The 72,089-nt window shown below is 46.6% G+C and overlaps 3 protein-coding genes across 3 annotated transcripts in view; all 3 read right to left on the reverse strand.

Moving 5' to 3' along the window:
• Positions 1 to 33,876: 33,876 nt before the first annotated feature.
• Positions 33,877 to 35,266, reverse strand: LOC127295918 (uncharacterized). The gene has a single exon (XM_051325927.1). It carries the CDS (start codon positions 34,935 to 34,937, stop codon positions 34,071 to 34,073), a length of 867 nt encoding a protein of 288 aa, XP_051181887.1. The 5' UTR covers positions 34,938 to 35,266; the 3' UTR covers positions 33,877 to 34,070.
• Positions 35,267 to 37,323: 2,057 nt separating this feature from the next.
• Positions 37,324 to 43,411, reverse strand: LOC127295919 (uncharacterized). The gene is made up of 18 exons (XM_051325928.1): positions 43,112 to 43,411; positions 42,823 to 43,020; positions 42,646 to 42,744; positions 42,494 to 42,546; positions 42,290 to 42,386; positions 41,915 to 41,988; positions 41,718 to 41,823; positions 40,889 to 40,999; positions 40,602 to 40,678; positions 40,199 to 40,265; positions 39,858 to 39,923; positions 38,887 to 38,994; positions 38,656 to 38,786; positions 38,490 to 38,556; positions 38,305 to 38,372; positions 38,115 to 38,208; positions 37,908 to 37,978; positions 37,324 to 37,780 (listed from the first exon to the last, which is right to left on the reverse strand). Exons 1-18 carry the CDS (start codon positions 43,262 to 43,264, stop codon positions 37,447 to 37,449), a joined length of 1,974 nt encoding a protein of 657 aa, XP_051181888.1. The 5' UTR covers positions 43,265 to 43,411; the 3' UTR covers positions 37,324 to 37,446.
• Positions 43,412 to 70,797: 27,386 nt separating this feature from the next.
• Positions 70,798 to 72,089, reverse strand: part of LOC127349000 (general transcription and DNA repair factor IIH helicase subunit XPD-like) — a 6,421-nt gene continuing 5,129 nt past the window's right edge. Inside the window, exons 10-11 of the mRNA XM_051374836.2 lie at positions 72,069 to 72,089; positions 70,798 to 71,187 (exon numbers count right to left, since the gene is read on the reverse strand). The exon at positions 72,069 to 72,089 is cut by the window's right edge and continues 88 nt beyond it. Of these exons, the coding sequence (XP_051230796.1) occupies positions 71,080 to 71,187; positions 72,069 to 72,089 (129 nt within the window). The 3' untranslated portion in view covers positions 70,798 to 71,079. The remainder of the gene's footprint in view (positions 71,188 to 72,068) is intronic.

Below are 72,089 nucleotides of genomic sequence, written 5' to 3' on the forward strand. Positions count from 1 at the left end.
CTGATGATACCCGGAATACGCATCAAGAAAACACAGAAGTTCCGCCCCTGCCGTCGAATCAATGACTTGGTCAATGCGCGGCAGGGGAAACGGATCTTTCGGGCAATGTTTGTTCAAGCCAGAGTAATCGATGCACATTCTTAGTATTTCAGTGTTCTTTTTGGGTACAAGGACGGGATTTGCGATCCAATCAGTGTGGATAACTTCTATTACAAAACCTGCCTCTAGTAACTTTGCTAACTCCATTCCTATGGCGCGGCGCTTCTTGTCTCCAAAGCGTCGCATAGCTTGCTTCACCGGTTTAGCCCCCGGGTTTATGTTGAGGTAGTGCTCGGCGAGTTCCCTTGGTACTCCGGACATGTCAGAAGGCTGCCATGCGAAGATATCCATGTTAGCGCGGAGGAACTCGATGAGCGCGTCTTCCTATTTGGGGTCCATGTTGGCTCCGACTGATACCTGCTTGGAATCGTCGCCTTCCTTGAAGTTGACTTTCTTGGTCTCTATCGCGGCCTTGAAGGAGTTTTTGAGCTCGGAGATCTGCTTCTTGGTGGTCTGTATTTCAGTCGGATCCACCGCGGCTCTGTAGCCTTTCAGCTCTTCTCCAGATATCACAGACTCTGCGAAGGCGGCTTCGCCTAACTCGCACTCATGAGCCTTTTTGTAGTCTCCGGATACGGTAATCATACCCTTAGGACCCGGAATCTTGAGCTTGTTGTAGATGTAGCACGCTCTCGCGTGGAACTTGTGGTAGGTGGGCCTGCCGAAGATGATGTGGTAGGAGCTCTTGAAGGGCACGACTTCAAACGTGATCTTCTCCTCGCGGAAATTGTGAACATCGCCGAAAGCCACGGGAAGTGTGATGCTGCCGAGGGAATTTGCCTTCTTACCCGGAATCACGCCATGAAACTCAGTGTTGCTGTGTTTGAGCTGTTCCTTGGTGAGGTTCATCCGCTCTAGAGTCTCCAGGTACATGATGTTCAAGCTGGCTCCACCATCCATGAGGCACTTGGAGAAGTCATACCCGTCTATGCGGGGACTTACAACCAAGGCGTAGCATTCTTTTGGCACAATGGCGGGGTGATCCTCCCTGTCAAATGTGCACGGGACTTCCGACCACCTGACATACTGCGGCACAGCCGGAACTGTGGCGTTCAGGATCTGGGTAGCTGACTTGGTAGCGCGGACTGTTGGGGTTCCGAGGAAAGTGTGGTAAGCCCCCACGCTCTTTTTCTCGAATGGGTTGGATTTACCTGCGGACCCTGCCTTGGGATCCGGCGAGTTATCATCCTCATCCATCGCCTCGGAACTGTCTTCCTCTTTGTCCTTGTTCTTGCCCTTGCCTCCCTTGCCGCGTGGGCGGTGCTTCCGGGCTCGCTTGTATCCTGCCTCCGGGTCATTCTTTAGATCATTGACCCACTTGCAGTTGCGGTTGGTGTGAGTGGACTTCCCTGTAACCGGATCCAAGTGGGCCAGGCAGGGCATGTCTCTGTACTCCTTGTAGGTTTGCGGGGCGCGGGATCCGCCAGCTGTGACCTCAGTGCCATGCTGCTGACCCCTGCCGGCTCCGCCTCCACGGCCGCATCCTCTTCCGCCTCCTGAACCTCCGCGTTGGAACGCCATGGCGACCATCTCGGATCCGCCACTCTTCTGGTCATCAGGGTTCTGGCGTTTATGGCTGCTGCTGTTGCCGTTATCACGGTTCTTCTTTTGTTGATGTAGGGGGATTGCTGTAGCTGCGAGATCACCGCCTGCGTCATCATCGGCGGCAGTATGATCACTGGCAATGGAGATCATTTCATCCAAAGTCAACTTATTTGCGTTAGCCAGACAAGTGAGCTTATGTCTCAGTAATCCTCCTCTCTGCAGTCCACCAATGAAGGCGTACATGGCAGTGGTGTGGTCGACATTTTCGCACTCGTTCCTGCATGCCAACCATCGTGTGAGGAAGTGTCTTGAGGATTCTCCCTTCTTCTGGATACAGGCTTGTAAGTCGCTTGCCGTGGCAGGTCTTTTGTAGGTGCCTCTGAAGTGTTTCTCGAAAGCGGTCTTCAGGTCAAACCAGCAAAAGATGGAGTTCTTCTCGAGGTCACTGAGCCAGATCCGGGCTGGACCTACAAGGTACAACTGGAGCATGCGGCAAGCGATATTAGGGGTTCCTCCGGCAAAGGTTACTGCATTATAGTAATCCTCAATCCAGGTATCCGGCCTGTCGGTGCCATCATAATGCTTCAGGTTTCCGGGTAGCTTGAGGAGTTGAGGTTCATCCTTGGCTTTGGTTCCTCTCGAATCATCCTGCCAAAGCACTTCGGACCGATGTAGTCGGTTCTGTATTCGTTGAGGCGTTCCCGCGCGTCGCGCGGGCCGTGGCGAGGAGATTGTGAGCGAGAGCGAGATCTGCGTCCGCCGCCTCCGCCTCCACCTCCGCCTCCACCGCTAGGTGGTGGTGAGGGAGACCTGCGAGGGGGTCGATCCGACTTCTTGCTTCCGCCTTCAGATTCTCCTCGGCCTTCCCGGTGCTGGCTCCGGCTTCTGTGGCTGCCTTCGCCGTGGCGCTGGCTGCCCTGGTCGTTCCGGCTCCGACGAGGCTCCGGGTCGCGCTCCTCATTCCGACTCCTCCTAGGCTCGGGCTCACGATCGTTGTTCTGGTTCCGGCGAGGTTCCGGCGTGCGCTCCCTGTTTCTGTTTCTTGGCAGCACGTTGTCGCGGATAACAATCCCACCATGCCCCTGGGGCCTGGTGTTTCCGGCTGGACTACGGCGGCGAGGGGGACGCGGGTAACCATTAGGCGGAGGAGAGGGGTTGCGGTACTTGTCCCGTCCAGAGTACATTGCATCCTTTCCCTTTCTTGGATCTGATGGAGGCGTCCTTGATGGGACGGGGATTGGATTTGGGTGTTCTCTGGCTTTCCTTCTGCGTTCCGAAGATCCGGTTCGCGATTCGTCATCTCGATGGCGATCGTCGTGCGCAGTGGAGACGCAATGCTCCGGGTTAGATTCCAATTTGCGCGAAGTGTCTGCCTTGCTCTGCTGCCTCATTGCTGAAGCGACGAGCGTGCGAACGTAGTCGATGTCGATCTCCTCGTTCTTTTTCTTCAAGATCTCTGCAGCCTTTGTCATATTGTCCTTTGGGGTTGCGAACGGCTGCTGCTCCGTTGGAGTTGCGAAGGTGATCCTGTGGGGAGCTATCAAGTCACGCCGGACCCTTTCGACCTCATGATGAGCTTCAACGATCTTGTCCTCCCAATGCTTTCGGAGTTCCTTGACCTTTGCCAGTCCTTCGTCCACCTCCTGCTCGCGCTGGATGAAGTCTTCCACAAAAACTGCGGCGTGCTTCCTTTCCTCCAGCATGGCGGCTGCGGTGTCCTTAAACTTCTTGGCTGTGGCCAGCATCTCCAGTCTCTTAGCTTCTAATGCTTCTACGTCTTCGGGAGTGATGGGTTTGTTAAGAATATCCGAGCGATAAACTGCATCCATGCCTGCTTGTGCAACCATCTCTTCAGGTGACAGGAGGTCCTCCGAGGAAGAATCCTTGCGGGGTCGCTCCCGTGACATTGGAGATCCCTGACGGGATGGCTGAGGGTCGGATTGGGTGGTTGCCCCTTCTGATCCAGGTTCTCCCAGCGCCGCTACGGTCGCAAGTACCTGCTTAGGCTGGGCGGAGTCAACTTTAGGCTGATCACCGAAACCGTACTCCCCTAGCTTGCGGTTGAACTCGTCAGTATCCATGGAGGGGGTATCTCCGGAAATTGGGCTCAGATTGCCCAAAATCGACTCTTCAGCCGGATTTTCGCTTTCTCCGACAGGCTCAGCCTGATCCGGAACAGTGTTGCTTTCCGGTGCCTCTACCTGCTCAGGACCAGCTCCGTCTTCTTGAGGGGCGGTTCCGGCGGTATGGGCCAAGAAGTGTACGAAGTGGCACCTCTGCTTTTCTAACACCTGGGAGACCCTGGCGGATCTGCATTGGTCTTCCACCGTTATTTCCTGCTCAGGGGCGGATTGGGTGGGCTTTGAAATTTCCAGATCCGAGGCGGAATCTTCCTTGGGAAGCTCCTGGATCTCAGATCGGATCTTCGCGACTGCGTCCAGCTCTACGGCGGTCGCGTCTGCGTTACTTACCAGTGGGTTTCCGTCGGAATCGACGGTTTCCCCGATGAAGATGTGTATGCCGCCAACTGGGACGATGGAGAGCTTGACGGGGTTTGTCCTAGCCGGAATCCAACACTCATCCGGAGGGACGATCGGCAGATTTCCGGCGTAGAGGACGCGCCCCACAGCGATGGTGTCATCGTAGCTTCCCATGGCGGAACTCTCCCGGTTCCGGCCTCCAGACGCCGCAGGCCCCACGGTGGGCGCCAACTGTCGTTGCCTAATCGACGATACCTCGGAGGAGGGATCCTCACGAGGGGGAGAAGAAGTAGGGGCCATAGGGCGGAGTGCACACGGGACGGTGGTACGCGATTTACCCAGCTTCGGAACACCTGCACGATGACAGGGCCTACTGCTGCTTGTCTGGAATTATCTGGGCGCTTTCGCGATGTTACAATGAGTTGAGGTTCTGCCTCTAGGGCTCCCGGGATCCGGCTTATAAAGGCGCACGGATCTAGGGTTTACATGGAGAGTCCTACCCGGATACAGGTTTCCTAACTACGGTACAATGTCTTGCCGTGTACGTCAAGGATCCGCCCTTCCATCTATGTCGTACCGGATCCGGGTCCCTTAATGGGCCTCCATGGATCCGGGTTCCTCCTCAATGTCGGTTGGATCCGGCTCCCTGCTCCTGGGCCGGACATCTTCCGTCAGGATCAACAGCAACTGGGCCGCCCGATGGGCCACATGCCTCATCACCATCTGTGGGCCACCCGGGCTTGCCGGATCTAGGCACTGTCGATGGTACACCCATGAAGTATACCCACAACAGCGAACGTCATGCAAGAGCATGCCATGCTCTTTTACGGCCACGCAGCGCTCGCTCAGCACTTGATCCTCCCGGGCGCCGGCACGGCCTCGGGGGGAGCTCGGCCTCGTCCGTGACCCGGCCCCTTCCTCCAAGGTCGACATCCCTGCCGACTGCCCCGTTTGGGTACACGCCCGTCGCGCAGGAATTGGGGGCGCAGTCGGCGCGGTACGCGTACCCGTCACGGGATGGGTCACCGGAGGTGGGCGAGTCCTTCACGGGGCCGTCTCCTTCGTCCATCGACCTGAACCGTGCGCCGGCGAACTCCAAAGGCCCCAAGCACATGGGATCAGCAGCGATGGCTGATGTCTACGCACGCTTCTATTCATGTAGACAGTGTTGGGCCTCCAAGAGCAGAGGTTTGTAGAACAGCAGCAAGTTTCCCTTAAGTGAATCACCCAAGGTTTATCGAACTCAGGGAGGTAGAGGTCAAAGATATCCCTCTCAAGCAACCCTGCAATTACGATACAAGAAGTCTCTTGTGTCCCCAACACATCTAATACACTTGTCAGATGTATAGGTGCACTAGTTCGGCGAAGAGATAGTGAAATACAAGTAATATGGATGATTATAAGTAGTAATTGCAATCTGAAATAAAGATGGCAGCAAGTAAACATGTAGCGTAACTTGTTGGAAACGGTGTTTCAATGCTTAGAAACAAGGCCTAGGGATCCTACTTTCACTAGTGGACACTCTCAACAATGATCACATAATAAAACTAATCTACACTCTCTTGTTGGATAACAAACACCATTCATTGTGTAGGGCTATAAAAGCACACCTCAAGCCGGAGTAAACAAGCTCCACAACATCCGGAGTTCATATTTAAGTAACCTCTAGAGTGCATAATAGACCGTTCCAATTTAGACCGAGTACTAACATAGCATGCACACTGTCACCATCAGCTATGAAAGGGGGAATAGATCGCATCAATACTATCATAGTAATAGTTAACTCCATAATCTACAAGAGATTACAATCATAACCTATGCCAAGTACTACATGATGCACACACTGTCAACATTACATCATGGAGGAGGAATAGAGTACTTTAATAACATCACTAGAGTAGCACATAGATTAATAGTGATACAAAGCTCATGATCACATAAATATCACATGGGAGAGAGAGATGAACCACATAGCTACCGGTAGAGCCCTCAGCCTCGGGGGAGAACTACTCCCTCCTCATCATGGGAGACAGCAATGGCGATGAAGATGGCGGTGGTGTCGATGGAGATGACTCCGGGGGCAATTCCCCGTCCCGGCGGCGTGCCGGAACAGAGACTTCTGTCCCCAGAACTTGACTTCACGATGGCGGCGGCTCTGGAAGGTTTTCCGTATCGTGGCTTATCTTTTTAGGGTTTTCGCGACGGAGAGACTTTATAGGCGGAAGGGCAGCCTCGGAGGGGTGATGACGCGTAAAGCACACGCCCGTTGGGAACCTCAAGAGGAAGGTGTGATGCGTACAGCGGCAAGTTTTTCCCTCAGTTAGAAACCAAGGTTATCGAACCAGTAGGAGTCAAGAAGCACGTTGAAGGTTGATGGCGGCGGAGTGTAGTGCGGCGCAACACCAGGGATTCCGGCGCCAACGTGGAACCTGCACAACACAACCAAAGTACTTTGCCCCAACTTAACAGTGAGGTTGTCAATCTCACCGGCTTGCTGTAACAAAGGATTAGATGTATAGTGTGGATGATGATGTTTGCAGAAAACAGTAAGAACGAGTGTTGCAGTAGATTGTATTCGATGTAAAGAATGGACCGAGGTCCACAGTTCACTAGTGGTGTCTCTCCGATAAGATAAATAGCATGTTGGGTGAACAAATTACAGTTGGGCAATTGACAAATAAAGATGGCATGACAATTCACATACATGTTATGATGAGTAGTGTGAAATTCAATTGGGCATTACGACAAAGTACATAGACCGCTATCCAGCATGCATCTATGCCTAAAAAGTCCACCTTCAGGTTATCATCCGAACCCCTTCCAGTATTAAGTTGCAAACAATAGACAATTGCATTAAGTATGGTGCGTAATGTAATCAACAAATACATCCTTAGACATAGCATTGATGTTTTATCCCTAGTGGCAACAGCACATCCACAACTTTAGAACTTTCTGTCACTATCCCAGATTTAATGGAGGCATGAACCCACTATCGAGTATAAATACTCCCTCTTGGAGTTACAAGTAACGACTTGGCCAGAGCCTCTACTAATAACGGAGAGCATGCAAGATCATAAACAACACATAGATGATAGATTGCTAATCAACATAACATAGCATTCATTATTCATCAGATCCCAACAAACGCAACATGTAGCATTACAAATAGATGATCTTGATCATGTTAGGCAGCTCACAAGATCCAACAATGATAGCACAATTAGGAGAAGACGACCATCTAGCTACTGCTATGGACCCATAGTCCAGGGGTGAACTACTCACACATCACTCCGGAGGCGACCATGGCGGTGAAGAGTCCTCCGGAGATGATTCCCCTCTCCGGCAGGGTGCCGGAGGCGATCTCCTGAATCCCCCGAGATGGGATTGGCGGCGGCGTCTCTGGAAGGTTTTCCGTATCGTGGCTCTCTGTACTGTTGTTATTATCGACGAAGGCTTCTTATAGATGGAGAGGTAGGTTTAGGGGCGACGCGAGAGCCCCACACAACAGGGCCACGCGGCCAGGAGGTGTGCCGCGCCGCCCTGGCGTGTCGCCGCCTCGTCGCCCCACTTCGTTTCCCTTTCGGACTTCTGGAAGCTTCGTGGAAAAATAAGATCCTGGGCGTTGATTTCGTCCAATTCCGAGAATATTTCCTTACTAGGATTTCTGAAACCAAAAACAGCAGAATGACAAGAATCGGCTCTTCGGCATCTTGTTAATAGGTTAGTGCCGGAAAATGCAAAAATATGACATAAAGTATTATAAAACATGTAGGTATTGTCATAAAACAAGCATGGAACATAAGAAATTATCGATACGTTGGAGACGTATCAAGGGGTCCTGGGGGACCCACACACTAGGGGGGCGCCCCCCTTGACCGCGCCGCCAGGTGGGGTGGGGCCCCCTTGGCTCCCCTCTGGTCCCTCTTCGGTGCTCTGGAACCTTCCGTGGAAAATAGGACCCTGGGCGTTGATTTCGTCCAATTCCGAGAATATTTCCTTTGTAGGATTTCTGAAACCAAAAAAACAGAAAACAACAACTGGCTCTTCGGCATCTCGTCAATAGGTTAGTTCCGGAAAACGCATATAAATGATGTAAAGTGTGTATAAAACATGTGAGTATCATCATAAAAGTAGCATGGAACATAAGAAATTATAGATACGTTTGAGACGTATCAAGCATCCCCAAGCTTAGTTCCTACTCGCCCTCGAGTAGGTAAATGATAACAAAGATAATTTCTGAAGTGATATGCTATCATAATCTTGATCAATACTATTGTAAAGCATATGAGATGAATGCAGCGATTTGAAGCAATGGTAAAGACAATGAATAAACAACTGAATCATATAGCAAAGACTTTTCATGAATAGTACTTTCAAGACAAGCATCAATAAGACTTGCATAGGAGTTAACTCATGAAGCAATAGATTCTTAGTAGAAAGTTTTGAAGCAACACAAAGGAAGATATAAGTTTCAGCGGTTGCTTTCAACTTCAACATGTCTATCTCATGGATAATTGTCAACACAAAGTAATATGATGAATGCAAATAAGCAAATATGTAGGAATCAATGCACACAGTTGACACAAGTGTTTTCTTCTAAGATAGAAAGAAGTAGGTAAACTGACTCAACATAAAAGTAAAAGAATGGCCCTTCGCAGAGGGAAGCAGGGATAAAATCACGTGCTAGAGCTTTTCAAGTTTTGAAATCATATAGAGAGCATAAAAGTAAAGTTTTGAGAGGTGTTTGTTGTTGTCAACGAATGGTAGTGGGCACTCTAACCCCCTTGCCAAACAGACTTTCAAAGAGCGGCTCCCATGAAGGACGTTATTTCTACCAGCAAGGTAGATCATCCCTCTTCTCTTTTGTTTACACATGTACTTTAGTTTAGTTTTTTATTTATTTATGGATGACACTCCTTCCAACCTTTTGCGTTCACAAGCCATGGCTAACCGAATCCTCGGGTGCCTTCCAATAATTCACATACCATGAAGGAGTGTCCATTTATTTTAGTTTTATTTAGAGATGACACTCCTCCCAACCTTTGCTTTCTCAAGCCATGGCTAACTGAATCCTCGGGTGCCTTCCAACATTTCACATACCGTGGAGGAGTGTCTATTTGCAAAATTAAGTTGCTTACTGATGAATCAGGGCAAAACATGTGAAGAGAATTATTAATGAAAGTTAATTAATTGGGGCTGGGAACCCCGTTGCCAGCTCTTTTTGCAAAATTATTGGATAAGCGGATGAAGCCACTAGTCCATTAGTGAGAGTCTGCCCAACAAGATTGAAAGATAAAACACCACATACTTCCTCATGAGATATAAAACATTGACACAAATAAGAGATAATAACTTTTGAATTGTTTAAAGGTAGCACATGAAGTATTTACTTGGAATGGCAGAAAAATACCATGTAGTAGGTAGGTATGGTGGACACAAATGGCATAGTTTTTGGCTCAATGATTTGGATGCACGAGAAGTATTCCCTCTCAGTACAAGGCTTAGGCTAGCAAGGTTGTTTGAAGCAAACACAAGTATGAACCGGTACAACAAAACTTACATAAGAACATATTGCAAGCATTATAAGACTCTACACTGTCTTCCTTGTTGTTCAAACCCTCACCAGAAAATATCTAGACTTTAGATAGACCAATCATGCAAACCAAATGTCAACAAGCTCTACAGTATTTCTTCATTAGTAGGTGCAAAGTACATGATGCAAGAGCTTAAACATGATCTATTTGAGCACAACAATTGCCAAGTATCAAATTATTCAAGACAATATACCAATTACCACATGAAGCATTTTCTGTTTCCAACCAAATAGCAATGAACGAAGCAGTTTCAACCTTCGCCATGAACATTAAAAGTAAAGCTAAGAACACCAGTGTTCATATGAAAAAGCGGAGCGTGTCTCTCTCCCAAACAAAGAATGCTAGGATCCTATTTTATTCAAACAAAAACAAAAATAAAAACAAACAGACGCTCCAAGTAAAGCACATAAGATGTGACGGAATAAAATATAGTTTCACTAGAGGTGACCTGATAAGTTGTCGATGAAGAAGGGATGCCTTGGGCATCCCCAAGCTTAGATTCTTGAGTCTTCTTGAAATATGCAGGGATGAACCACGGGGGCATCCCCAAGCTTAGACTTTTCACTCTTCTTGATCATATTGTATCATCCTCCTCTCTCGACCCTTGAAAACTTCTGCCACACCAAACTCAAAACAAACTCATTAGAGGGTTAGTGCATAATCAAAAACTCACATGTTCAGAGGTGACATAATCATTCTTAACACTTCTGGACATTGCACAAAGCTACTGAAAGTTAATGGAACAAAGAAATCCATCAAACATAGCAAAACAGGCAATGCAAAATAAAAGGCAGAATCTGTCAAAACAGAACAGTCCGTAAAGACTAATTTTCTGGGGCACTTAACTTGCTCAGATGAAAATGCTCAAATTGAATGAAAGTTGCGTACATATCTGAGGATCACGCACGTAAATTCGCAGATTTTTCTGAGTTACCTACAGAGAATCCTACTCAAATTCGTGACATCAAGAAATCTGTTTCTGCGCAGTAATCCAAATCTAGTATCATCTTTACTATCAAAGACTTTACTTGGCACAAAAATGCAATAAAATAAAGATAAGGAGAGGTTTCTACAGTAGTAACAACTTCCAAGACACAACAAAACAGTAGCAAAATAAAAACATGGGTTATCTCCCAAGAAGTGCTTTCTTTATAGCCACTAAGATGGGCTCAGCAATTTTAATGATGCTCACATAAGAACGAGAGTTGAAGCAAAGAGAGCATCAAAAAGCAAGTATGAAACAAATTTAAGCCTAACCCACTTCCTATGAAAAGGAATCTTGTAAATAAACAAATTCATGAAGAGCAAAGTGACAAGCATAGGAAGATAAAACACGAGTAACTTCAAGATTCTCAACATAAAGAGGGGAAACTTAATATTATTAAGATGCATATAACCATGTTTTCCTCTCTCATAATAACTTTCAGTAGTATCATGAACAAACTCAACAATATAACTATCACATAAAGCATTCTTATCATGAGTCTCATGCATAAAATAATTACTACTCCCAACATAAGCATAGTCATTCTTATTAATTGTAGTGGGAGCAAATTCAACGAAGTAGCTATCATTATTATTCTCATCACCATAATCATCAAATAGGAGGCATAGTATAATCATAATAAACTTTATCCTCCATAGTAGGTGGCACCAAAATACCAGTATCATTATAATCATCATAAATGGGAGGCAAAGTATCATCAAAGAAAATTTTCTCCTCCATGCTTGGGGGACTAAAAATATCATGCTCATCAAAACCAGCTTCCCCAAGCTTAGAATTTTCCATAGCATTAGCAACAATGGTGTTCAAAGCATTCATACTAATAACATTGCCATTAGCATGCATATAAACTTCCATAGGTTTTTTAATTTTCTCTTCAAACACCTCATGTCCTAACTCAAGATAAATTTCATAAAGATCTCTAATTTTTTTGTTGTTTTCCATTAAGCCTAACTAGTGAAATAAAAACAAGAAACAAAAAGATGCAATTGCAGGATCTAAAGGAAATAGCTTCGTGCACTCACACACCGGCAACAATGCTAGGAAATAGCTTAGTAGTCGGAGGATGTGAATACCTTTTACCTTACCTCCCCGGCAACGGCGCCAGAAAATAGCTTGATGTCTACGCACGCTTTTATTCCTGTAGACAGTGTTGGACCTCCAAGAGCAGAGGTTTGTAGAACAGCAGCAAGTTTCCCTTAAGTGAATCACCCAAGGTTTATCAAACTCAGGGAGGTAGAGGTCAAAGATATCCCTCTCAAGCAACCCTGCAATTACGATACAAGAAGTCTCTTGTGTCCCCAACACACCTAATACACTTGTCAGATGTATAGGTGCACTAGTTCGGCGAAGAGATAGTGAAATACAAGTAATATGGATGATTATAAGTAGTAATTACAATCTGAAATAAAGATTGCAGCAAGCAAACATGTAGCAGAACTTGTTGGAAACGGTGTTTCAATGCTTAGAAACAAGGCCTAGGGATCCTACTTTCACTAGTGTACACTCTCAACAATGATCACATAATAAAACTACTCTACACTCTCTTGTTGGATAACAAACACCATTCATTGTGTAGGGCTATAAAAGCACACCTCAAGCCGGAGTAAACAAGCTCCACAACATCCGGAGTTCATATTTAAGTAACCTCTAGAGTGCATAATAGACCGTTGCAATTTAGACCGAGTACTAACATAGCATGCACACTGTCGCCATCAGCTATGAAAGGGGGAATAGATCGTATCAATACTATCATAGTAATAGTTAACTCGATAATCTACAAGAGATTACAATCATAACCTATGCCAAGTACTACATGATGCACACACTGTCAACATTACATCATGGAGGAGGAATAGAGTACTTTAATAACATCACTAGACTAGCACATAGATTAATAGTGATATAAAGCTCATGATCACATAAAGATCACATGGGAGAGAGAGATGAACCACATAGCTACCGGTAGAGCCCTCAGCCTCGGGGGAGAACTACTCTCTCCTCATCATGGGAGATAGCAACGGCGATGAAGATGGTGGTGGTGTCGATGGAGATGACTCCGGGGGCAATTCCCCGTCCCGGCAGCGTGCCGGAACAGAGACTTCTGTCCCCCGAACTTGACTTCGCGATGGCGGCGGCTCTGGAAGGTTTTCCGTATCGTGTCTTATCTTTTTAGGGTTTTCGCGACGGAGAGACTTTATAGGCGGAAGGGCAGCCTCGGAGGGGTCCTGGGGGACCTACACACTAGGGGCGCCCCTCCCCTTGGCCGCGCCACCATGTGGAGTGGGGTCCCCTTGGCTCCCCTCTGGTCCCTCTTCGGTGCTCTGGAACCTTCCGTGGAAAATAGGACCCTGGGCGTTGATTTCGTCCAATTCCGAGAATATTTCCTTTGTAGGATTTCTGAAACCAAAAACAGCAGAAAACAGCAAGTGGCTCTTCGGCATCTCGTCAATAGGTTAGTTCCGGAAAACGCATATAAATGATGTAAAGTGTGTATAAAACATGTGAGTATCATCATAAAAGTAGCATGGAACATAAGAAATTATAAATACGTTTGAGACGTATCAATGGCCGGAGCACGCAACCTGCTCGACGATTTGTCGGCCGAGCGCGCGCCGCCTCCGATGCAGGCCCCTCTGTCCTACACGCAGACAGTGCCGACCACCATGCCCTATGCTTCAACCGAGCAGGCTCCCCAGCCACCTCCCATTGACACACAGCAGGACAGCACTGCCTGTCCCGGCAACATTAACATCGATGACGAGTCGTTGTTCGGTCAGGAGCTCATGCAAGCCGCAGCTGCACAAGCTGGAGGTCGCCGCGTAAGCAAAAGAACCAGCAACTACACGGAGAAGGAGGACAAGGTGCTCGTCGATGGATGGTTGACCATCGGGCAAGATGCATTGACGGGTGCCGAGCAGAAGGGGACCGCATTCTGGCGCCGGATCTATGATTACTTCCATGAACATCGCAAATACGGACATGAGCCATTTGAGAGCGACCGCAGCGAGATATCGCTCCAAAAGAGGTGGGGAGCAATTCAAACGGAATGCAACAAGTTTCAGGCGGCGTATGAACACGTGAAGCGGATCCCCGTTAGTGGCATGGGTGTGAAGGACTTGGTATGATTCTTAAACCTCAACTTAGTCATCCAATGTTTGCACATATGTTTATCATTATTATCTTGCTTTGCTCTAGGTGTGGCAAGCTTTGAAATGGTACAAAGGCAACAATGGAGACAAGACCTTTGCCTTCCCTCATTGTTGGAAGCAACTCCAAGGCACCCCCAAGTTCCATGAGGGGTTCGAGGGGTACATGGCGACCTTGACTGGCAACAAGACCGCCAAAGATCCCACGGTCATTGACCTTGATGGTGGGCAGCCTTGCGGTAGCTCCGCTTCTCGTGCAAATCGTCCTCGCGGCCACAAGGCAACCAAAGCCGACTTGAAGCGTGATGCCTCGTTCATGCTATTGTTTGGCACTTTGAAGGAGATGCATGCCGACAGAGAGGTGTCCACGGACAAGAGGGATGAGAGAAGGCGCCGGGAGAAAGATGGGGACAGGAAGAACTACTTCGATGTCCAAAAGAAGAAGCTTGAGATTGAAGAGGTCAAGGCCAAGACCAAAGCTAGAGAAATTGAGCTCAAAGAGAGAGAAATTGAGCTCATAGCAATGGCAAGAGCCCAAGAGGTGGAGTTGAAGGCGAAGGAAGTTGAGCTCAAACAGCAAGCCGAGGACAACCTGATCATGAACGCCGACTTGACCAACATGAGCGAGGCGAAGAGAGCTTGGTTCGAGAAGAGGCAGAAGGAGATCCTAGAGCGCCCAAATTGAGTTGACAATCTCAATTTGTAATTTTTATATTTCTTCGAACTATGCCACATTTCATTTCTTCATCATGCAACAGTTTATTTGATATTATTCTATAATTTCAAGATATTATTCTATATTTGTTAGATACTATTTATAAGTATGCGTGGCCAGATGGCCTATTTCTCAAAGAAATATGCCAAATGGCCAAATGGGTGGCCGCTGCGTTGGGCGCAGGGCGCGACCCAAACAGACGCGCGGACGCGGGCCTCCGTCCGCGCGGCCACCCAAACTGCCCAAAACGGACGGCCCAGCGCGTCTGTTTGGGTCGCCCGGTTGGAGATGCCCTTACTCAAAGCACTTATCAGCTCAACGCCTATTAATGCCAGATGGAAGCCTTCAAAATGTACGTACTATCCAGCGGGGAACTACGACTAGGGAACTCGCCATCGCTTGCAGGGACGGTGTATATCGTTGACGGTGCGTGGAAGCCTATGCAAGGACAACAGACAACACCAGCAGGAATTGGCATCTTAATTCAAAACCCAGACTGCAGCAGCAAAATCATCTCAGCAATGTCACCTCGCTTCATCTGCTCTTCAAGCCAAAGCTCTTGGGATTCAGCTTGCAGCCAAAATTGCTGAATTGATCTTGGGATTCAGCTTGAAACCTGTCTTTCTAACCGATAATACCACGACTCAACCAGTCTCTAGACGGATATGCGGGGGGCTCTCGTGACCTTGGCGACGCGGGGTGAGCTGCCGCCGCCGGCGGCCTGATCTCCCCCGTCCGGCCTCCTCTCCCGCAGCTGAGTCCAGATCATGCATCGTCTGCTCCTCCTTTTCCCTCCGAGCTCGGCTTCATCCTGGTGCCGCTCCTGAAGCTTCGCCCCGACGTCCGCCGCCTCCCCCCGCTGGTTCGCCGCCGGAGCTTGTCCTCATGCGCCGCCGGAGCTCGTCCCCGTCGCAGATCCTCGTCGGCCACCCGTCCTCGCCCTACACGACCGCTGGCCGCTCCACCCGTGTGCGGCATGTAGCTGATGGGGCTGCCCACGGAGCAGCGGCCTTGGAGGCGACGGTGGACGTCACGCCGCCGCCGCCCTGTTCCCCCTCCGCCGGCCGTCTCTGCCTCTGCCGCATCAAGCACCAGCCTCACCTCGACGTCCTCGCCCCGTGATCGCCCTGCTGCCCTCGCTGTGGAGGCGTTCGGGCCTCAGGCAACCCTGTCTGCTAGGCCAACTTCTCTGCCTCCGGAGCCCGCTGCCGTGCTTGCTACAGCCGCCCTCGATCGCCGCAGGTCTGACCCCGCCGTTGGTGGGCAGATGCGTCGTGCTCGTCGCTTCCGCAAGCCTGTGTTGGCGTATCCTCCCTGCGAAGAGTTGCGTGATCCTGCCGTGGTGGTTGAGGGTCTCGGATGCCTGTCGCTACCGCCGCTTGAGGTGTTTCCCCAAGCTCCCTCACCGTCGTTGCCCGTCATGAACGACGATGTCTCCGGTGTTGCCCAATGCTCCGTCGGGGTGTGCGATGGGGAAAGGGCGCTGGAGAAGGTGGCGGGTTCCGGCGTTATGCGCTCTAAGGAGATGGCGCCTGAGAAGATGGACGATGCTGAAGAGTTGGCCCCGCGGACGCCATCGGTCTCCAACGGTGTTGTCCATGGCTCAGTTTGCGATGCCGCTGATGTGCGTGATACGTCTCCGACGTATCGATAATTTCTTATGTTCCATGCCACATTATTGATGTTATCTACATGTTTTATGCACACTTTATGTCATATTCGTGCATTTTCTGGAACTAACCTATTAACAAGATGCCGAAGTGCCAGTTGTTGTTTTCTGCTGTTTTTGGTTTCAGAAATCCTAGTAAGGAAATATTCTCGGAATTGGACGAAATCAACGCCCAGGGGCCTATTTTTCCACGAAGCTTCCAGAAGTCCGAAGACGAAACGAAGTGGGGCCACAGGGAGCCCAAACCCTAGGGCGGCGCGGCCCCCCCTTGGCCGCGCCGCCCTGTCATCTGGGGCCCCTGTGCCCCCTCTTGACTTACCCTTCCGTCTACTTAAAGCCTCCGTGACGAAACCCCCAGTACCGAGAGCCACGATACGGAAAACCTTCCAGAGACGCCGCCAACGCCGATCCCATCTCGGGGGATCCAGGAGATCGCCTCCGGCACCCTGCCGGAGAGGGGAATCATCTCCCGGAGGACTCTACGCCGCCATGGTCGCCTCCGGTGTGATGAGTGAGTAGTCTACCCCTGGACTATGGGTCCATAGCAGTAGCTAGATGGTTGTCTTCTCCCCATTGTGCTATCATTGTCGGATCTTGTGAGCTGCCTAACATGATCAAGATCATCTATCTGTAATTCTATATGTTGCGTTTGTTGGGATCCGATGAATAGAGAATACTTGTTATGTTGATTATCAAAGTTATATCTACGTGTTGTTTATGATCTTGCATGCTTTCCGTTACTAGTAGATGCTCTGGCCAAGTAGATGCTTGTAACTCCAAGAGGGAGTACTTATGCTCGATAGTGGGTTCATGCTCGCATTGACACAGGACATGTGATGAAAGTTCTAAGGTTGTGTTGTGCTTGTTGCCACTAGGGATAAAACATTGATGCTATGTCTAAGGATGTAGTTGTTGATTACATTACGCACCATACTTAATGCAATTGTCTGTTGCTTTGCAACTTAATACTGGAGGGGGTTCGGATGATAACCTGAAGGTGGACTTTTTAGGCATAGATGCAGTTGGATGGCGGTCTATGTACTTTGTCGTAATGCCCAATTAAATCTCACTATACTCATCATGATATGTATGTGCATGGTCATGCTCTCTTTATTTGTCAATTGCCCAACTGTAATTTGTTCACCCAACATGCTGTTTGTCTTATGGGAGAGACACCTCTAGTGAACTGTGGACCCCGGTCCAATTCTCTTTACTGAAATACAATCTACTGCAATACTTGTTCTACTGTTTTCTGCAAACAATCATCTTCCACACAATACGGTTAATCCTTTGTTACAGCAAGCCGGTGAGATTGACAACCTCACTGTTTCGTTGGGGCAAAGTACTTTGGTTGTGTTGTGCAGGTTCCACGTTGGCGCCGGAATCCCTGGTGTTGCGCCGCACTACATCCCGCCGCCATCAACCTTCAACGTGCTTCTTGGCTCCTCCTGGTTCGATAAACCTTGGTTTCTTTCTGAGGGAAAACTTGCTGCTGTGCGCATCATACCTTCCTCTTGGGGTTCCCAACGAACGTGTGAGTTACACACCATCAAGCATATTTTCTGGCGCCGTTGCCGGGGAGATCAAGACACGCTGCAAGGGGAGTCTCCACTTCTCAATCTCTTTACTTTGTTTTTGTCTTGCTTAGTTTTATTTACTATTTTGTTTGCTGCACTAAATCAAAATACAAAAAAAATAGTTGCTAGTTTTACTTTGTTTGCTATCTTGTTTGCTATATCAAAAACAAAAAAAAATTAGTTACTTGCATTTACTTTATCTAGTTTGCTTTATTTACTGTTGCTAAAATGGCCAACGCTGAAAATACTAAGTTGTGTGACTTCACAACCACAAATAATAATGATTTCTTATGCACACCTATTGCTCCACCTGCTACTACAGCAGAATTCTTTGAAATTAAACCTGCTTTACTGAATCTTGTTATGCGAGAGCAATTTTCTGGTATTAGTTCTGATGATGCTGCTGCCCATCTTAATAATTTTGTTGAACTATGTGAAATGCAAAAATATAAAGATGTAGATGGTGACATTATAAAATCAAAATTGTTCCCTTTCTCATTAAGAGGAAGAGCTAAAGATTGGTTGCTATCTCTGCCTAAGAATAGTATTGATTCATGGACTAAATGCAAGGATGCTTTTATTGGTAGATATTATCCCCCTGCTAAAATTATATCTTTGAGGAGTAGCATAATGAATTTTAAACAATTAGATACTGAACATGTTGCTCAAGCTTGGGAAAGAATGAAATCTTTGGTTAAAAATTGCCCAACCCATGGACTGACTACTTGGATGATCATCCAAACCTTCTATGCAGGACTAAATTTTTCTTCACGGAATTTATTGGATTCAGCTGCTGGAGGTACCTTTATGTCCATCACTCTTGGTGAAGCAATAAAGCTTCTTGATAATATGATGATCAACTACTCTGAATGGCACACGGAAAGAGCTCCACAAGGTAAGAAGGTAAATTCTGTCGAAGAAACCTCTTCCTTGAGTGATAAGATTGATGCTATTATGTCTATGCTTGTGAATGATAGGACTAATATTGATCCTAATAATGTTCCATTAGCTTCATTGGTTGCACAAGAAGAACATGTTGATGTGAACTTCATTAAAAATAATAATTTCAACAACAATGCTTACCGGAACAATTCTAGTAACAACTATAGGCCATATCCTTATAATAATGGCAACGGCTATGGTAATTCTTATGGGAATTCTTACAATAATAATAGGAACACACTCCCTGGACTTGAAGCCATGCTTAAAGAATTTATTAGTACACAAACTGCTTTTAACAAATCTGTTGAAGAAAAGCTTGGGAAAATTGATATACTTGCTTCTAAAGTCGATAGTCTTGCTGCTGATGTTGATCTTTTGAAATCGAAAGTTATGCCTAATGAGAATCATCATAATAAAATTGTTACTACAGCAAATGCCATCCAAGTTAGAATTAATGAGAATATAAGATTAATGGCTGAACTGCGTGCTAGGTGGGATAGAGAAGAAAATGAAAAACTAGCTAAAGAGAAGAATATAGCTAAAGTTTGGACTATTACCACCACTAGTAATGCTAATGCTACACATGTTGCTGCACCTCCTACTAATACTAATAAAAGAATTGGTGTTAGCAATGTTTCCACTTCTAATGCAAAGCGAGAAACGCTGAAACTGCTAAAGCTCATTGAAATTGCCTGTGATAAAGCTGCTGAAATTTTTTCCAACATTGGGGATGATGATCCCATTGCTTTAGATTATAATGGTTTGAATTTTGATGATTGCCACATCTCTGAAGTTATAAAGTTCTTGCAAAAACTTGCTAAAAGTCCTAATGCTAGTGCTATAAATTTGGCTTTCACGCATCATATTACAAATGCTCTCATAAAAGCTAGAGAAGAGAAACTAGAGCGCGAAGCCTCTATTCCTAAAAAGCTAGAGGATGGTTGGGAGCCCATCATTAAGATGAAGGTTAAAGATTTTGATTGTAATGCCTTATGTGATCTTGGTGCAAGTATTTCTGTTATGCCTAAGAAAATTTATAATATGCTTGACTTGCCACAGCTGAAAAATTGTTATTTGGATGTTAATCTTGCTGATCATTCTACAAAGAAACCTTTGGGTAAAGTTGATAATGTTCGTATTACCGTTAACAATAACCTTGTCCCCGTTGATTTTGTTGTCTTGGATATTGAATGCAATGCATCTTGTCCCATTATATTGGGAAGACCTTTTCTTCGAACTGTTGGTGCTATCATTGATATGAAGGAAGGTAATATAAAATATCAATTTCCTCTCAAGAAAGGTATGGAACACTTCCCTAGAAAGAGAATGAAGTTACCTTTTGATTCTATTATGGGAACAAATTATGATATTGACACTTCGTCTCTTGATAATACTTGATGCACACTTTCTGCGCCTAGCTGAAAGGCGTTAAAGAAAAGCGCTTATGGGAGACAACCCATGTTTTTACCTACAGTACTTTGTTTTTATTTTGTGTCTTGGAAGTTGTTTACTACTGTAGCAACCTCTCCTTATCTTAGTTTTGTGTTTTGTTGTGCCAAGTAAAGTCTTTGATAGTAAAGTAAGTACTAGATTTGGATTACTGCGCAGTTCTAGATTTCTTTGCTGTCACGAATCTGGGTCCACCTCCCTGTAGGTAGCTCAGAAAATTAAGCCAATTTACGTGCATGATCCTCAGATATGTACGCAACTTTCATTCAATTTGAGCATTTTCATTTGAGCAAGTCTGGTGCCATTTTAAAATTCGTCAATACGAACTGTTCTGTTTTGACAGATTCTGCCTTTTATTTCGCATTGCCTCTTTTGCTATGTTGGATGAATTTCTTTGATCCACTAATGTCCAGTAGCATTATGCAATGTCCAGAAGTGTTAAGAATGATTGTGTCACCTCTGAATATGTTAATTTTTATTGTGCACTAACCCTCTAATGAGTTGTTTCGAGTTTGGTGTGGAGGAAGTTTTCAAGGATCAAGAGAGGAGTATGATGCAACATGATCAAGGAGAGTGAAAGCTCTAAGCTTGGGGATGCCCCGGTGGTTCACCCCTGCATATATTAAGAAGACTCAAGCGTCTAAGCTTGGGGATGCCCAAGGCATCCCCTTCTTCATCGACAACATTATCAGGTTCCTCCCCTGAAACTATATTTTTATTCCATCACATCTTATGTGCTTTGCTTGGAGCGTCGGTTTGTTTTTGTTTTTTTTGTTTTGTTTGAATAAAATGGATCCTAGCATTCACTTTATGGGAGAGAGACACGCTCCGCTGTAGCATATGGACAAGTATGTCCTTGGTTTCTACTCATAGTATTCATGGCGAAGTTTCTCCTTCGTTAAATTGTTATATGGTTGGAATTGGAAAATGATACATGTAGTAATTGCTATAAATGTCTTGGGTAATGTGATACTTGGCAATTGTTGTGCTCATGATTAAGCTCTTGCATCATATGCTTTGCACCCATTAATGAAGAAATACATAGAGCATGCTAAAATTTGGTTTGCATATTTGGTTTCTCTAAGGTCTAGATAATTTCTAGTATTGAGTTTGAACAACAAGGAAGACGGTGTAGAGTCTTATAATGTTTTCAATATGTCTTTTATGTGAGTTTTGCTGCACCGGTTCATCCTTATGTTTGTTTCAAATAAGCCTTGCTAGCCTAAACCTTGTATCGAGAGGGATTACTTCTCATGCATCCAAAATACTTGAGCCAACCACTATGCCATTTGTGTCCACCATACCTACCTACTACATGGTATTTTCCGCCATTCCAAAGTAAATTGCTTGAGTGCTACCTTTAAAATTCCATCATTCACCTTTGCAATATATAGCTCATGGGACAAATAGCTTAAAAACTATTGTGGTATTGAATATGTAATTATGCACTTTATCTCTTATTAAGTTGCTTGTTGTGCGATAACCATGTTCACTGGGGACGCCATCAACTATTCATTGTTGAATTTCATGTGAGTTGCTATGCATGTCCGTCTTGTCTGAAGTAAAAGAGATCTACCACCTTATGGTTAAGCATGCATATTGTTAGAGAAGAACATTGGGCCGCTAACTAAAGCCATGATCCATGGTGGAAGTTTCAGTTTTGGACATATATCCTCAATCTCAAATGAGAAAATTATTAATTGTTGTTATATGCTTATGCATAAAAGAGGAGTGCATTATCTGTTGTCTATGTTGTCCCGGTATGGATGTCTAAGTTGAAGAATAATCAATAGCGAGAAATCCAATGCGAGCTTTCTCCTTAGACCTTTGTACAGGCGGCATAGAGGTACCCCTTTGTGACACTTGGTTAAAACAGTGCATTGTGATGATCCGGTAGTCCAAGCTAATTAGGACAAGGTGCGGGCACTATTAGTACACTATGCATGAGGCTTGCAACTTATAAGATATAATTTACATGATGCATATGCTTTATTACTACCGTTGACAAAATTGTTTCATGTTTTCAAAATCAAAGCTCTAGCACAAATATAGCAATCGATGCTTTTTCCTCTATGGAGGACCATTCTTTTACTTTCAATGTTAAGTCAGTTCACCTATTTCTCTCCACCTCAAGAAGCAAACACTTGTGTGAACTGTGCATTGATTCCTACATACTTGCTTATTGCACTTATTATATTACTCTATGTTGACAATATCCATGAGATATACATGTTACAAGTTGAAAGCAACCGCTGAAACTTAATCTTCTTTTGTGTTGCTTCAATGCTTTTACTTTGAATTATTGCTTTATGAGTTAACTCTTATGCAAGACTTAATTGATGCTTGTCTTGAAGTGCTATTCATGAAAAGTCTTTGCTTTATGATTCACTTGTTTACTCATGTCATATACATTGTTTTGATCGCTGCATTCACTACATATGCTTTACAAATAGTATGATCAAGATTATGATGGCATGTCACTCCAGAAATTATACGTGTTTATCGTTTTACACTCGGACGAGCAGAACTAAGCTTGGGGATGCTGATACGTCTCAGACGTATCGATAATTTCTTATGTTCCATGCCACATTATTGATGTTATCTACATGTTTTATGCACACTTTATGTCATATTCGTGCATTTTACGGAACTAACCTATTAACAAGATGCCGAAGTGCCGATTCTTTGTTTTCTGCTGTTTTTGGTTTCAGAAATCCTAGTAAGGAAATATTCTCGGAATTGGACGAACTCAACGCCCCGGGCCTATTTTTCCACGAAGCTTCCAGAAGTCCGAAGACGAAACGAAGTGGGGCCACAGGGAGCCCAAACCCTAGGGCGGCGCGGCCCCCCCTTGGCCGCGCCGCCCTGTCATCTGGGGCCCCTGTGCCCCCTCTTGACTTACCCTTCCGTCTACTTAAAGCCTCCGTGACGAAACCCCCAGTACCGAGAGCCACGATACGGAAAACCTTCCAGAGACGCCGCCAACGCCGATCCCATCTCGGGGGATCCAGGAGATCGCCTCCGGCACCTGCCGGAGAGGGGAATCATCTCCCGGAGGACTCTACGCCGCCATGGTCGCCTCCGGTGTGATGAGTGAGTAGTCTACCCCTGGACTATGGGTCCATAGCAGTAGCTAGATGGTTGTCTTCTCCCCATTGTGCTATCATTGTCGGATCTTGTGAGCTGCCTAACATGATCAAGATCATCTATCTGTAATTCTATATGTTGCGTTTGTTGGGATCCGATGAATAGAGAATACTTGTTATGTTGATTATCAAAGTTATATCTACGTGTTGTTTATGATCTTGCATGCTTTCCGTTACTAGTAGATGCTCTGGCCAAGTAGATGCTTGTAACTCCAAGAGGGAGTACTTATGCTCGATAGTGGGTTCATGCACGCATTGACACAGGACGATGTGATGAAAGTTCTAAGGTTGTGTTGTCTGTTGCCACTAGGGATAAAACATTGATGCTATGTCTAAGGATGTAGTTGTTGATTACATTACGCACCATACTTAATGCAATTGTCTGTTGCTTTGCAACTTAATACTGGAGGGGGTTCGGATGATAACCTGAAGGTGGACTTTTTAGGCATAGATGCAGTTGGATGGCGGTCTATGTACTTTGTCGTAATGCCCAATTAAATCTCACTATACTCATCATGATATGTATGTGCATGGTCATGCTCTCTTTATTTGTCAATTGCCCAACTGTAATTTGTTCACCCAACATGCTGTTTGTCTTATGGGAGAGACACCTCTAGTGAACTGTGGACCCCGGTCCAATTCTCTTTACTGAAATACAATCTACTGCAATACTTGTTCTCTTTTATTTCTGCAAACAATCATCTTCCACACAATACGGTTAATCCTTTGTTACAGCAAGCCGGTGAGATTGACAACCTCACTGTTTCGTTGGGGCAAAGTACTTTGGTTGTGTTGTGCAGGTTCCACGTTGGCGCCGGAATCCCTGGTGTTGCGCCGCACTACATCCCGCCGCCATCAACCTTCAACGTGCTTCTTGGCTCCTCCTGGTTCGATAAACCTTGGTTTCTTTCTGAGGGAAAACTTGCTGCTGTGCGCATCATACCTTCCTCTTGGGGTTCCCAACGAACGTGTGAGTTACACGCCATCAGTGCGCCATGGTGGGAAGACGCTGGAAGAGCTCTGCGACGGCCTCTCTCCTGCAGCTGCGGCTCTTGGTGTTGAGGAAGGTTGGGTGCAGGTGGGTCGGGGTAACCGCCCTGGTCATGAGCCATTATCGTTGCTTCGCAAGGAAGGTCTTGAGCGCAGCCTCGTCTTCAAGCGTTGGGCTCGAGGAAGATGCTTCAGGTGCCTCGAGCGTGGCCACCAAGTCAACTCATGTCGTGAGCCCTCCAGATGCATCCGTTGTCGTCGTCCTGGTCATTGTGAGCGTTTCTGTCGTGCGCGCTTTCCTGCCGCTCGTTGTCGCTCTCCGGACACTCGTGCTCGCTCTCCGGACGCTCATGCTCCTCTCCAACGGAGCCACTCTCCGTCTGCTCAGCTTCGTCGTCCTACGTCGTCCCGGAGTTGGGCTGAGGTCGTGTCCCAATCGCCGTTGTGTGCAGCGGTGCCGCCAAGTCCCTCTCCTAGGTGTTGTGGGGAGTTCAAGGTCGACGCCAGTTTGGACTCCCTATTTCAGTCACAGGTTGCGTTCATGCGCTTGGAGCTCCTTCAGCTGGTTGAAGTCCGCATCGAGGAGGTGGTCCGTCCCCTTCGTGAGGAGGTGGCAACGCTTAAGCGGTTGTTGGCACACGATGGTGTTGCTTTCGAGCCGACGGATGCGCATGCTTTGGTTCTGCTTGATTCAGCTGAGCATAAGTTGTCTGGAGTTGAGGATGAGCATCTCTACCGTTGTTTCTCTCCTCGTGGTAGTTTCTCTCCTTGCGTTGGTGCGAGCTCGACAGTCACGGCTCCGACAGATGTTGACGCTGCAGTCTTGTTTGGTGGTGTGCTGACGCCTCCTCCAGTCGAGGAAGTGAGGTCCGGCTCACACGAGTTCTCGGATGTGGCTTCTCTACCGTGTCAGACACTTGCCTCTGAGAAGTGTGGTGATGTTGACGCTGCAGTCTCTTCCTCGGCTGAGTCCGGCGGACAGGTGGCTCTTTTTGATGGTATGGTTGCTAAGTCGGGGTTGTTGCCAATGCTGCCCGGAGCTATCGTTGCCAGAGAGGTTTCCGAGTCTCTCGCCACCTTGGTCGTTGCCTTCCAGGGATCCGCTGTTGGTTGACGGGTGCCTCCCATTGCCGTGGCCTGTCTTCTTCGACGCGGTGTTGGAGTGTCGTGTTGAGTTTGTTGGGTCGCATTGTGGTCTATGTGGGGGTGTTGTTTGTGCAGGCTTGGCCTGGTTGTTGTAAGTTTTCGCCCGGTTTTCTCCTAAAAACCGGACACCCTCTTCTTAATTAATGAATGAAGCTTTTGCCTCCGTTTCAAAAAAAAAAAAAAAAACCACGACTCCTGCCTCACCAGCGGCAACTAGTGACCCAGTTGATGCTCCAGGAGACCAGGACACCGGCAGCTGATCGCTCCCCAGCTAGCAGCGAAATATGCAGCAGCTCTGCTTTCAGCGCCACAAGAATCTTTCACTTCAGAAGGCATCAGAGCTTGAAGGCTTGTCAACTCGGAAATATTCAGGTGTTTGTGCAACTCTCCACTGTCCTATCTGTAAAATGTTGTGAAGCAACAAAATCTCCCGGTTCAGAAACGCTGTCCATCGGCTGCGAGAAGTGCTAGCTCTCCTCGGCCATCAGAATCGGATTTTGTGCCGGGACGGATCATAAACAACATGCCCCGATCCTCGACTGCAAGATCACTCACGTGATTATTTCCAGTTCAAAATCAAAAATTCTTGGTTGACCTTGCAGTACAGACGACTGCATATAGAGGTCAGTACAGCTACGGTTTCTTTTCTCCACTGGAAGCCTGCCCCTCCTGCCTCTCTCTATCACCACAACCTTCGGTGACAAGCTTGTGCATCGGCCATCCAATGCATCGGCATAACCGAAAGTCTCGCGGAAAATTAGGGGGCAAATTTGACGCCGTCGTCCAGTTGCCATCGCCTTTGGTTCGGTGCAGGCTGTGGAAAACAGTGAAAGCCTGAAAGGTCGCATAGCATACATGCACACGCTACATTTCAATTGCATTTGCTCTTTGCTATACTACCAAAGCTGCATGTCGATCGCCGTCTTATCTCTATCCCAAATCCAAAAGTCGCCATGATATATACTGCCACTGTTTCTCTGCACCACCGCGGAGCTGACGAGCTCGTCCCATCTCATATACTGTACCTCCTCCCCATCGTCACGTGGTGCAAAGGCCTTTTGCACTTCCTCTTTCCCTCGAGCCTCTTTTACAGCCACGCTCCGAGTGCCTGGAGAAAACAGCGAGAGGAGAGAGCCCGCCAAAGTTCCTAAGTTGCCTACGTAAAGACGCTTTCCTCCAAAGCAACAAGACATTTCTAGGTAGCTTTGCCTTTGCCGATTCTTGTTCTACCACGTGCTTGGTGCAATATCGGACTAGGTTGTAGGATAGGTCGGACGGTGGATAGATAACCATCATGGACTCTGTCTCTAGGTCGCTGGAGTTGATTGCGCAATAGACTGGACGTGTCAAGCTCCGCTTCGCGTCATGCCGCGTCATTTTAGAAGCAGTTTAGAACATCTCTGCAAAACGGTAAACCATAAAAGTTGTTTACTGTAAACTGCAAACGAATTTTGTGATATGAGATTTGTTTCGGTAGATCAGCATCTGCAAATATACACCGCAAATTTTAAAGTAAAAGGCATTTTCGCAAGATTTTTAAACTAGTTCTTCAATAGTTCATACTAATTTACATACTAATCGATCCAAAGAGCCTATATATACCTAGTTCCTAAACCCTAATAGCTAGCTCAGGATACATCACCCGGGCTTGTGTGTGTGTGTGTGTGTGTGTGTGTGTGTGTGTGTGTGTGTGTGTGTGGGGGGGGGGGGGGGGTGGAGGGGGAGTTGCGACGCCATCGGCTTCACTCCTTATCGTCGGCGTAATCCACGATGACGAATCCTTGGCGCCATGCCCCAAATTAGACCATCTACCGCTCGATGGATCTGACCCTTCGCATGGCACCCATTCGGGCGCCATGCTTACATTGCAGGACACCATGAGGTAGCGCGTCATTGTAGGGTGCCATGGTCCAAGGGAGGACCCACGTTGGGCCCCGTCAATTTTTTGTTTTACAGTGTTGAAGCTTACTATTTACTACTTGAATCCCAACTTAGCCAAGGAATAAGGCCCCTACTCACTAAGTCCCCACTAGAATTTTGGGCTGGTCCGCCACTGCCATGGTCGCATGACATAGTGACTTCTTGTAATTTTCGGTGCTATGTAAGATCATGTCGCCCTACCGAACGGCGAAATGCAAAAAAAAAAGTCAAAAATAAAATCAAATTTTGATTTATTTTCACGCATCTGGTCTATTTTGCGATGAAATTGCAGAAAGAGTGAATTTTGTCTATCTTCCGGAGGGTCAAAAAGGATCCAAGGATGTCAGGGCATCTCCAGCGGCGCGACGCAAACGGACGCTGAGCGACCGTTTGTGTCCGCCGTGACCGGAAATGCGTCTGGCACCACCTCCAGCGGGGCGACGCAAAGTGACCGGGTCGTCCGCGGAGACGCAAACCTGGCCCAAATATGCGCCAGGTTTGCGTCTCGGCGGTCGCTCGGCGGTCGCTCCAAGCGTCCGCTCGCGTCCCCACGGGCCCTCATGGCAGCGACCTAGGTTCGATTGGCCTCCAATTCACAACCGCCGGCGACCAACCACCGCAATGGAGCGCCGAACCGCCGCGGAAGAGCAACCGCCGGCCTCTTCGTTTTACGCGCCGCCGTTAATCCGCGCACATTATAACCCCCGCGTCTACGGTAATTCAAGTTCAACCGCCTCCTTCTTCTTCCTCTTCTTCTTCTTCTCCAACACCGACACGCCATGAGCGACTACACGCTGCCGTTCGACTCGGAAAGCGAGGGCAAGTCGCCCGGATTCCTGCATTGGTGGGAATCGCCGGCGACGCCAAGCGATCAGGGCTCCACGCCCAGCTACCCTACCTCCACACCGAGTGAGGACGAGGAGGAGGGAGGCGGCAATGGCAGCGAAGGCCGGGAGGAGGACGGAGGCGGCGCTGCCAGCGACGCGGACGACGAGGAGGAGGGCCAGGAGGAGGAGGAGGAGGACTCCGACACCAAGGCGGACGATAAGGCGGCGGCAAGGAAGAAGTCCAGGGCGCTGGCGCGGGTGGCGCGTCGTCGTCCGTTCACCGACGACGACGAAGACGCCATTTCTTCCAGTTTCAAGTCCTCGACGGGCGCGTCGTCCTCCAGTTCGGACGGCGAGGTGACAAGCAAGATGCGGAGGAGTTTCCACGACGACGACGACGCAGGGCCTTCGAAGAAGAAGGCCAAAAAATAGTTTTAGTTTATATGTTTTTAAATTTATTCTTATTTGTATGTTAAATATGTTTGAATCTAGTCGATTGACGTATCCGGTTAATTGTTTAGGCTATAATCTATTCGATTGGACCAACATAACATCATGAGTACATCTTTTTCGCGTTTAAACTTGATCATTCAACTATAAACTGTAAAGAAGTAGCACAAAAAAAAAAAACAGTTGCATATCCAAAATGCGTCGGACCACTGGAGGTAGCCCCCGACGCAAACGGACATTTCGCCCCTTGCGGTCAATTTGGTGTTCGCGAGGCGACGCAAACGGACACTCGCAACCATTTTTGAGCGTCTGAAATGCGGTTGCGCCGCTGGAGATTGCCTCAAAGCGAGAATGAAGACCTGTGTTATGCTAGTAGTACTGGCTGACGGTGGCTGGTACCACTCCACTACCAACCAGATTTCGAATGGTTCGGTAAGGCAAGACCAAAACTGGCGGTCGCGTCGTGTCATGCGCCCCCACCCGGCGACGCAACGCAACAGCAGGCGACCGAGCGAGTGCTGGTGGTTGCGCACCTTCACTGCCCCAACTTTTGGCCTTTACTGATGCCGACCTTCCTTTCCTTCCCCTCTCGTCTCGCTCGAGTCGGGAGCTTTTTTCCCAGGCTATCATGCCGTCAATCACACCACCCCGCATCGTCCGCAGCGAGATATCGATCGACTTCTCGCCATCATTTTGTTTTGTTTTGGCGTCGAAGCAAATCAGCAACTTGCGCCAGATCGTGCAGGCGGTGCAGCTGCCGTGGCTGGCGTGGCTTCAGGTAGGGTTTGGATCCGGTAGCGAATGATCTGAGCTATCCAAGAGCATCTCTAGCCGCGTCCCTTAAAGCGTTTCCCAAAGGGATTTAGGACGCGTCGGATAGAAAATGCGTTCCAGCCGCGTCCTCTAAAGCCCATTTTTGTCCGGCGCGCCCTGATACGGTGTCCGACGCCCCGAGCCCGTCCCCGTCCCACAGGGGACGCACCGGGGACGCCGGACACAACGAAAAGCGAGACGGGGAGTGGCGGGGCCGACCCGTCAGCGGCACAGGAAAAATTCGTCTCACACTTCCGCCAAATCCCGTCGCTCCCGCCAAATCGCGCCTATACCGCCGCGCATTTCAGGCCTCCCAAAACATATCCCGCCGCCGATTCATTTCTCCTATCCCGCCGATTTGTTTCTCCCTCCCGCCGTCCACCCGCCGGCGCTACCCTCTCCACATGGCGCCGCCGACAGCCCCCAAAAAGATGGCGAAGAAAGCGGCCAAGAAGCCGCCGGGCAATGGGACGAAAGGGGCGACAGCGCCGTTCGCGAGGCCGCGGAAGGCGCCGGCTTTGAAGAAGCCTGAAGGATGGACCGACGATCAATGGCAGCAAGATTGCCTGCGCCGGAAGCTATCGACGGCGGAGCGGAAAGGACGGAGGGCGGCGGAGCTGGAGAAGAAGGCTCTGGCGGCGCGACAGCACCAGCACATACTGGCCGGGTGTATCGCCGCCACCAACGCGAGCCCATATAGTACGAACGTGCCGGTGTACGTTCCGGGAGTATTCTCTCCGTCGTCATCCGCCTTCTACAACGAAGGCCCCTCCGGCACTCCCGGGTGCGTGACGCCTAACTTGTCGCCGCACTACCAGGATGCTCTGCCGCACGGCGGCTTCAACCCAAACAACCTCTACTCCCCGGCGTACGAGCAGCGCGAGCCAGGACCCGGTCCGGACGGCGGCCCTTTCACCGGCCGCAGGGGTCCGCTCGAATACAATGGCGCCGGTGCTGAGGAGGACGGCGGGGTTGAGGAGGAGGACGACGAGGAAGAGGACGGGGTGGAGGACGACGATGAGGACGAAGAGGGCGGCGAGGAAGAGGACGACGAGGGTGCCGGTGACGATGATCTCGTGGAGGTAGACGCGGACGGCGTGAGGACGAAGAAGAAGAAGAAGAAGGCGTCGGGCACACGAGGCCTGAAGTGGACGCTTCTGGAAGATCTTTGTCTATGCGAGTCGTGGGCGACGGTGAGCCATGACTCCATCATCGGCGCCAACCAAAAAAGCGGGAAGTATTGGGCGAGGATCAAGGCCGAGTTCGATGAGCGCAAGCTCATCAACAGCGAGTACAAGAAAGTGCCAATGAAGAGGAGCCAGAAGGCAATGTCGACGCGATGGGCCATCATCCAGGCGTCGGTGAACTCCTTCCATGGGTACCATCAGGACTTAGAGACCGGAGGCGACAGTGGCGCCGATGTCGCCCAACTGGTACGACTCTTTCTTCCATAATCAGTAGCGCCTACATTGTGTTCGATGAAATGACTCTGCTTCCTTTGGTTAGTTTGATAGGGCCATGGAGGTTTACGCGAGGAACTCAGATGGGCATAAGCCGTTCGCGCTGATGCATTGCTATAGCAAGCTCAAAGGGAATGAGAAATGGCGGTTGACGCGCCTGTCGCTGTCCAAGGGGAAGGACGCCATTGATCTGGACGCGCCGCTGGCAACTTCGACAGGGCGTCCTACTGGCAACAAGGCCGCCTTGGCCGACGCTGCGTCGTCTGAGAAGATGCAGGCATCGATCACGAAATGCCTCGCCGACGTCTCCTCGACCTTTATCTCCCGCGCCAAAAAGAACGACGAAAGGTGGGCGGAGCTGCTCAAGAGGCAAGAGGAGAAGCTGGAGCTCAAGAAACGCAGGGACGACATGTCCCTGCTGAGAACGTCGACAGAGAGAATGTCTCCCCGGACGCGAGCGGCGCACAACTTCTTCAAAGGCCAGATCCTCGACGACATCGAAGCCAAAATGGCGGCGGCGGACGCGGCGGCCCTGGCAGCGGCAGCGGCGGCAGCGCAGCAAGAGCAGGCTGACGCGTCTTCTACTGCTACACCTGCGTCGGCCTCTGCGTCGGCGATGAAGCAGACGCACCATGCACAGCAACAGGCAGATCGCGACGAGGTCATCGTGCTCGACGGGCCTGCGTCGACTCAGGATACGACGCCGTCGCCCAACCCCTTCTCCTTCTTCTAATTTGCATGCACCACCGGTCTGTAATATGATCGCGCGCCCAGTACTTTGATCGATCGCCGCTACTCTGATCGCGACGAATCGGCGGGAACGGTCTCTTTTGAATGCATCTATTTGAATTTCTGATTGGGGGCGGCGTTTGGGGGACGCGGCTGGGGAGCGACGTCCCCCAAAGGCGGCACGAACAAAACACGTCCCCCAAACGCTCGATCCGGCGCCCTTTGGAGGACGGTTTGGGGAACGCGGCTGGAGATGCTCCAACATTCGATATTCGGAAAATTTAAAATGGTCACAAACATGAAAATGGATGTAATAAATATCCATATTTGGGTTCACAAATACAAATACCAATGCGGTCTTAGATTTTGCAGCAAATGTGGCTATTAAAATGGATATGTCGGCTCGTCTCTTTTCCTCGCCCCTCTCGTTCTCTCTAGGTACCTCTTTCGCATGGTTCTCTCCTCCCCGCCACCGGGATGGACCGGAGCCGCTCTCGCCGGTGTTGCTGGCTGGAGTAGGCAAAGGAAGGGCGCCGATTGTAGTAGTAGGCTTAGTTTTTGTTTAGGTTTACCCTATGTGGAGAATGGGGGTATGCTGCTATATCCCTTCAGTTGGATCTGGCGCGTCCTTCGCCTCGTCGTTATCTCGGCCATGTTCTTCTGGAGGGAGTGGTGGCCGGAGAGGAAGATGGAGCTAGGCATCTCCCGAAATAAGGCTATCTTCTCTTTGCTCGTTCTGATGCTTCAATGCTAGAGGTGCTCCTCGTCAAGCTTTCATGGCGGAAGCTGGTCGGGGTCGACAAATCTGATGAGGCCTTCTTCAATAAGCAGTTTGCTTGGTGCCATGTCCTACTGTGGAGCTCAGGCGAGGGGTGGATTCCTCCGGCTGGCCTTGGTGGCGATGGGAGGAGGTGGCCTGGTGTCTTTCTCTCTGGAGCAGGAAGATGGTGGGGAAACTCGGCTACGCTCTCTAGAGAGCTCCTTACCAAGGGACTGATGCCGGCGTTGATGCCTTTTCCCTGCATATCATGGCTGACCAGCGGCCCTCTTCCAGGAGTTCAACCTCCATCTGGAGGCTTTCTTCGGTCAATCACCGGCAGCTCGTTGTTGATGCGCTTTCAAGTGGTTTGTCCCCGGAGGTGCGGAGATGGCCGGCGAGTTTGGCTCGGCATCGGTAAGGAGAGACCAATGATCATCTTTCTCTCGGATCTTGGCACGGCCAGCGCCCGGAGGTCGCTCGCGTGCGGCGGAAAAGAACCTCGAGCACCTAATTGCTTACAGATTTTCTGTGTTAGGGTTCTTTTGTAAAGTTTGAGGTCTTATCTTCAAATTCTAGGTTTTCCAGGACAAGAAAAGTTAGTGGGTCTCTTTATAATTTTCTACCTGCCGCTTATTAATGCAGATTCTAGGCCTCTTGAGGCCTTTCTCTGCTATTTTTTTTATATGTCGGTATCAAAATATAATTATGTTAGCCTAGTTTAGCAATTATATCTTGATATGTCAAATATGTCAAATATCCAACTAAAAAAGCTAACAAAGTAGTCAAACATACTTTTCTATGATCGAGCTTAAGACTATTGGGTATTATATCATTATATTTGAACAATTAAAAACGATGTTTTGAAGTTTCAATTTTTTTTGGAGCATACACCGTAGGAGCTGTTTTTGGTAGCAAAGTATTTTTAAAGTATTCCAGCAGTACCATAGTTTCTCAAAATACTACAGTTTTATATACTTTGCTGTGTTTGGGTGTGGCTAAAGACTATGCTATTCATACTTCATTATGTCTCCAAACATGCTATTTTTGAAGTGTTGAAAAAACAACTATGCACCTCTTTTTCCAAAGCTAAAGTATTACTATACCAAGCGGTTAAATATTATGGTTTCATAATACTTCAGCTTTAGAAAAACTTTAGGTGCAAGAAAATTGTAATCTACTAACACACAAAAAAAAAACCTCACCTGGAAAACCTCATTGCTTTAGACTGCACAAAAAAAAATCCGACAAAATGAGGAGGTTCAGAAATTCATTGTCATTTTTGTTAAGACCGGGATATAAGGTATTCCGGGTTGGGATTTTGTATGTTGGTAGAGTACAACATTATATATGTCTAGAATTTTTTAATTTTTTAAAACTCTCAAATCATATTTTCAAAATTTCAAGAATACCAAGTTCCAAAGCGAATTTCCGTATGTCCTACTAATAATGAGATGGAAAAGGAACAGAAGCACTTCACATTATTGTCACTGTGATCGCTATGCAAAGCCTTTTTTTCTCATGCACACGTAGCAGGCTACTACCTACACAGGTGGGGAATTCGGGTCGCTACTTGCTAGGCTCGGAGAAGAGCTTGCTTGGATGGAGTCCTAGGAGGAGGAGGAGGAGGAGCAGAGTGTGGCGTCGCTGACGCAGACGCTCTTCCTGGCGAGCACGCGCTGCTGCTGCTGCGTCCGCTTGCAGTAGGCGATGGCGCCCTGGATCAGCCCCTCCGGCTCGCACTCCGACCGGCAGCTGCTGCTCCTCGTCAGCGCCGCGGGGACGCTCCCGCACGACTTCCGCCTCGTCGAGGACACAGGCGGCGGCGGCGTTGGCGCGGGTGCTCTTGTCGTCGACGGCCGCCACCTGATCACGCCGGAGAAGGACTTGCGCTGCCGGATGCTGGCCGCATGCTCCTCCTCCTCCTCCTTCTCCTGCTCGATGCTGCTCCTCAGCGTCGTCGGACCCGCGCCGCTGCCGCCGTTCTTGAATTGCCCAAACGGGCCCTTCTTGCCGCTAACGCTCCCGGAAGGGCACGGGACGCCAGCGCCGCCGCGGCACCACTCGTGGTCGGAGCAGGACGTCCTGGCGAACAGCGACCGGAAGAAGGCCCGCGACGCCTGCAGCCTCGCGCGCACGGCCTTCCCGCGCGCTGCCCTCGCCGGCTGCGCGCCGCGGACGTCATGCGACTGCTGCAGCGGCGCGACCGTGGCGGTGCTCCTCCTGCCACCGCCGCCGCCGCTACCAGCGGTGGCTTCAGCGTGAGGGAGCTTGCCACCGGGCCTCGGCGCCACCCTGTGCGTCCTGCCACGGCAGGTCGTCTCCTCCGCGCAGGGCGCTTTGCTCCGGCGCACCCGGAACTCGTACTCCCCGCAGGAGCTGAGATCCAGGTCGATGTACTCCTCCTCCCCGAACGAGTGCGCGCTCGTCATCGCCATCGCGGCGCCGCCGTGCTCGGCCGTTGCTCTAGGGCACATTGCCGGGGGAGGAAAGCAGAGGAAGGAAGCTGGTCAAGCAAAGCAATGGCTCGCTCCGATGGCTGGCTCGGCAGTCCGGGAGTTAAGAGGGGAAGGGGGGCAGTGTCAGGAGTTTGAACAAAAATTATGGGCAAGGCGATGGCAGCGGCAGGGAGGAATCCAAGAAAACAGAATGGGGTTGGGGCGCGGGCGTGGCCCCCTCTGTGGTCTTGGAGGCTGATTGATTCCTCCACTCCAGGGATTGTCTTGTGCAATTGTGCTCACTCACTCACACCCAGTAGATCAGAGATCATGTGTTTGTGTAGCTCTTCTTGTATCTGGATGTGTGCTGTAGTATGTACTTGTACTATGCTATGGGTTGTGTATTGTAGTTGTAGCACACTTCCTAGTACTCCTGTGTTGCAGTATCATGTACTAGTAGTACAAGTCATAGGAATTCCGAAGCAGATTTGGTGCACCTGAGCATAGTGCTCCCGATTTTTGAAATATTTTAAAAATTTATTTTATATTTATAAAAAATAAAAAACTATTCCATTAATACATACATATGTTTTGAATACCGTGCGAAGTTTCAATAGAAACTGTGTTGTCTTTTGCGCTACAGGAAAAAAGATAAATTAATGGTTGTGCATAGAGATAGTTTTGTCAAAATTTGATCTTTTTTCTATAGTTCATAATACAACATATATTTCTCCGAAATTTCTACCGTATCTTCAGAAGATGTCGATGCATGCACGTACTTAAGCTCTGATTTGTTGAAACCCCGGAAATATATCTTTTAAAAACCGGGAGCTGCCAAAGACACTTTTCGAATTCACAGTTGCAAATTCACATATCACACAGAGCAAACAGTAACTAGATTTTGTATCATTGTCAAAGGCATGATATTAGAGAAATATGAACATCAACTGGATGAGATGGCCTCTCTCTTTGGCTATTAGAGCATCTCCACCGACAGCCCCCAAATAGGCACCGGTACTGCCGTATGGGGGGCGCCGGCACAACATCCTCTATTTGGGGAAGCTGCTCCCACACCGGCGCCCCCAAACCGGCGGCCCCGATAGATTTATAAAATCAAATTCAAATTTTGAAAACGATATTCATACGAAGTTCAAAAGAAATTTGTACAAATTTAGCGCGAATTCAAACTAAAAAAACAAAAAAAACATCTAGCGGCGCTGGGAGTCGAAGGCGCTGAAGTCCAGGTCGTCGTCGCTAGATGACCAATCTCCCCGCATCGTTTCGGATGACCAACCTTCCCGCGTCGTTTTCGATGCGAACCGTCGCGTCCTCTCGCTGACAAGGCGTCTCCACCCGCGAAAATCGTCGTTCCGCGAGGCGCCGACGCGCCCGATTCACACCCTTAGCGAAGGGACCGGCACGGGTTGCCGGCGATTCTATTGGGTTCGAAAATTGGCTAGCGCTGTTTGGGGCGCACCGGTGCGAGCCAATTTTCGCTCCCGACACCCAAAACCCTATCGGAATCGCTATCGAAGCCGCCGGTGGAGATGCTCTTACCAGTAACTAATACTACTAGTACTACATCGATAGTACTGCTTCACATTTTCCCACGCTCGGTCCTTCTGCACAGTGTCAGGCAGGATGAAGTTCAGTAAACACAAGTACTAGGGACATGAATTACTACCACTTATTTACGCGTTGCACCTTTGAAGAAGGAAAAGAACACTTATATGGATCAACAACAATACAAAAAAAGCACATCTCAAAAAACATTACAAAGAAAGCAGAGAGGTTGACAAAGTAAAAGCAGCACCTTTGTGCAGCGAAAGGGTGGAGAGCTTGTTTTGTTCTTTCCGTTATCCCGGGCATCTTTGGTCTTTCTGCTGTCAACTAAGACTAGCCACAATGGGAGTATCATAGGTAGTATCATGCATTCCATGCATGCAAAATGCTGATGTGGCAGTGCAATTAAGAATGAGAGAGAGGGAACTAGTATCATAGGTAGATACTGTATCGTAGCACATACTACTAGAAAAATTAATGTCAAGTAAATCTTGTACACATATTTACATTGAGATTCTACAAAACAATTAATATATGGAGACTATGATACTAGTATATGATACCATGCATTGTGGAGATAGTAACATCTAGTAGTATCATACGCATGATACTTCTATATGATACTATGCATTGTGACTAGTCTAAAGCTGGAGAAAAGAAGAAAGCCTAGAAAAGAGGAAGACGCAGACGCAGACGGGTAAAAGAGTGAGGGAGGAAGTTGACTTCTTACAGGTCATCAGGCAGGCACGCTAGCAGCCAAACTGTACGTACGCAGCGTACATACAAGTGTGGTCAATTTCACTGGCAAGACGTGGACGCATCAACATCGTCGACGGCTCTTCTCCCAAGGTCCAAACATATGTGCAGGTGCAGCGTCCACGGGATGCAGCAAAAGAACTTTTCAAGACGAGTGGAGATCATAATGTACACAAACCTCTATCCTATCCAAATTTTAGTCAGTGCTAAATAATTTGTACATCAACTGTTACTGGACGCCGGTTCTTAGCTCGTCTTCAAGCTCGTCAAACTCCCATCCACCGATGTCGTCAGCCGCGTATTCCTTGAAATCTTGGTCCAGCTTCCCCGGCTCCGAGTCCGACTCCGACGGCAGCCGCGTCCTCAGCTGGGCAGCGATCGGGGACTCCGTTCTTGAATGGCCGGGCGTGCCGGCGCTGCTCTTGAAGGAGAGAGACCCGAGCCGTCTTGATCTCTCTTCTTTTTCTTTGATCTCGATTTGTAGCACGGGTCGTGGAACCGATTGGAATTCGACTCGCAGCTTGTCGAGGGTGGCGAACAGGTCTTTCACCTCAGGGTTATCCCTGCATAACATCAATTCGGCACTGTACTTGAAGACATGTTCAGAGAGTATAATGGAAATGGCAGTTTTTTTTTTGCTCCAAACAAGGTCATATAAAAAGTTATCTTGATTCTTGAACAGCAATTTACCTGGCCCTACGCTCTGGATTGGAAAATGTTAATGTTCTGATATTATCAGCTAAACTGAAAGCCGCTACAACCTGAAACAAATCACAAGGTCATGCAAAAATCTCAAGGTGAAAAATAATTTCTCAAAGCCAGCTGTAACTGCATGAGAACTTGCTAGCCTTTTCTGTCTCAGGAGGAAGCAGGGTAAAGACTATAATCAAGAATGACCTTTTTCTCAGTTTCCAAATATCCTTCCTCGAGGTATTTCTGTGGGTTTGATTGCTTCGACGGGCCGTTATCTCCACCATCCACCGATACTGATCTGTTGATGTAACCAATAGCATTAGCACAGGATGTGTCGCTTGATTCTTGTACTCCATACAAAGAAACTAGACTAACAACAACTGAGAACTAATACCTGTCACTGAAAATTTTCAAGTTATCAACAAAGGTCTTTATACGATCTATAGAAGTGCTCAGCTCTTCCTAGAAAACAGAAAGAAACAACCAGTTCAGAAACACAATATAATATGAAAAAGTACTTACAAAAGGCCCTTTTCCATAGTATATCACTTCTTTAGAAAGCAAAAGTCAAATGAGTACCACGCATGCAGAAACATGATGCTTAATCGAATTAACAAAGCAGACTCCACATCTATCCAGTTCATCACTGCAATCAGCAAACATTCCAAATAACAAACTTATGTTAATAAATATTTATACGTAGAAATCATCAGTGGGTATTTTTTCAGCGAAAGAGCATACATACTTGGCCTGCTTCTCCTTTATTTCTTCGTATAATGACTGCAACTTCCATGTATCTTCTAAAAAGTTGATCCAAGCACGAACAGTGCTTGCTTCTACTTTGGAGGAAGCAACAGATCTTGACAGTTCATCTTCCTAAAGCAAGCATATGGCAGAAATACTGAGCAAGTGAAAAGCTTCGCTTTTCATAAAGCATTTTCTAATGAAGAAACTGGCAAAAAAGAAGTTACCAAACCTTTGCTTTCAAGTGTAGCACTATCTGATTGCTGGCTTCATCGAATTGTTCTCTCTCCTCTCTAGTTTTTTTCAGCTTCAGGGCAGTTGCATTCAGTTTAGTATTTACCTGTAATCTGAGTTTCAGAATCACTCTTAAAAAGTAATCTTCTCATGGGATCATAGCCTAAGACTCTGTATAATAGTAAATCTAACAAGCGACGATGCAAACTGCAGAGCCTTTGGTTAGTCTAGAATTTGAACACCAAATTTATATTATAAATAAGGTAAATTAATAGGACACTTGATGCATGATTTATACAATAGTTAACACGCTGTATAAATGGGACATCATTAGATAGATCCGCCAAGTATGTAGCTCATTATTGTATCTGAAATGCTAGACAATAATTACATTTGTGGCCTTGTGGGATACTACTAAGATCACAAGTCATAATCTAAAGCTACAATATAATTGTAGCTTGTATTTAAACCTTAAATATCTCCTCGCAATATCTTCACATAAAACAATCATGGTAGATTGGTAGAGTATAAAGGTACATTCACCTTTATCTGTACTCTATCATAACATAATTAGAATATTTAAATGTGGCCCATTTCAGTTGGTGCACCTTCTAGGACAACATGAATAGACAGCTTCAGATCCCACATACTCCGCTAGGTGAATTCCTACTCTGTTTACCTCTCAAGACTGAAACAAAAAATTACTGAATTCCAAACTTAAGCAAAATATTACCAGCACATTTTCGTTCTCTGAATTACTGAAATACTCCCTCCATTCAAAATTAAGTATCTCGGAATTTTTTCAAAATGAACGAACCTACACCCTAAAATGCGTCTAGATACAACATGCGTATCTAGACCAAATCTAACAAAAGCTGCGACACTTAATTTTGAACGGAGGCAGTAGATCAAAAGAACTGGGATGTGCACATTAATACAGGAAACTGGAAACAGAAAGAGTGATCATACTTTGTTTAGTTCTGCCTCAAGTTGATCCTTTTCCTTCTGGAGTCCAGAGATCTCAGTCTCTAATTCCTTTTACAAAATAAGAAATAAATCAGGCAAGCCCATCCATATGAAGACTACTGAAGACAAACATTAGAACAGTTTGGATGGCCTTCTTTGTTTATCATTTAGCAGCAACAGTTCGATGTATGTGAATGATGGAAGTTAGAAAATTCTTGTTGGTACTTTAAAGGAAATGTGTGAGCTTTGTTCATCAGGACGCACGAGAACTTTTGCTTGGCTCATTGACACAATTCATTGAACAAAAGAACCGTAATAATTGTAGTGATGACAAACAAAGTCACCTTTTCAGCTGTACTAACTTCAGCTGTTTTAGTGACTCTGAAGATAAGGGATTCTTCCTTCTGTAGTCTGCATTGTAAAACATATGGCAACTTTAAAGCGGATAGGATCATCTCAAATATTTTGGAACTGCGTGTTTAACATGGAAAGAAATTATTTGGAAGAAGGTAAACAGCGCACCTTGATTATACAGAAATATACACCAATATTACTAGATTTATCCAAATAACAATTCAAGGCACTCGCATTCTGAATTACCTACTGGTATTTGATATCTTTCAAAGTAATAGCAATTACGGCCTACTATATCAAATAATTTTCCACTGCATTCTCATTTTGCCGAAATAATATGTGCCAAGTTGCTGAAAATGAATAAATAGCATAGGTGATGCTTAAGAGCGCAACCTATTCTCCATTATTCGTTTTTCCGCTTTCGCAGAAGAATTTGCAAGGGATTCTGACAAAACCTTCAGCTTATCGACCTGCAACGTTTTATGGAGTCAATATTGCTGTACCAACCATGTATCATTCAAAAAAGGGATACAAGGAGATATGTTTTGGCAAATAAAAAAGGCTCCATTTACTCTGGTGTTTAAGTCTGAATCAAGATTTATGAAATGTGAAGCATAATAAAAAAGGGAGATAAACAAGAAAAGGAAGCCTCGTAGAATTTAAAATGATGAAAGTGTTACCTTATGAAAGTGAGTCTCCAATGAGTCGCCTGGATGTATCGATTTCTTCTTTAATACAAGGTCTTCCATTCTGGAGCATAGATGAACTTCAGCAACTGCAGTTTTGAAGTCCTATAGAGAGTATCAGGATTTAGAAACAAACTGCTGAATCTAGATCTCAACCTATAGCTAGAGTTGAGGACCAAAAGTAAGATGGCCCGTACTTAATGGGATGAAAACATGAAACAAATAACTTCAGCAGCTGAAGGCTTGAGGGCCAAGCATTTACTAATATACGAACAATCGATTATATACACTTCTTTCATATAAAAAATGCACTTAACATGTGACCGCTTCTTCTAGTCTCCCCACAGAACATTGGTAATGCATACTTCATACAATGCCTATATCAGATACAACGCTCAACGCTTAACATTTAATCTAATATTTAATTATTTCAACTTTCCTTCGGCATACTCACATCCATAGTTTTAGTAGAAGCGGAAGAACGGTCGCACATAAATGTACCAATGAACATGATAAAAAAAAATTATCATCTTTGAACTTTCCATTTTTTCTACAATAATGACAGAATAAAACAAAAACAAAGAATACAGGGATTTCTTGATTGCTATGGTATTGCCACCCTCAATCTAGCAGAAAGAGGTCCACCATACGAATAGATCACACGAAAAAATTAGGCTATGTTTCTCTTGTTTTCATGGGCTAGGTCCAAAAACGCTCAGCTAGCACAACATAAAGGTAGCCTTATCACTAACCTTCTTAGAGTAAAATGCTAATGAGTACCAACATAAGCACAAAGGAAAATGATTCAAAAATTTAAGCCTACCTCGGGGACCGTTGGAGATGTTTTATTGCGGTTCCTGGCCGAATTGGCTCGGACAGCATCAATTGCATTTATCTCTTGTTGCAGCTGCATGATTTCCGTATCTAATCTGGAAGTAAGAAAAAGTAGATGTAAATACACATGCAAACATTGACACTGAAACTTCCCCTCGCTCTGTGTCCCCAAGCCAAAGAGGTGACCTTGCAACTTCAGCATTTATTTTAATCCCTGAGATGGCACATTGAGCAAACTGAAGCAGCTCGTCACGTTTTGCCTGAAAATAAGAGGGAAGTGGATATCATCCAAACATGAACCCACAATGCACATATGGTTTTCCCATACAAGAGTAGTACATGTTATGCTCCCCAGGCATCTAATTTTGAACATTGGGAAAAAATTACCATGATGTGCATCATCAGATAGCTAAGAGTGCAAATCATAGTAGAAAATGGAGCTGAGCGAAAGGCCTTTTTCTTACAAACAAGTAGTAGTACGTCCAGGTGGACCGCACTGTTGGACTAGTTTTATAGATGAATCTACGGTTCAGTATTGAGAGCAACAAGATGGGAACGCACCAATACTTCATCGCTGTAGCTTGAAAATAACATTGCCAAGTCACCTATGCTGCTGAGGATTGCGTTGTGCACATCCTTTCCCCCATTCAGACACATTCTGCAGGAAGCATCCACAGACCACAATATAGAGAGTGTGAGACGGACGACAGAGCTGAGTACTATGCACAACCAACAATTAAGTCATCCAACGGTTGAAGAACTTGCCCGAAAATTTCTGAGAGCAGTGAAACTTCTTCCTCGGTAGGAGCTTCCATAATCTGCGACACATAGAGAACGAGTCAATTGCGTGGATTCCTACATGGCATTGCAGAAACAACACCCTGACGAAACTGAATTGTGTGATACCACCAACCCACCATGGACAGAACAATGCACTCGAGCGCTTGGCTGTAGAGGAAGACATGGAAAAAGTTCATCGGGTCGGCGCCCCCGGTCTCGTAGTCCACGTACAGATCCTGCAATTTCGTACGCGGTAATTGCTATGCAGTCCGGAGCAGAGATTGAGGAAAATGTTGGGAGGGAGAAAACCAGACCAAGATGGGCGCGGGTTGGTTCGGGTCGTCGACACGCTGCGATGGCTCCCGCATGGACGAGGCGGCGCGCTCGGTCTCCTTGAGGCCGACGACCCACCGGCGCAGCAGCTGCACCCTCTCCTCCCCTCTGTAGGAGAGCGCCGCCTCCTCCAGCCTCTTGGCGGTCTGCTTCAAGCTCTTGTAGTAGCGATTCGATCCCTACGCGGCAGGCAAACGTGTAACAGTAATCACGAATTCATTCAGGATGTGTGATCGATCGGTGGAGGCCAGGGGTGCTGCGGGGCCGTACGATGCCGTTGATGAGCCTGGCGCCGCCGACGACGGCCTGGCCGGCGTGGTGGACGACGGTGCCGAGGGAGGTGCGGACGGTGCGGGTGGTGAGGGAGATGCCGCCGCCGCCCGCCTCGACGGCGCGGTGCACCGCGTTGCGGAGCCACGACATGGCTCCTCGTCGACCTCGGATCGATCGGAGCTCGGCTCCGGGAACGGGCGGACGTGCGGCGCGCGGAGAGGAGACCCACCGACGCGTGCGGTGTTTCTCCCGAGAGGCCGAGGAATGCGCCCGCCCGGTTGACTCGAATCGGAAGGTTGCCGCCGCGCGTGTCCGGTTTTGGTCAATTTTGACCCGGGGCTGCGCTCGAGCGAGACTGAATGGGCTCTGCCCTATGGGTAACGCGGGCCTAGGTTTACGGCGAGTCCGTGACGGATGTCAGGTAACCCGCAGCCGGCCCATTCGTGTTCTCGTTTAAAGATGGTTTCTTTACTTTATTTTTTGTGGAGGCAAGTTTCGAGGGAAATTTTTGGGCCGCGCTAGCCGTCGGTCACCAGATACGGTGCAAAAAAATCGGTTGCTCCCGGAACGGTTGGATCAGCATCGCACGGTAGCAATTAATCCATCTCACCTAACGTCGCTTTCAATCGTGTTGTCCTACATCAGGTGGCAGACGTTTTCACACTACGGTACAACATCAATCGCTAAACAGATCGAGATATGTCGCACGTACCGATCTGGTGGAGGTGGCGGTGGAGGTGTAGCAGATGACATCGCAGCAGTAACGTTATTGACGACGGGTCGAAGTAGACAGCGTTGAAGACGACGGTAGGTAGCACCGCCCAACTTGGACGGAAGACGACCCGTGATGAAGAGCTTGAGCAGTCGCGTAGAGCGCTTCCCAAAAATCTAATTCGTCCTCTCCCGTACAGCATCGCAAAAGCGAGTGGTTCTGGAGACCTGCTCTCCCGTTTGTTGGTGCACGCCGGTGGAGGGGATGGACTAGGCTACGATGGCAGCTGATACCTTGCAAACGTATCTATAATTTTTGATGCTCCATGCTTGTTTTACACCAATTTATATATGTTTTGTTTACACTTCGTTGCTTTTTTATATATTTTCCGGTACTAACATATTGACAAGATGCCACAGTGCCAATTCTCTGTTTTCTGATGTTTTGTATTTCAGAAAAGTTGTACAGGAAATATTCTCGAAATTGGACGAAATAAAAACTGAAGTTCCTATTTTACCGTAACGAAGACGATGAAGAGGCGCCACAGGGGCGGCCACACCAGGCCATGGCGCGGCCCAGGCCCTGGCCGCGCCATGGGGTGGTGTTAGCCCCCCAGGCATCCACCGACCTCGCCATTCCGCCTATTTATTCAAGATCTCGGGGAAAACCTAAATACCCGAGCCTCCATCCACGAAAAGTTTCATCGCGGCCGCCATCGCCAACCCTACCTCGGGAGGGTTCTGAAGCTCTTCCCGGCACCCCACCAGAGAGGGGGATCATCACCAGAGGCCTCTACATCGCTATGCCCGCCTCCAAAGTGATGCGTGAGTAGTTCATCTCTCGACTACAGGTCCATAGCAGTAGCTAGATGGTTGTCTTCTCCACTTTATGCTTCATGTTTAGATCTTGTGAGCTGTCTATCATGATCAAGATCATCTTTATGTAATGATACATGTTGTGTTTGTTGGGATCCAATGAATATTGAATACTATGTTGAGATCGATTATATACTTATTATATGTTATTTGTGATCTTGCATGCTCTTCGTCGCTAGTAGATGCTTTGGCCAAGTAAATGCTTGTAACTCCAAGAGGGAGTATTGATGCTCGATAGTGGGTTCATGCCTCTATTAATCTGGAAGAGTGACAATAACTTCTAAGGTTGTAGATGTGTTGTTGCCACTAGGGAGAAAACAACAATGTTTTGTCTAAGGATAATTCTATTGTTTACTTTACACACATTGCTTAATGCGATAATCTGTTGCTTGCAACTTAATACTGGAAGGGGTTCGGATGATAACCTGAAGGTGGATTATTAGTCATAGACGCAGTTGGATTACGGTCTTTGTATTATGTTGTAATGACCAAACAAATCTCATAGTAATCATCTTGTCATTTATGGTCTTTATTTTGTCAATTGCCCAACTATATTTTGTTCATCCAACATGTTATTTATCTTTATGAAGAGACACCTCCAGTGAACTATGGACCCCGGTCCTTTTTTACACTGATAAAATCATCATGTTCTGTTTACTTACTGCAAGCACTGTTCTCTTTTAATTCCACTGCAAACAAACATTTTTTTCCACACTATACATTTAATCCTTTGTGTTCAGCAAAACCGATGAGATTGACAACCTCATTTTAAGTTGGGGCAAAGTATTTTGGTTATATTATGTGTAGGTTCCACGTTGTTGCTGACGTTGGTAGTGCGTCCTGCCACAAGTCAGATAGCAACACCTTCAGAAGTCATGCCTTTCTGCTACTGGTCGATTAAACCTTGATTTCTTACTGAGGAAAAACTTGCTATTGTGTTCATCATACCTTCATCTTGGGATTCCCCAATGGTCTGCAATCTGTGCTCATCAAGCTCTTTTTCTGGTGCCATTGCCGAGGAGAAAGAGGATTTCTACAAGGAGAGTCTTTCATCTCCAATCTCTTTACTTTGTTATTATTTTGCTTAGTTTATTTTACTTTGTCTTGTTTGCTTTATTATGTCAAAAACACACAAAAAATAGTTTCTATTATAGCTTGTATTTATGTTGTTCTGTTTTAATCTTGCTAAAATGACTATTCCTGAAGTTGAGGTTCATTATTTTAAGCAACAAGGGGGAGAAAGTTTGAAAGATGCTTGGGATAGAATAAGTGATGCTCATCATAGATGTACTAAAAAAAATTCTACCATGATTATTTTTATGTTGGTATATCTAGCTGGAATAGGTATGTTTTGGATACTCTCACGGGGGGTAATTTTCTGGGTGCTCCTAAGCCTGCAATTTAATTGAAAGCTTACTAGGAATACCACCTACTAATGTTGTTAAAATTGAGATCACTTCAGAAGATGTTATAAAATACTGAGTTCTCTAGAGAAAAGTTTGCCAAATTTCCTTGATAATGCTAACCAAATTAATGAATCAATAGAAAGTATCAATAAAAAAATCATTGTCTTAGATGCTAACAATACCCATGATAGTATAAACCTTAGGATCGGTAAACTAGAGGAGGCTATGGAAACTTTAAGTTCAATTTTTTCTTCTCTCGGGTTTAAGAAGGAGAAAGATTTTGTGAGAAAAGAGCAAAAATTCATGTATGTGCCCAAGGTGCCTAAACCAAAATCCCATAATATGTTTAAAATTGATAAAACTTTTAGTGCAACTAAGAGTGATTTCCATGTTGAATCATCTCCAAGGGTGTCTAAAGTGCCTATTTTTACAGAGGAAGTGATTGATCTTGATGCTTCTTCACTTGAAAATACTTGATGCTAGCTCTTTTTCTGCGCCTAGCTGAAAGGCGTTAAAGAAAAGCACTCTTGGGAGATAACCCATGTTTTATTTCTGTAATTTTTCTTTTGTTGAGTCTTGGAAGTTTCTACCTCTGTAATAACCTCTCCTTAGTAGTTATTGTTGTAGCATGACTTGTCTCAAATAGCTGAGAGTGCATGATGACCCACAAGTATAGGGGATCACAACAGTCTTCGAGGGAAGTAAAACCTAAATTTATTGATTTGACACAAGAGGACGTAAAAAATACTTATAAGCCTTAACATCGGAGTTATCAATTCAGCTGCACCTGGAAAAGCACTAGTAATAGGGGTGATATGAAAGCAGCAGTAATATGAGAGCAATGGCAATAGTAACACATTTAGCAATAGCAGTAACATAGAGGAGATGGCACCGGAAAATATTCCAATGCGGAGTTGACTGTATAACAATGATGATGACAGAAGGACCGGGGTTCCCAGCTATCTACACTAGTGGTAACTCTCCAAATAACATGTGTTGGGTGGACAAATTACTGTTGGACAATTGATAATTGTGAGGGCATGACAATGCGATACGTCTCAAACGTATCTATAATTTTTGATGTTCCATGTTTGTTTTACATCAATTCATATATGTTTTTCTCATACTTCGTTACACTTTTATACATTTTCTGGCACTAACCTATTAACAAGATGCCACAGTGCTAGTTCCCTATTTTCTGATGTTTTTTGTATTTCAGAAAAGTTGTACAGGAAATATTCTCGGAATTGGACGAAACAAAAGCCGATGTCAATATTTTACCGTAACGAAGACAGAGTCCATACGGGAGTCGAAGGGGGCAGCAGGGCGACCACACCTGCCCTAGGCGTGGCCTGGCCCTGGCCCGCGCCTAGGGGTGGTGTGGGCCACCCTGGCCTCCACCGACATCGTTCCTCCGCCTATTTATTCACGATCTCGGGAAAACCCTGAATACCCGAGCCTCCATCCACGAAAAGTTCTGTCGCGGCCGCCATCGCAGAACCCATCTCAGGGTGTTCTGAAGCTCTTCCCGGCACCCTGCCGGAGGGGGAAATCATCGTCGGAGGCATCTACATCGCCATGCCCGCCTCCGAAGTGATGCGTGAGTAGTTCATCCTTGGACTATGGGTCCATAGCAGTAGTTAGATGGTTGTCTTCTCCAATTTGTGCCTCATGTTTAGATCTTGTGAGCTGCCCTACATGATCAAGATCATCCTTATGTAATCCTACATGTTGTGTTTTCTGGGATCCGATGAATATTGTATACTATGTTGAGGTCAATTATATATTCATGTCATATGTTATTTGTGATCTTGCATGCTCTTCGTTGCTAGTAGATACTCTGGCCAAGTAGATACGTGTGACTCCAAAAGAGGGTATTTATGCTCGATACTAGGTTCATGCCTCTAGTTTTCTGGAGGAGTGACAATAACTTCTAAGATTGTAGATATGTTGTTGCTACTAGGGAGAGAAAACAACAATGTTTTATTCAAGGGTAATTCTATTGTTTACTTTACACATATTGCTTAATGCGACAATTTGTTGCTTGCAACTTAATACTGAAAGGGGTTCAGACGATAACCGGAAGGTGGATTATTAGTCATAGACGCAGTTGGTTGTAATTCCCAAACAAATCTCATAGTAATCATCTTGTCATGTATGGTCGATATTCTGCCAATTGCCCAGCTGTAGTTTGTTCACCCAACATGTTATTTATCTTTATGGAGAGACACCTCTAGTGAACTGTGAACCCGGTCCTTTCCTTTACACTGATAAATTCATCTACTGGAATCATGTTCTATTTACTTTCCGCAAGCTCTGTTCTCTTTAATTACTGCAAACATCTCCTTCCACTCGATACATTTAATTCTTTGTGTTCAGCAAAACCAGTGAGATTGACAACCTCACTGTAAGTTGGCGAAAAGTATTTTGGTTGTGTTCTGTGCAGGTTCCACGTTGTTGCTGACATCGGTAGTGCGTCCTGCCACTAGTCAGCTAGCAACACCGTCAGAAGTCATGCCTTTCTCCTACTGGTCGATTAAACCTTATTTTCTTACTGAGGGAAAACTTGCTACTGTGCTCATCATACCTTTCTCTTGGGGTTCCCCAACAGTCTGAAGTCGGCGTAACAATAAGCATCATCACACACTCAAAGGCTTGACTCTCACTCATAGCCAAATGATCGTTAACTAGATCCGCCGATATGCCGTATGCCAACATACGCAAGGCGGCGGTCACATTTTGGTAGGTGCTATGCCCAAGTTCACCGGCGGCATTTCTTCTTTGCTAAAAAAGTTGTCATACTTGGTCACCTCTTTGGCGATGCGCTTCAACAAATCGATGCTCATACGAAAACGTCGGCGAAAGTAACTTTCTGGGAATGGCGGATGTTCATTAAAATACATCCGCATCAATTTATCGTGCCCTTCAATTCTCTCTCGCCAGAACCTGCGCCTACCAAAAACAGAGTCGCCGCGCTTTGGTCTCTTTGCTCTCGCTTGTAATGCCAATAACATCATCATGTCCTCTTCTTCCTCCATATCAAATTCATCATCGGGAAGAATCATACCTCTATATAGAATATGTACAAATTTAATTCAATTTGTTCTATCCACCTAATCTCTCAACTACCCGGCGCGGAATCAGAAACATACCTTGCAATTCAGCTGAGCTCGTCGTGTGCTAGCGCGCAACCATGCGACAAAGCTTCTCGACGACATCACGACCATCGACAGGGCGCGACACCGGCGACACGGGACAGGGAGTGGCGGCAGCACGCGGACGTGGCGAGCTGGGGGAAGCTTCGTGGGTGCGCGGAGGCCGCGGATCTACAGCGGAAGCGTGGGGGGGCGCCGCCGGTGCGAATCGATGCGGCAACGGCGGCAGCTGAAATAGGGAAGTAGAGGGCGCGGGGGAACTTTCAGGGCGACAGTTGGGTGTTCGATCGCGCGCGAGAGAGAGAGATAGCGCGCGCTCGATTGGATGCGCCAATTCTTAGTCTCGGAAGGGGCAAAATGCCGCTGTTATCACCAGAATTTGACCGGATCAGAGGTGGGCCGTGATTAAGATGGGCTTGAAGAATATACATGGAAAATATGCATGAATCGGCCTTGTACACGAAGTTTGGGCTAGTTTGCCCGTGTATCTGTAAATATAGTAGGATACGTGTCAGTTAGGTAGAATTTGGCTCGTACACGGTTGGGATTATTCCCACGTTAGAGAGTCTACGGACTATAAATATGTATCTAGGGTTATTGAGAAAGAGGACAACCACGTTCACAACAAATCAATCTAGGCGCATCGCCACCCCTTGTTTCGAGGGTTTCTTCCGGGTAAGCACCATGCTGCCTAGATCGCATCTCGCGATCTAGGCAGTATCAAGTTTATTCGTTGTTCATGCGTTGCTCGTACTGAAGCCTTGTTGATGGCGAGCAACGTAGTTATCGTTGATATGTTAGGGTTAGCATCAGTACTTTCTAGATGTATTTGATTAGCTATGCTATCCCTAGATATCTAGCCACCCTTGTACCGATCTGAGGTGCAAGGGTGGCACCCTGCTTAGTCATTGTTCGGTAGATCCGATCCGTTACGATTGCTCCTTGTTCTTCAAGGATTAGTTTAATATCTGCATAGTTAGGCCTTACAAACGGGTTGAAGGATCCAGTAGTACGTAGGGTGTAGTTTGCTAGCCCTAGAGAAGATGTTCCGGGAATCAACTCTATGTTGGTTTTTAGGCCTTATCTAGGGCTGGCCTATTATCATCTTGCGTGGCTGCCAGGCTCAATCACGTGTAGGATGTTCCGATTATGTGGTGAAAACCCTAGATCGTCGTAGGTCGTTTTAGCTGAATATTGATCAAGCAGGACCACCATGTTATCGTAGATCTCATACGAATCATGGGTGGATCGGCTCCTTGAGCCGATTCACAGGACAACCTGAGAGCCGATCGAGGCTCGTATTTAATGTTTACGTGTATGCCATGCAGGAAACTAAGCGAAGCAATCCATCACCTTCCTGACCAGGTGATGTCTACGGGAGCTTCTATTCTTGTAGATAGTGTTGGGCCTCCAAGAGCAGAGGTTTGTAGAACAGCAGCAAGTTTCCCTTAAGTGGATCACCCAAGGTTTATCGATCTCAGGGAGGAAGAGGTCAAAGATATCCCTCTCATGCAACCCTGCAACCACAAAGCAAGAAGTCTCTTGTGTCCCCAACACACCTAATAGGTGCACTAGTTCGGCTAAGAGATAGTGAAATACAGGTGGTATAAATAAGTAGTAGCAACGGCACCAGAAAAGTGCTTTGCCCAGGACAGTAAACAAGCAGTAGTAACGCAGCAGTAACGATGAAACAAGAAACAAGCAGCGATAGCAGTATTTAGGAACAAGGCCTAGGGATCATACTTTCACTAGTGGACACTCTCAACATTGATCACATAACAGAATAGATAAATGCATACTCTACACTCTTTTGTTGGATGATGAACACCATTGCGTAGGATTACACGAACCCTCAATGCCGGAGTTAACAAGCTCCACAATTCAATGTTCATATTTAAATAACCTTAGAGTGCATGAAAGATCAACACGACTAAACCAAGTACTAACATAGCATGCACACTGTCACCTTCACACTATGTAGGAGGAATAGATCACATCAATACCATCATAGCAATAGTTAACTTCATAATCTACAAGAGATCATAATCATAGCCTACGCCAAGTACTAACACGGATGCACACACTATCACCATTACACCGTGCAGGAGGAATAAAACTACTTTAATAACATCACTAGAGTAGCACATAGATAAATTGTGATACAAAACACATTGCAATCATAAAGAGATATAAATAAGCACTTCACTATGCCATCCATAACAGTGAATAAGTATTCTGTGAAATATAGCCTAAGAGACCCACACGGTGCACACACTGTCACCTTTACACACGTGGGACAAGGAGTCTCCGGAGTTCACATAAGTAAAATTCACTTGACTAGCATAACGACATCTAGATTACAAGCATCATCATATGAATCTCAATCATGTAAGGCAGCTCATCAGATTATTGTATTGAAGTACATAGGAGAGAGATGAACCACATAGCTACCGGTACAGCCCCGAGCCTCGATGGAGAACTACTCCCTCCTCATGGGAGACAGCAGCGTTGATGGAGATGGCGGTGGTGTCGATGGAGGAGCCTTCCGGGGGCACTTCCCCGTCCCGGCGGCGTGCCGGAACAGACTCTGTCCCCCAGATCTTGGCTTCGTGATGGCGGCGGCTCTGGAAGGTTTCTCGTACCGTGGCTTTTTCGTATCGAGGTTTTAGGTCGAGGACCTTTATATAGGCGAAGAGGCGGCGTCAGAAGGTCAACAGGGCGACGACACTATAGGGGGGCGCGGGCCCCCCCTTGGCCGCGACGGCCTAGGGTTTGGTGGGCCTGTGCCCCCTCTCTAGCGGCTCTCGTGTGTTCTGGATGCTTCCGGGCAAAATAGGAACCTGGGCGTTGATTTCGTCCGATTCCGAGAATATTTCTTTACTAGGATTTCTGAAACCAAAAACAGCAGAAAACAGCAACTGGCACTTCGGCATCTCGTTAATAGGTTAGTTCCGGAAAACGCATAAATATGACATAAAGTATGCATAAAACATGTAGATATCATCAATAATGTGGCATGGAACATAAGAAATTATCGATACGTCGGAGACGTATCAGCATCCCCAAGCTTAGTTTCTGCTCGTCCCGAGCAGGTAAACGATAAACAAAGATAATTTCTGGAGTGACATGCCATCATAATCTTGATCATACTATTGTAAGCATATGCAGTGAATGCAGCGATCAAAACAATGTAAATGACATGAGTAAACAAGTGAATCATATAGCAAAGACTTTTCATGAATAGTACTTCAAGACAAGCATCAATAAGTCTTGCATAAGAGTTAACTCATAAAGCAATAAATTCAAAGTAAAGGCATTGAAGCAACACAAGGGAAGATGAAGTTTCAGCGGTTGCTTTCAACTTATAACATGTATACCTCATGGATATTGTCAACATAGAGTAATATAACAAGTGCAATATGCAAGTATGTAGGAATCAATGCACAGTTCACACAAGTGTTTGTTTCTTGAGATGGAGAGAAATAGGTGAACTGACTCAATATAAAAGTAAAAGAAGGGGCCCTTCGCAGAGGAAAGCATCGATTGCTATATTTGTGCTAGAGCTTTGGTTTTGGAAACAAGAAACAATTTTGTCAACGGTAGTAATAAAGCATATGTGTTATGTAAATTATATCTTACAAGTTGCAAGCCTCATGCATAGTATACTATTAGTGCCCGCACCTTGTCCTAATTAGCTTGGACTACCGGGATCATCGCAATGCACATGTTTTAACCAAGTGTCACAAAGGGGTACCTCTATGCCACCTGTACAAAGGTCTAAGGAGAAAGCTCGCATCGGATTTCTCGCTATTGATTATTCTCAACTTAGACATCCATACCGGGACAACATAGACAACAGATAATGGACTCCTCTTTTATGCATAAGCATATGGCAACAATTAATTTTCTCATTTGAGATTGAGGATATTGTCCAAAACTGAAACTTCCACCATGGATCATGGCTTTAGTTAGTGGCCCAATGTTCTTCTCTAACAATATGCATGCTCTAACCATAAGGTGGTAGATCTCCCTTACTTCAGACAAGACGAACATGCATAGCAACTCACATGATATTCAACAAAGAATAGTTGATGGCGTCCCCAGTGAACATGGTTATCGCACAACGAGCAACTTAATAAGAGATAAAGTGCATAAGTACATATTCAATACCACAATAGTTTTTAAGCTATTTGTCCCATGAGCTATATATTGTAAAGGTGAAGAATGGAAATTTAAAGGTAGCACTCAAGCAATTTACTTTGGAATGGCGGAGAAATACCATGTAGTAGGTAGATATGGTGGACACAAATGGCATAGTGGTTGGCTCAAGTATTTTGGATGCATGAGAAGTATTCCCTCTCAATACAAGGTTTAAGATAGCAAGGCTATTTGAAACAAACACAAGGATGAAGCGGCGCAGCAAAACTCACATAAAAGACATATTGTAAACATTATAAGACTCTACACCGTCTTCCTTGTTGTTCAAACTCAATACTAGAAATTATCTAGACCTTAGAGAGACCAATTATGCAAACCAAATTTTAGCAAGCTCTATGTATTTCTTCATTAATAGGTGCAAAGTATATGATGCAAGAGCTTTAAACATGAGCACAACAATTGCCAAGTATCACATTACCCAAGACATTCTACCAATTACTACATGTAGCATTTTCCGTTTCCAATCATATAACAATTAACGAAGCAGTTTCAACCTTCGCCATGAAAATTAAAGGCTAAGAACACATGTGTTCATATGAACCAGCGGAGCGTGTCTCTCTCCCACACAAGCATTTATTCAAACAAAAACAAAAACAAAAATAAACAGACGCTCCAAGTAAAGTACATAAGATGTGATGGAATAAAAATATAGTTTCAGGGGAGGAACCTGATAATTTGTCGATGAAGAAGGGGATGCCTTGGGCATCCCCAAGCTTAGATGCTTGAGTCTTCTCGAAATATGCAGGGGTGAACCACCGGGGCATCCCCAAGCTTAGAGCTTTCACTCTCCTTGATCATAGTATATCATCCTCCTCTCTTGACCCTTGAAAACTTCCTTCACACCAAACTCGAAACAAACTCATTAGAGGGTTAGTGCATAATCAAAAACTCACATGTTCAGAGGTGAAACAATCATTTTTAACACTTCTGGACATTGCTCAAAGCTACTGGAAGTCAATGGAACAAAGAAATCCATCCCACATAGCAAAAGAAGCAATGCGAAATAAAAGGCAGAATCTGTCAAAACAGAACAGTCCGTAAAAACGAATTTTATTGAGGCACCAGACTTGCTCAAATGAAAATGCTCAAATTGAATGAAAGTTGCGTACATATCTGTGGATCACTCACGTAAATTGGCATAATTTTCTGAGTTACCTACAGAGAATTTTGCCCAGATTCGTGACAGCAAAGAAATCTGTTTCTGCGCAGTAATCCAAATCTAGTATGAACCTTACTATCAACGACTTTACTTGGCACAACAAAACACAAAACTAAGATAAGGAGAGGTTGCTACAGTAGTAAACAACTTCCAAGACACAAATATAAAACAAAGTACTGTAGCAAAATAACACATGGGTTATCTCCCAAGAAGTTCTTTCTTTATAGCCATTAAGATGGGCTCAGCAGTTTTGATGATGCACTCGCAAGAAATAGTATTTGAAGAAAAAGAGAGCATCAAGAGGCAAATTCAAAACACATTTAAGTCTAACATGCTTCCTATGCATAGAAATCTTGTAAATAAACAAGTTCATGAAGAGTAAAGCGACAAGCATAGGAAGATAAAACAAGTGTAGCTTCAAAAATTTAAGCACATAGAGAGGCATTTTAGTAACATGAAAATTTCTACCACCATATTTTCATCTCTCATAATAACTTTCAGTAGTGTCATGAGCAAACTCAACAATATAACTATCACATAAAGCATTCTTATCATGAGTCTCATGCATAAAATTATTACTACTCCCAACATAAGCATAATCAATTTTATTAGTAATAGCGGGAGCAAATTCAACAAAGTAGCTATCAAATATAGGAGGCATATTGTAATCATAATCAAATTCATCCTCCATAACAGGTGGCAACAAAAGACTACTATCATTATAATCATCATAAATAGGAGGTAAAGTATCATCAAATTAAATTTTCTCCTCAATGCTTGGGGGACTAAAAAGATCATGCTCATCAAAACCAGCTTCCCCAAGCTTAGAATTTTCCATAGCATTAGCAACAATAGTGTTCAAAGCATTCATATTAATAACATTCCCATTAGCATGCATATAAAGTTCCATGGGTTTTTTAATTCTCTCTTCAAACACATCATGCCTAATTCAAGATAAAGTTCATAAATATCTCTCATATTTTTGTTGTTTTCCATTATGCCTAACTAGTGTAAACAAGAAACAAAAAGATGCAATTGCAGGATCTAAAGGAAATAGCTTCGAGCACAAACACAATGGCGCCAGAAAAAATCTTTATTACACTGGAACCGGAGTATGAGTGCCTTTTACCTTTCCTCCCCGGCAACGGCGCCAGAAAATAGCTTGATGTCTACGGGAGCTTCTATTCTTGTAGACAGTGTTGGGCCTCCAAGAGCAGAGGTTTGTAGAACAGCAGCAAGTTTCCCTTAAGTGGATCACCCAAGGTTTATCGATCTCAGGGAGGAAGAGGTCAAAGATATCCCTCTCATGCAACCCTGCAACCACAAAGCAAGAAGTCTCTTGTGTCCCCAACACACCTAATAGGTGCACTAGTTCGGCGAAGAGATAGTGAAATACAGGTGGTATAAATAAGTAGTAGCAACGGCACCAGAAAAGTGCTTTGCCCAGGACAGTAAACAAGCAGTAGTAACGCAGCAGTAGTAACGCAGTAAAACAGTAAACAAGCAGCGATAGCAGTATTTAGGAACAAGACCTAGGGATCATACTTTCACTAGTGGACACTCTCAACATTGATCACATAATAGAATAGATAAATGCATACTCTACACTCTTTTGTTGGATGATGAACACCATTGCGTAGGATTACACGAACCCTCAATGCCGGAGTTAACAAGCTCCACAATTCAATGTTCATATTTAAATAACCTTAGAGTGCATGAAAGATCAACACGACTAAACCAAGTACTAACATAGCATGCACGCTGTCACCTTCACACTATGTAGGAGGAATAGATCACATCAATACCATCATAGCAATAGTTAACTTCATAATCTACAAGAGATCATAATCATAGCCTACGCCAAGTACTAACACGGATGCACACACTGTCACCATTACACCGTGCAGGAGGAATAAAACTACTTTAATAACATCACTAGAGTAGCACATAGATAAATTGTGATACAAAACACATTGCAATCATAAAGAGATATAAATAAGCACTTCACTATGCCATCCATAACAGTGAATAAGTATTCTGTGAAATATAGCCTAAGAGACCCACACGGTGCACACACTGTCACCTTTACACACGTGGGACAAGGAGTCTCCGGAGTTCACATAAGTAAAATTCACTTGACTAGCATAACGACATCTAGATTACAAGCATCATCATATGAATCTCAATCATGTAAGGCAGCTCATCAGATTATTGTATTGAAGTACATAGGAGAGAGATGAACCACATAGCTACCGGTACAGCCCCGAGCCTCGATGGAGAACTACTCCCTCCTCATGGGAGACAGCAGTGTTGATGGAGATGGCAGTGGTGTTGATGGAGGAGCCTTCCGGGGGCACTTCCCCGTCCCGGCGGCGTGCCGGAACAGAGACTCCTGTCCCCCAAATCTTGGCTTCGCGATGGCGGCGGCTCTGGAAGGTTTCTCGTACCGTGGCTTTTTCGTATCGAGGTTTTAGGTCGAGGACCTTTATATAGGCGAAGAGGCGGCGTCAGAAGGTCAACAGGGCGACGACACTATAGGGGGCGCGGGCCCCCCCTTGGCCGCGCCGGCCTAGGGTTTGGTGGGCCTGTGCCCCCTCTCTGGCGGCTCTCGTGTGTTCTGGATGCTTCCGGGCAAAATAGGAACCTGGGCGTTGATTTCGTCCGATTCCGAGAATATTTCTTTACTAGGATTTCTGAAACCAAAAACAGCAGAAAATAGCAACTGGCACTTCGGCATCTCGTTAATAGGTTAGTTCCGGAAAACGCATAAATATGACATAAAGTATGCATAAAACATGTAGATATCATCAATAATGTGGCATGGAACATAAGAAATTATCGATACGTCGGAGACGTATCACCAGGTATAGGTCAGGTGGCACGCCCTTGCACCAGCATCGGACGTGCGTGCCGGAGCTTTGCGGGCCGTCGCTCGAGGGACCAGGGCCAACCGCAGTTCTGGGAGCCTCCTGGCTCTACGTGTTGCCCGTCGCTACTCGCCGGTGGGTTTCGGACGCCAACACATTCTGGCACGCCCGGTGGGACAGTCTTCGACATCAACTGCATCGTCATCCGCATCAGAGATGGCGGAAGATCCAGTCACGTACGAGGATCTGACGGAGGAGCTCAAGAAGAAGTATGACGATGTCAAAGCTCTCTTCGAAGCCGACCTCATCGGCTCTTTCCAGAGAACCCGCTCACACGGCATCAGGTGGAAAGGGTTCTCACCTGAAGGCGCGCTCGATGGAGTGGACCTGTCTACTCCTTCAGAAGAACGCACCAGGTCTCTGCGTCAGGAGGTGAATCACATGGTAGCTCATTCGCTACACCGCCATTCTGAGAGCCTGGTGAACGCTTTGGAGCGTGTCGCGTTGCGTGTGGTCCAGGAAATCATGAAGCATCAGTACTCTCCATCAGGACCTGCTCTAGGGACTCACCAAGGAGAGATACCACTCCAGACCAGACCACCACTGCCATTCGCGCTGGCAGCACCAGAAGTGCCGAATTCACCGGCATACGTCGTCTACAAGATCGGTGGCGATCCTAGTGATTACCAGTTCTTGTACGAGGCGCCTAAGGAGATCCCGCACGGATACATGTGCACATATGTGCCAGAATGCAGTAGCTGGGCACGCACGAACGAGCCCACGACGGGGATTTCTGGAACAGCAGGAGGGGCTTCTGGGTCAGATCTTAAAAAGCAGACGTGGCTAGCTAAGTATGCCACTCCAACGAACCTTCAAAGCTCGACTCCTGCAGCTAGCTCGGATCTTGAGAAGCAGGCGTGGCTAGCTAAGTATGCCACTCTGATACGTCCAAAACGTATCTACTTTCCCGAACACTTTTGCTATTGTTTTGCCTCTAATTTGTGTATTTTGGATACAACTAACACGGACTAACGCTGTTTTCAGCAGAACTGTTCTGGTGTCTCGTTTTTGTGCAGAAATCCAACTTTCGGGAAAATCCTCGGAATTTATGCAGAAGGCCCTATTTTCCCAGAATACTGACGGAGCCAGAAGGTCAAGTAAGGTGGAGGCCCGAGGGCCCCACACCATAAGGCGGCGCGGCCTAGGGGGGGCCCGCGCGGCCCTATGGTGTGGCCCCCTCGGCCGGCCTCCGACGCCCTCCTTCGGACTACTTATCGGCCTCGACCTAAAAACGCACAGAGAGAAGTGGAAGTCGCCAGAAACCCTCCAGAACACCGCCACATCGCGAAACTCCGTCTCGGGAGCCAGAAGTCTCCGTTCTGGCACTCCGCCGGGACGGGGAATTGGAGGAGATCATCGCCATCATCACCGCCAACGCCTCTACATCAACCAGCCATGCTTTCCCCATCCATGTGTGAGTAATTCCCCCGCTGTAGGCCGAAGGGGATGGTAGGGATTGGATGAGATTGGTCATGTAATAGCATAAGATTGTTAGGGCATAGTGCCTAGTGTCCGTAATTGGTACTTTGATGATATTGTTGCAACTTGCTATGCTTAATGCTTGTCACTAGGGCCCGAGTGCCATGATCTCAGATCTGAACATGTTATTGTTTCATCATGATATTCATTGTTTTATGATCTTACCTGCAAGTTGTATACACATGTCGCTGTCCGGAACCAATGGCCCCGAAGTGACAGAAATCGGGACAACCGGAGGGGATGGTAGTGATGTGAGGATCACATGTGTTCACGGAGTGTTAATGCTTTGCTCCGGTACTCTATTAAAAGGAGTACCTTAATATCCAGTAGTTTCCCTTGAGGTTCGGCTGCCACCGGCTGGTAGGACAAAAGATGTTGTGCAAGTTTCTCATTGCGAGCACGTACGACTATAATTGGAACACATGCCTATTGATTGCTTTGTACTTGGACACCGTATTATTATTATCTGCAAATGCCCTGCTATGATTGTTACATGAGTTTCTCTCATCCATGCAACGCCCGTCATCCGTCCCCGTGCCTACAGTATTTTAATCCCGCTGTTTACTAAAATCGCTACTGCTGTCTCTGTTACTCTGCTGCTGTTATTTCACTCATCTTGCTATAAAGCTTACCTCGATAAACTCTTGCGAGCAAGTCTGTTTCCAGGTGCAGCTGAATTGACAACTCCGCTGTTAAGGCTTCCAAGTGTTCTTTGTCTCCCCTTGTGTCGAATCAATAAATTGGGTTATACTACCCGCGAAGACTGCTGCGATCCCCTATACTTGTGGGTCATCACACTCCAGCAAATCTTCAAAGCTCGACTCCTGCAGCTAGCACCGTGGATCAGATCGGTGCAATCTTGAGAGACCAGTTCGGCATGGTGCCGAAAAGGAGGGCAATCGGCTATTTCAAGCCGTACCCCGACGAATACGATTTGATCCCACTACCACCCAAATATCGGCTCCCTGAATTCTCCAAGTTTAGCGGGTCAGAAGGCTCCAGTTCAATCGAGCATGTGAGCCGATATTTGGCGCTTGATTGGGCACGATCTCAGCATCGGACCCATTACGTGTGAGGTTCTTCGCACGGTCCCTCACGGATCGGCTTTCGGGTGGTACACCTCGCTGCCACAGACTCAATCCGGACTTGGAAGCGAGATGGAAGAGCAGTTCCACATGCGGTATCACTCGAGAGGCTTAGAGGCTGGCATTGCCGATCTAGCACAAGTACGGCGAAGCGCGGAGAAACAGTGTCGAATACATTCAGCGCTTCCGGACCATCAGGAACCGATGCTATTCGGCTCGTTTGACTGAAAAAGAAGCAGTCGAGCTGGCGGTGGTGGGTCTCGCATCGCCGATCAAGGATATGGCTTCCCAAGTAGAGTACGCTTCACTGGCGCATATGGTTCAGAAACTGTCATTATATGAACAACGCCACCCAGAGTTGTACCAGGACAAGTTCAAGCGTGCGGTAGTCCTGGTTGAAACAGAGGAAGATGAAGGCTCTGCAGGAGATCAGGAGGTAGCAGTAGCTGAATGGACTCGGGGGGGCAAGCCCCGTGTCCTGCAAGTGGGTTAAGCCACAAGGTCCTCCAAGAGGGTTTGACTTCGACGTAAGCAAAGCTGAGCAGATTTTTGACCTCTTACTCAAGGAGAAGCAGCTGAAGTTACCCGAAGGCCATAAAATCCCTACGGCACAGGAGCTGAACGGAAAGCCATATTGCAAGTGGCATAACACGTTCACCCATACCACCAACGACTGCAGGGTGTGGCGACAGCAGATCCAAATGGCGATAGAACAAGGGCGTCTAATTTTTAGCCAGTACGCCATGAAAGTCGACACGCACCCCTTTCCCGCCGTTAACATGGTGGAGTACACTTACCCCGGGAGGTGCCAGCCAGGTTTCTCGTTCAGTATTAACATGGTCGGGCCTGTGCACCACCCTGGTAAGGACAGAGGCGAGAGCAGCCGCTCTCGTGACAAGGACAAGGAGGGGGCCGTTCTGCGCGACCGGCCCCGACACGATGGAAAGCGCTACATCACAGAGGGAGAAGTGAAGAATGTGCGATATCAGCGACCTCTCTCTGATCATCTCCTCAACAAATATGAGCGTCAGTACGACCAACGCCGGCGATACAACGACGACGATGAAAGAGATCGTCGGGCTAGCAGGGATGCCAGGAAATATCGTCAGCGTGATCGGGACGATGAAAGATATGAGCGCCATGCCAAGGAAAAGTCAAGAGAGCAGGATGACGTGGACATGCACTGGGATTGTCCCTTCTTCAAACACTGCTAGGATTCAGAAATGAGCCGATTGCCCATAATCGGCAACTGCCCAGAATGTAGACAGAAGAAGAAGGGCACAGGAGACGTGTCAGTGTTCAAGCGTCTAGGACCTCTCCCATCTCGGAGCAAGCAAGCTGAGTCCTCTCGGGTGGAAGATCTCGAGGAATTAGAAGACGAAGAAGAAGAAGAAGATAAATACCACCGTCCAAGGTGGTGCCCTGATGGACTCAGCCACTCCCAAAAACGTAGGGTTCAGCGACTACGTTGCTTGGAGGAAGCCGAAAGGTTATACCTGCATACGTTGAGGAAAGTGCGGCCTGATCTAGCCGCGAAAATTCAGCGAACTCTGGACGAGGAGGGTCGACCACAGAAGAAAGAGTGGCGCCCCAAACAAAAGAAAGCCGATGATGAGACATCGGCTGGCACCAACATGGTGTTCATTCTTCCGGCGGAGTTTTGTGCTCCTGGAACCGAAGAGGCACCTGTGGCACAACTTGACTGCGGCCCAAGGCCGGTTATCTTTGAGAAGCCACGAGAAAGAAGTTACAGACACCTGAAGGCCCTGTACTTACGAGGTTATATCAATGGGCAGCCGGTCAACAAGATGCTGGTTGACACTGGAGCGGCAGTCAACATCATGCCATACTCCATGCTACGTCGTCTGGGACGCTCTAGCCCGGATCTGATCAAGACCAACGTCACATTGAGCGACTTCAACGGCCAAGCATCAGAGGCACAAGGTGTTCTGAACGTGGATCTGACCGTAGGAAGGAAGACCATCCCTACGACATTCTTCATTGTCGATAGCAAGAGCACCTACGCTGTCCTGCTAGGGAGAGATTGGATTCACGCCAACTGCTGCATTCCATCCATGATGCATCAATGCTTAATACAGTGGGATGGAGATGAAGTAGAGATCGTCCACACAGACGACTCGGCCGAGATCTCAACGGCTGGCATGAACGTTTGGGAGGCGGCAGGCCAAGAGCCACTCTCCGGAGTCACTTTGGACGACTGTGAGCGCATTGACGTGACAAAAAACGGGGTGAGGCTGGTCTTATCCACCGGCCTGACGGTGTAACAAGAGCAAAGACTATGGACGTACGTGGCAAGGCCGATCCATGCGATCGGCCCCCAAAAATAAAAGGTGATGATCTTGTCTCGAGCATGTCACGTAGTCGTAGTAAAACACAGACAAGATGTAAACCTTCATTGAGCAATGCAATCAAAGTGGGGGCCGATTCCAGCAATCGGCCCATATTATCCTTGCCATACGTTTTGCCTGTGTTGAGCATCGATCTAACAGGAGACGGAAAGCTAGGGTATGGGTTTACATCGGCTGGTGAGCTAGAAAAAGTCGACATTGGTCCTGACAAAGCCGATGTTCAGGTACAGTTCTTTGGATGACTACAGAGCCGATATCTGCAGTTACCTGGCAGATTCGGCTCGGGGGGCACCTAAACGGATAAGGTACAAGGCCATGAAATATGTCCTTATAGGAGATGACATGTTCTACAGGACGTTGGAAGGGTTACTGCTCAAGTGCCTGGGACCAACTGAGTCTAATCGGCTCTTACACGAGGTGCATGAAGGCGCCTGTGGAACTCACCAATCGGCTCATAAGATGAAGTGGCTGATCAGGCGATCAGGGTTTTACTGGCCCACCATGCTTGAGGACTGCTTCAACTACTACAAAGGGTGCCAAGCGTGTCAGATGTTCGGGAAGATTCAGATGGTACCCGCATCAGCAATGAATCCATCATCAAGCCTTGGCCGTTTCGAGGTTGGGGCATGGATATGATCGGTAAAATCCATCCTGCATCGAGCAAAGGCCACGAGTGGATTTTGGCCATTACCGATTACTTCACTAAATGGGTGGAGGCCGTCCCTATGAAGAAGGTAAAATCGGAAGATGTTATCAAATTTGTGAAAGAACACGTCATTCATAGATTCGGGATTCCCCAAACCATCACGACCGATGGAGGTTCGGTCTTCACTTCTAAAGAATTCAAAAAGTTCTGCGACGACATGGGAATTAAGCTGATCCGATCATCTCCATATTATGCTCAAGCCAACGGGCAAGCTGAAGCGTCTAACCAGAGCCTTATCAAGCTGATTAAGAGGAAAATTGACGAGAACCCTAGGGGTTGGCATGAGGTTTTGTCGGAAGCTTTGTGGGCCTATCGCAGGTCATGCCATGGAGCTATAAAGACTTCGCCATATCAGCTGGTCTATGGGCAGGAAGCCGTATTGCCTTGGGAAATTACGGCTGGATCGAGACGTGTCACGTTTCAGAATGATCTAACAGCTGTAGAATATGCGGCCCTGATGAGTGATACTATTGAGGATGCAACGGAACTCAGACTTTGGTCGTTGGAAAAGATTAAAGAGAACAAGGCCAAGGTAGCTCGCGCATACAATAAGAAGGTGAGACCAAAGGAGTTTCAGGTTGGTGATCTGGTATGGGAAGCTGTGTTGCCATTAGGAATTAAGGATAAAGCATATGGCAAATGGTCTCCTAATTGGCACGGTCCGTACAAAGTCGATCAGGTATTGAAGGGCAATGCATACATGCTCGAGCAGCTGGACGGTGTTAAATTCCCAGTAGCCGTCAATGGTCAACACCTCAAGAAATATTTCCCAAGCATGTGGGACGATGGACAGTGAAACATGGGGGCCGATGTATAAAATCGGCCAGTAAAAAAAATTTATATGCAAATCACAGCTGATGCACAGACATCGACTTTAGAAACATGGATACCAGTACAGCCGATGCTCGGACATCGACTTTAGAATAATAAAAAGCCGATGCATAGTCATCGACTCTAGAGGAACAAGCTCAGTTGGGCAGGTTAACAGGTCAGTTTCAGGCCAGAGTCCATGGCATTTGAGATGATTCTCCCATTGGATTTGCTGAGGAGTTGAATCTGTGCGTTTGAGATTGGAGGATGGCGTGGACACGGATTGGACCTGTTGTGGCTTTAAATCACGTTTTTGAGTAAAAGCCGATGCCCTGCCATCGGCTCTTTGTGCGTTGACTTCGTTTGGCAATCGGCAAATTTGACGAGAAAGCAAAATCAATATAGGAATATTTTCTTCATTGATAAAGGGGATTTCTTACAAAGAAAGAGCCGATTGCTCAAGGGAGGAAGAACAAAAGAAAGGTCTATTGACCAATCTGCTACTACTACTAGACCTATACTAGTAGATGCTACCCTACGGGCCGTCGCTGCCCTCGTCGTCGCCATCGGAGCTCTCGTCGGCGCTGCTGCCGGCGGGCTCCTCGTCGCTGCTCCCATAGCCCTCAATGGGAGCCTCCTCCTCCTCCTCGTCGTCATCGTCGTCATCCTCCGATCCGGCGCGGAAGCGCTTCGCCGGCGGGTAATCCTCGAGGGAGTCGTCGTCGTCTTCTTCTTCCTCATCGTCGGAGGAAGTGTAGTCGTCCCAGGAGAACGAGTCGTCCTCGCTCTCCGCCTCCAGTTCCCCATCGGCGAGGAACTGGAGGTCATCATCTCCGCTGGTCAAGGATTTGTCGTCCTCTGGCCAAACGGAGGAGGCGTGGTCCTCCTGGTCCCACTCCTCTGGGGCGCGTTCGTTGTGCGCCGCCATCGGATCCCACTCCGGCATGGGTTCGCGGGAGGGGGAGGATGAGGAAGAAAAGGATTGAGAAGAAAGATCCGACGACGCGGAGAAGTTGAGAAGGCAAGGCATCATGATGAAGGATACTGCGGCGGTTTTGCCCTGCCACGACGTGACCCAACGAAGAAAAGGCAGAGTGGTTTTGGAATTATCATTTCCAAAACCAGGGGGGCATGTGTTATCACCAGAATTTGACCGGATCAGAGGTGGGCCGTGATTAAGATGGGCTTGAAGAATATACATGGAAAATATGCATGAATCGGCCTTGTACACGAAGTTTGGGCTAGTTTGCCCGTGTATCTGTAAATATAGTAGGATACGTGTCGGTTAGGTAGAATTTGGCTCGTACACGGTTGGGATTATTCCCACGTTAGAGAGTCTACGGACTATAAATATGTATCTAGGGTTATTGAGAAAGAGGACAACCACGTTCACAACAAATCAATCTAGGCGCATCGCCGCCCCTTGTTTCGAGGGTTTCTTCCGGGTAAGCACCATGCTACCTAGATCGCATCTCGCGATCTAGGCAGTATCAAGTTTATTCGTTGTTCATGCGTTGCTCGTACTGAAGCCTTGTTGATGGCGAGGAACGTAGTTATCGTTGATATGTTAGGGTTAGCATCAGTACTTTCTAGATGTATTTGATTAGCTATGCTATCCCTAGATATCTAGCCACCCTTGTACCGATCTGAGGTGCAAGGGTGGCACCCTGCTTAGTCATTGTTCGGTAGATCCGATCCGTTACGATTGCTCCTTGTTCTTCAAGGATTAGTTTAATATCTGCATAGTTAGGCCTTACAAACGGGTTGAAGGATCCAGTAGTACGTAGGGTGTAGTTTGCTAGCCCTAGAGAAGATGTTCCGGGAATCAACTCTATGTTGGTTTTTAGGCCTTATCTAGGGCTGGCCTATTATCATCTTGCGTGGCTGCCAGGCTCAATCACGTGTAGGATGTTCCGATTATGTGGTGAAAACCCTAGATCGTCGTAGGTCGTTTTAGCTGAATATTGATCAAGCAGGACCACCATGTTATCGTAGATCTCATACGAATCATGGGTGGATCGGCTCCTTGAGCCGATTCACAGGACAACCTGAGAGCCGATCGAGGCTCGTATTTAATGTTTACGTGTATGCCATGCAGGAAACTAAGCGAAGAAATCCATCACCTTCCTGACCAGGTATAGGTCAGGTGGCACGCCCTTGCACCAGCATCGGACGTGCGTGCCGGAGCTTTGCGGGCCGTCGTTCGAGGGACCAGGTTCAACCGCAGTTCTGGGAGCCTCCCGGCTCTACGTGTTGCCCGTCGCTACTCGCCGGTGGGTTTCAGACGCCAACAGCCGCGCGCGTGAAATTTTTTACAGCGCGTGCGAGTTTGCCGCGCCTTCCAGAGGGTGAAAAATTACCCCCCATGCGCTATACTAGCAGTTATTTTAGCGCGCGCGTTATAGAGCCTCCGCTGGAGATGCTCTAAGTTGTTTGATGGGGCGTGCGAGACGTAGATACCACAAGTGAGTAAGATAAACAACGCCAAAATATTGTCACAATGCCTTCTATTCCTGGAGGTTTACAGGGCCGCTGGTGCACCACTGGGAACGCAACGGGGCCAGGGTCGTGGTGTTCATGAGCAGGTCGAGCACGGGGGAGAGAGATTTTGGGAGCGGTGCGTGCCTCGGGAGTGGGCGATGGCAGAGAGGTTATGCAGAGAACCCTAGTGGCGCAGTGGTGCGGGTTGAAAAGCTCCAAGACGCACATGCCATACTACTCCCTCCGTGCGTATATATAAGACGTTTTGTCTTTTGTTTTAATTCACCCACTTTGGTGTGTATCTAGTTTACTTTTAGTATAAGTTCACCATTTCTAGTTTGTATCTAGTCTACTCTAAAAATAACTAAACAATCTTATATTTCTAGATGGAGGGAGTAGATGTGTCCGGGTATAAGCTTGGGCATAGGACCAGGTCGAGCTAGGGCTGTCTCCAGGAGTGATCATACGTTGAGAGGGGTCGTGCGGTTCGGGCTTGCATAGGGGAATGGGAAAGAAGAGGCAGCTGGTCTTCTCCTTATCCAAAACATAGACACGCATATGCCTCTCCTTCTCCCTCATCTTTCCCAAAACCAATCAAAGGAGAAGGGCAATGTGGAGTTCCACTAGGGAGTCGACCAGAGAGGAAGAGAAGAGAGGCATTGGAGAGGTCAGAAGATGGGGTGGTGATTAAAAAAAGAGTAAACCGCACGGGCGGTCCCAATTCTTTGCTTAGTCTCTATTCTTTAAAATTAAACATCTTAGTCCTAAATCTTTCATAAATGGTTCATGTAAGGTTCTAAATCGTTCTGACCAGCGTTGACCCCTACCACATCGACACTGGGGCCTAGGAGACAGACAGCTCACCCTACATATTTGCTAATAGGCCCTTGGGGTTGTATTTCTTCCAAAATACGGTCCATATTTCTATCCGCACCCCTTTCTGCCACGGTCGCTCCCTCGCACAACTCGAGGCCGTTCGATTCCGCGAGGCCGGCGTACATGTGGTCCCTACCTTCATTGGTGCACGGACACGACGACGAGCTCGTCGGATTCATACTCGACTAGGGCGTAGGCCACACAATGAGGTCTTGCGTGCACACCTCGTCAGCGATTGCTGCGCTCCCAGCCAAACAGTTCATCGACGGGATCGACCGGCCCGGAGACTGTTGCTTGCGCATGGCATGGGCGTCACAGCAAACCTGGGTGTCGCAACAGACCTGGGCGTCGCGGTTGTCCTCATCGCGCGCAAGGGCAGCCTCCAGTCCTCCTGCAGAGAAGCTCCATCACCGGCGACCATGCGCATCGGCTCGTCATCGCCTTGGCTGGCGCGGTGCAATGACTAGAGGAGGTAGGTGTCCAGCTTTCTCCGCATTAGTCAGAGGAGGTGCTGGAGCAAGCTCGTGAGCGGGTCCAGCTTGCTCCATCACGCGAGTAAGAGATCTAGGGCCGCCCAAGATTTGGAGAAGAAAGGAAAATGGTTTGTGGCTTGGGAAGAAATATAAAGAAGGGGGCTATTTTGCGAATTTGCAAGTCCAACCGGTAGCCTCCTTTGTCTCACTATTGATGTGGCAGTGGTCAAACGCCACGCAGGCAGGTCAATATGGGTCAAACCAAAATAGGACCTCGGGTGAGCAACTAACCAAAGATTTAGGACTGAGATGTTCAATTTTAAAGAATAGGGACTAAAGTGAAGGCACCGGCAAAGAATTAGGACCGCCCATGCGGTTTACTCTTAAAAAAATAGAGAGAAACGGCTTTGGCAAGAAGGATAATGGCAAGGATCACATTGCCAACACATGAAGTCCATCCGATTTCACATTTTTTCTCAGATCAGCAAAGAGCTCTAAACAAGATGATTCTTCTTTGCAGAAAGAGAGAGAAGTACCAAGTTTACAAGGGATTTTACAGAGCAACACTTGGGTGAGAGATGAAGATTTGGGAGAGGTCGAAAGTCGGGCCTAATTGTGGTCAGCAGCGATCACTAGGCTGGACACTTTGACAGAATCACAATTCGGCCGATTTCACATTTTTGGTGAGAAATATTGGCTACATAGATCAGGTTAGTTCTTTTTTTTTTTTTTGAGAAACACAGTACAAACGCAGACGCTCACATACACGCATACACTCACCCCTATGAACGCACACACGCACACCCTACCCCTATGAGCACCTCCGGAAGACTGAGCCGGCGGATTGAATCTTGAAATTGACGAAGTCACCACAGGTGTCGCCTCCCACTGAATGAATCCCTGTTTCCTCCCAATCGGTCGTCTCCTGGCAGCGCGCGACGGCGACATCGGCTGGAATTGAACGGGACGGCGGCGAGCAGTCCTGGAATAGGGTTTAGTTGTGGGAGTGTGATGCATACAGAGCTCACCCAATAGGTGTTGATGATGGAGGAATTCAGTTTGGCGGGTTAGAGGAAGTGAGAAAAGACTTTGATAGATATACAAGGAAAAGAAGATTAATGCTTAATATAATAAAGTTGGAAGGCGTCTTCATAAGAATTTGTCCAAAGCAATAAAGAGAGAAGATTAATCAGAGAGATAATATGGATGTCTTGAACATAGCACTCGAAAATAAGTGTTACTAGATTTAGTTTAGGTCACCCTTTATGGAGTGTGACCAATTCTGAGTATAAATAGAATGAAGGAAGAATAATAATTTTATAAAAAAAAATACATTTGAACAGCAACTTTTCCTCCGTTAATTAGTAAACTTCTCAAAAGGGTTTGGGTGAGACTAGGAACGGTTCTGAAGCCAAATAGAGAAGAATAGAGGTAATGGTCGTGTTGCCAGAAAATGGTATTGAACCATTTTGTCGATTTTAGTGTAAGCAGCGCATGCTCAAATGAAATGGGGTTTGTTTTTTTGGAAAGAGGGGAGTGCCAGCTTCAACAAGAATTTTATAGATGATTTTTTAGAGCAAAGACGAGATAATGAGCAAGGGGCAAAGTCGAGGCAAAATATAAGCCAGCAGAATCTTTAACTGAAACTTTGTTCACTAAAATAAGAGGTTTCCGATTTGGTTTCAGAAATGAGAGGGGAAGGGGTCTAGGGTTTGGTCTATGAGGTCAACCAAGTGTGTGTGTGTGTGAGTGTTTTCATCGTCACTTGACCATAGTGGCTTTATTTGATTTCAAACAAAATCTGAATTTGAATATTTGACCTAATGCACTCACATGGATGCAAAGATTTTTTTTTAAATGGAGTTACTGGCCAATCCGAAGAGAAAGGCGAAGCCTCTACTTGATGACCCTACCCTTTTTTTTTTTGAACAACCCTACCCTTTTCCATTGGTTCCATTAGGACAAGGGAAGGGCCAATGGCCCAAACAAATCCTACCTACGACTCCTCTGGTTTGCTTCTTTCTTTTTATCCAATTCAGACTTCTGTGTTTGTACATGCATGACAATGCAACAAGAGTTTTTAAAAAGTTTTTGTTTACCCATATTTTTGCTATCTAAAAAAAAAAATGACTATTCATATTTTTGCTATCTAGACAAACAAACAACACAGAAAAAGTGGGGTGCTACAAGGATCAGGTAGAAGGTACCTTGAATTATCTGCCGAAACTAAAACATACTTTGCTACAGCTGGTGTTTTCAAGAGGCTCACTTAAATAATCATGAATGTGTTACTACCATATTTAGTTCTAACTTCTAAGACACTTACTTTGTGGTCATTATTTTTGTGCTCGATACTTAAATTTATTGCTAGGGTGCCAAGTGTGTATATATATATGCTGATATTAATAAATTCTAATGACTTCTGGTCTATTGACTCTGCAAAATTTGACAATGCTGGTATTCCTTTTGTATGTCAAAATTGCTGTTTCAGATTTTTTTTTTCCTACATGAAACCTTACATCTGCATTGAACCTTGGGCAGATTTTTAACCAGGTATATAATTCAGGGTATATACTGGATGAATGATGCCTGACTTTGTCCTATCTGATAAGTTTTTAGGGGAATCTGACAAATAGTGTACTGTATTTAGCTTCTCATCTATTCGCCATGCTCGGCATTTATTAATTAGCAACTGCAATTGCACAAGATGTAATAATAAAATTATTAAGCAAAAGATCCATTAAGTACATGTAAATAAAATAAAATGAAGCCAACTCATATGTCATGGAGTTATATTATTTTTTGCAAGACCTGATAAAGGACAGCCCCGTAGGAGCAAACATGGGCTAGGCTTGGGCTTAACTTTTTCCAATAATTAACTAATTTCTATAGTAAGTTTCCCATGACGATGCACACCCTCAGTTGGCAATGCATGCTCGTCGGGCATAGCACAATTTGGCACAATCAAATAGTCCATTCATAGTATGCCAGGTACTGTTTTTATACAGAGGCAATTTCCAAACATAAGTGGGTTCATGCAGACATGTACCAGTCGAATGCGGAGGTGGAGGGCCAAATGTGGGCGACGGCGAGGGAGTCCTTGTGTGGCCATAGCACGAGGCTTTTGTTGTGCTACTTGAAGAGAAGTACATCTCGGCAAATAATCAAGGTGCAAAGTAAAATGGGGGAAATAAGCAAATCCCCTACTGCAGACTACATAGAACTCTCTCAGTTTCACATCTCCATGTCGTCCTGAGACATGCCCTGCAGGTCCTCCTCGGTCAAGAGCGTCTTCTGCCCGCTCACTGCCTTGTCATACGGCTGCGCCATCCTCCGGAGGAACTGTTACAAAACAGTTGCAAGCTTATTTGTGTTATGAACAAAACTAGATGGTTCATGGTTAGTTAAACAAAACTTAGAAAAACACGGCAGGTTAGAAAAACATCCATGAACAACAACAACATCAAAGCCTTTTTCCCAAGCAAGATGGGGTAGGCTAGATATGAAACTCAATAGAAGAAGAAAACCAAAAGAAGGAAACTAAAACAAGAAGGAGAAAGAAAAAGAAAAAAAAAAAGGAAGAAAAAAAAGGTAAACTAAGGTTCTGGCACATGGATTGTTGATCTCCATGCAGTCCTATCAACAGCCAAGTCTTTAGGTACATCCCAACCCCTCAAATCTCTCTTTGCATGTTCATATTTTGACCATGATGCCCTTCTTCCATATACACGTCCTATTTCTGGAAATTAGTTCATGTATTTATTATTCTTGTTAGCTACTAAAGTACTTCCCACTTTTTTGATGGTACTGAGAATATAAGAGGCATAAAGTTTCAGTAATAGTTGATAATTGAGCATTGCGCTCCTATTTCGAAGGGTGGCACCAGTGCAAAACAATGGGTTGGAGTGTACAAAGTACTGCACTGAACAAATAAATATTAAATCCGTTTGATTTAGTCATGGACCAATATATACAAATTGTAGATGTCTATTTTAAGGAAGATTACAGCTTTGGATAATTACCATTGATGACCATTTTCTCACTGATTACTACGTTTATTATGGCTGACGGTATTCACGCAGAGTCTAATCATCGCAAATAACATGCTTTACTTTAACAAGACACACTATAAATTTTGTGCTTGGAGAACTTAACATAAATCGTGCGTCGCACGTGCACGCTTACTATGTCACAAAGCAGCAAAACGGTGCAAGGGAGCATACCTCACGGGCAGTATGCAGAGC

This window comes from Lolium perenne, chromosome 4, assembly GCF_019359855.2.
Source record: "Lolium perenne isolate Kyuss_39 chromosome 4, Kyuss_2.0, whole genome shotgun sequence".
Taxonomy (NCBI): Eukaryota; Viridiplantae; Streptophyta; class Magnoliopsida; order Poales; family Poaceae; genus Lolium; species Lolium perenne.

Excerpts from the sequence above, each read along its gene's own strand:
- LOC127295918 (XM_051325927.1), bottom strand. The coding sequence starts at position 34,937 with ATGTGCCCTAGAGCAACGGCCGAGCACGGCGGCGCCGCGATGGCGATG.
- LOC127295919 (XM_051325928.1), bottom strand. The coding sequence starts at position 43,264 with ATGTCGTGGCTCCGCAACGCGGTGCACCGCGCCGTCGAGGCGGGCGGC. Across the intron at positions 42,387-42,493 it reads CTGCTCTCAGAAATTTTCGG|AATGTGTCTGAATGGGGGAA; the intron begins GCAAGTTCTTCA and ends TGCTTCCTGCAG. Across the intron at positions 41,989-42,289 it reads GCTACAGCGATGAAGTATTG|GCAAAACGTGACGAGCTGCT; the intron begins GTGCGTTCCCAT and ends TCTTATTTTCAG.